The 72,089-nt window shown below is 36.1% G+C and overlaps 4 protein-coding genes across 4 annotated transcripts; 2 read left to right on the forward strand and 2 right to left on the reverse strand.

Annotated features, from left to right (window-relative positions):
* Positions 1–11,275: 11,275 nt before the first annotated feature.
* On the forward strand, positions 11,276–12,038 carry LOC131148078 (uncharacterized). The gene is made up of 2 exons (XM_058097814.1): positions 11,276–11,768; positions 11,941–12,038. Exons 1-2 carry the CDS (start codon positions 11,276–11,278, stop codon positions 12,036–12,038), a joined length of 591 nt encoding a protein of 196 aa, XP_057953797.1.
* Positions 12,039–31,280: 19,242 nt separating this feature from the next.
* On the forward strand, positions 31,281–33,321 carry LOC131148079 (uncharacterized). The gene is made up of 3 exons (XM_058097815.1): positions 31,281–32,186; positions 32,455–32,997; positions 33,220–33,321. The coding sequence occupies exons 1-3, from the start codon at positions 31,281–31,283 to the stop codon at positions 33,319–33,321; spliced, it is 1,551 nt and encodes a 516-aa protein (XP_057953798.1).
* Positions 33,322–33,457: 136 nt separating this feature from the next.
* On the reverse strand, positions 33,458–35,142 carry LOC131148971 (uncharacterized). Its single transcript, XM_058098963.1, has 2 exons — positions 34,695–35,142; positions 33,458–33,972 (listed from the first exon to the last, which is right to left on the reverse strand). The coding sequence occupies exons 1-2, from the start codon at positions 34,942–34,944 to the stop codon at positions 33,788–33,790; spliced, it is 435 nt and encodes a 144-aa protein (XP_057954946.1). The 5' UTR covers positions 34,945–35,142; the 3' UTR covers positions 33,458–33,787.
* A 2,652-nt stretch (positions 35,143–37,794) lies between these two features.
* Positions 37,795–43,125, reverse strand: LOC131148970 (probable serine/threonine-protein kinase PBL5). Its single transcript, XM_058098962.1, has 5 exons — positions 42,876–43,125; positions 41,863–42,125; positions 41,479–41,668; positions 40,949–41,340; positions 37,795–38,292 (listed from the first exon to the last, which is right to left on the reverse strand). Exons 1-5 carry the CDS (start codon positions 42,979–42,981, stop codon positions 38,002–38,004), a joined length of 1,242 nt encoding a protein of 413 aa, XP_057954945.1. The 5' UTR covers positions 42,982–43,125; the 3' UTR covers positions 37,795–38,001.
* Between the last annotated feature and the right edge of the window lie 28,964 nt (positions 43,126–72,089).

Consider the following 72,089-nt stretch of genomic DNA (forward strand, 5'->3'; position numbering starts at 1 on the left):
ATTCTAGGAAAAATTATATAAAATCTATCTCAGGAAAATATCTACTCAGGCCACACAGATATCAAAACTCATATTCTAGAAAACTCATTAATAAACTAATATATATAAACATGCACAAGATTTCAGATAACTTTGCTAAAATTCCTTAGCATAGCATATTTCACTTATGTGACTGTTGGAAAGCCCCTAGTATGACTGGTCCTACACCTGCAGGGTTCCCCGTTAAACACCCTGAAAACAACATCTCTCAGAACGGAACTTCAGTATTTTTCTAACTTCTACATTTTATATAACTATGAGGTAGGCAAATACTAAATAAAAACCTTACCTTGAATTTGGGATGGAGTTCAAGTCAGTCCTATCAACGATCCACTCTAGCAGATTTGGAGAGAACTTCCCCAGGAGCATCGTGGTGGCCTCAGATTGTCAAACTGGCAAGAATTGGAGCTGAAATCAAAAAGAGAAGGGGAGTGGGTCGTTTAGAGAGAGAAAGAGGGAATTTCTGCAAATTTTTCGCAAGAAATCCAGTTTTAAGTGTACTTATATACCCGGATTCGTTGATGAGACACGTTATCTCGTCGACGATCACATGAAGGAAGTTCATCGAAGAACCCGAATCCCTCGTTCGACGAATTTCATACTACCAAAAAACCCCTTCTCAGTATCTTCTCGTTGACGAGACACGTGTCTACGTTGACGAACTCCAGTAGAGTACTCGTCGACGAAGTATGCTTTTGTCGATGAGACCCCCGTTGAGTCCCTTTAAAGATTTTCCTTTCCCTCTTACTTAATTCCAATATTTTTCTCAGTTATTACATTCTCTTCTCCTTATAAAATTTCGTCCTCGAAATTTACTATCTGTGTTGAACACCATCCATTAAGGAAAATAGTCTACTTTTATTACTTACCCTCACTTGTGGTAGAGGAATACTATGGTTACATCAAGGGTTTTGGAAGATTACAATCATGAAAGAAAATTCTCCCAACACCAAAACACTATCTATCCTATAATCTAAAATCCTACTATACATTTATTATTCTATACTAAACAATATTAAACTATTCTTGAACTTACAAACCATTACTAAATCCCACCAAACAGATGTGGGTATTTTTGTTTAATTTCCTTTTTGAGCTCCCAAGAAGCTTCCTCCATAGCATGATTTCTTCACAAAACTTTCACCAACTGAATTTATTTGGTGCGTAGGGCTTGTGTCTTTCGATCTAAGATCTGTACTAGTACTTCCTTATAAGCTAATGAATCTTTAAGCTTTATCTCTGCATAAGTAATTATGTGAGATGGGTCTGGGACGTATTTCCTCAACATGGAAACATGGAATACATCATGTATCCTGGACAAAACTGGTGGCAGAGCTAGCCTGTAGGCATATGACCCCACTCTTTCTAGTATCTCGAAAGGGCCAACAAACCTAGGGCTCAGCTTACTCTTATTTCCAAATCTCATAATGTAATGACCCGAGGAATAAAGGTATTTAAATAATAAAGAGAAAGAAAAATGGAAATAGTAAAGAGGATGGCAGCAGACTTTGTTGACGACGTGGCAATTTGGGCTCGTCAATGAGGGTGCGTCTCATCGACGAGGAAATATCGGGAGACTGCTTTTTAAGGTTTTGAATTTTGTCAACAAGGAGAAGGCATTCATCGGTGAACCTCCTTCTCGACCTCGTTGACGAGGTGACGTGGCGCGTCGATGAAGCCCAGGGTATAAATAGTGTTAAACTCAGATTTTTTGCACAAAAAATTTAGCAAAACTCCTTCTCTCTCTCCTCTACGATTTCTCTCCCTTCTCTCTTCGATTCTGGCTCCGTTAGTTGCCGAATCAACGATCTGAGGCCTCCATGAAGCTATTAGGAAAGTTCTCTCCAAGTCTGCCGGAGCGAATCGTTGGTGGGACGAAATTAAATTTCATCCCAAATTCATTGTAAGATATTTTATGCAATATTTGACTTTCTAGTAGTTGTAGGAAATGTAGTAGTTGAATAAATGGTGATATTTTGTTATGGTTAATGTTGTTTTCATGGTATTGAGTGGGGAACCCTGTGAGTGTAGGACCCATCGCAGTAGGGGATTTTAGTAGGAATCAGGTAAGGGAAATATGTTATGCTAGGCAATTCTATTATGATTTAGTACAAATCATATGTTTTTAGCAAATTATTATTCAAACCATATATACAGTTTTCAGAGCCTGATAATATTATTATTTAGTTGTGTGGCATGAGTTTAATATTAGATCAACACAGGGTTTATATGATTTTTAGAATACCATGATGTACGGTATACGTACAGAAACTTGTATATTACAGTATTTTCAGAATACTATGATATACAAACCTCAGAACCATAACATTTAGTTATTACAGTTAATTAGATATTTTAGTTATTCAGTCATGCAGATATCTCAGATATTCAGTTATTATAGTATATTTATATCAGTTTATATAATGTTATGGTTATTTCAGTTGTTACAAAATCATGGTAAAAGCAGTGTTTTAGAAATGTCAGTTATTTATATATAGTATTAGACCCTGATGGACCATATTCAGCCAGCAGAGCACGGTACCATAGTTATATTCAGTTCAGAGTACAACCACTACTCAGATAGTATGTGGTATTCATAATTCGATCGTGCTTATGTTGTGGATAGGCCCCCCATCAGATATAGGCTGAGGGGGCTGATCTAACTATCAGAGTTCAGTTGACTTACCCTGTGATTACACGTCAAAACTGCGTAATTGGACGCTTAACCCGGGTTTTACCGTTTATATTTTTAATTAAATGTCCAAAATTATCCAATATTTTAATAAAGTGCCAAAATCATCATTCTTGAACTTTATTGCACTATTTATGAAGTTTTGGTAATTTTTTATCGCAGGAAAATTCCCGGGAATCAAAACAGATACCTGTTCGTATTTCGTGCATAACTTTTCTGTCCAAGTTCCGATTGAGACGATTCAAATTTTTGGAGAAAGAGAAAAGGATCATATACAACTTTCATGTTTTGAGTTTTGTGAGATACGGGCTCCAGAAGAGCAGAATTTGCAACAAACAGAGAATTTAAAAAATGAAAAAATCAAGTTGCCGGGTCAACCCGTTGCAAACGGGTCGGGTTGGGTAATCCGGGTCATAGGGTTTTTCCCCATCCCCTTTAAATCTTCTCTTTCTCCTTCTTCTTTGACAGGCAGCCCGAGGGCTCCCCCACTCTCTCCCTTGCTCCTTTGTCCTTCCCTTCCTTTAACCCTCTGCCCTCTCTCTCTTTCATTCTCTCTGTTTACTCAGCTCTTCTCTCTCTCTCTCTCGTTCTCCTTCCCTCTGTTTTTTTTTATCTTTATCTTATTCCTTCCCCTCCCTTCTTGTCTCTGATCTCTCCCTCAACTCCCTCTGTTTCCAGCACAGCAGAACCATCACCTTCGGCCAGCCCCTCCATCCTTTGCAGTAGAAAACCACCAATCCGTGCCACACCACCACAACAGCCATCTGCTGCCTGCAACCTGCAAGACCTCGTTAGCCCCTGTTCCAGCACAGCAAGCAACTCCACAGCAGACTCCCGAGGCCAAAACACAGCACAGCAGCTGCCACGCACCATACACAGCAGACCCGAGAGCACCAACACAACACAGCAGCTGCAACACAACCGCAACCACCCTCTGTTTTACTCTCTCTCTCTCTCTCCTTCTCTATTCTTTTCTTTTACTTTATTTTATTTGGATATTATGTTTTTTTTCTTCTTTTTGAAGCTTAAGTAATCTAGATTTAATTGTTTATTTAGTATTATTCAAGTGACTATTGTTTTTTTTTTATTGAAGTATATGGAAAGATGTAATTTTAAATTGCTGCAACTTGGTCATTTATTTAGTGATAGATTTAATTAATGTTTTAGTTTATTTAATTAATTTAGTGAACTTTGGTTCAGTTCTAGTATAAAAAAAATTAAAAAATAACATACAAAGTTCGTGTTTTTTTTTATTGTGTCCCATCATTGTTTAGGTTGATTGATTGTTTAATTTTAGTTCGCATTCTTGATTCGTGTTAAAGATTCGATTTTTATTACGCACGTATGTGTTGATTGAGTTTCCATAGTGTGTGTTTTAATCCCATGTTCTAGGTTACCATCTTTAATTAGTGCGTGTGTCGATGTTTCCTTAGGTAGATTAGAGTTTCCATTCTTGCATGTTTTAGTTCCATGTTTTAGGTTTCCAATTTTTATTAACGCGTGTCCCAATGTTTCCTTAAGTAGACGTAGGGTTTCTATTCTTGTTTTCTTTTATTTAGTGCATGTTAGTTTAGGGTTTTAAATTGCGTGTTATTTAATTTATCAAAAGTGAAATTGAACCATCTTGAAAAACCCGAATTTGAACCAAGTTCAGTGCATTTTTGTTTTTGATTGGACGAACGTAAACTTTGAGATTAAAACGCATTCCCTGAGGAGACGATCTAACCCTTGGGCTTAATATTACACGACATAACTCCTATACTTGGGATAGCTTTCGAGCTGCTCATTTTTCGAGTGAGTCACCCTGGTTAGCCAACTAGGTTAGGTCCCGCCTTCGGGCCGCATAACCCTGTTATGAGGGGTTAATTCATGACTTTTAGTTATCCATCCAGTGAATCTTTTCATTTATTTTATATATATATATATATATATATATATGTATAATCAGATTTACAGAAAATAGTCATACCTATAGATATTAGTAGTATTATGAATAAATATTCAAGAAAATCAGTTTATGTTAAGCAACATAGATATGATTTATATTGCAATAGGCATATAGGTTTGACTCAGCTTTGTTATTTATGATATTTTCTAAGTCAAGTTTTACCAGCATGTAACTCATTTGCCACACACTAACAATAGCATATTTCATCTTTTTGAGCGTTGTCTCATCCTAGTGGTTTAATATTTTTCAGGTGATCCAGCTAGGCAAGTAGATCAGACTTGTAGGTAGAGGGGCTACAGTGCTACTATGTTAGTAGAGTGAGTATTTTGGGAGGTTATTTTTGTATAGCCCTAGTTTCAGTTGGGGGTATTTTGGGAATAGTTGTATATGTATATTTTGGGAGCATTCTAGCACTCTGGTATTGTATATATATATATGGTTATGGTTATATGATTTTGGCTTCTTGCTGCTTAGGTTGATGGTTTTATATTAATTAAAAGGTAACAGAGCAGTGGAATTTCATAGTATTTATTATATAAAAAAAAAATTTTAGTAGGTTGCTACACATAACCCCTCTTAGAGGAGCTACCTTCAAGAATACCTGATCTCCCACATCAAATTCTAACTCTTGACGGCGAGTGTCTGCGTAACTTTTCTGCCGGCTCTTAGCTATTCTGATCCTTTCTTTAATTAATTGGACCTTATCGCACGCCTTTTGTACTATCTCTATACCCAAAACTCGCCTCTTGCCTACCTCATCCCAGAAAAAAAGGAGAGCGACACCTTCTACTATACAGTGCTTTGTAAGGTACCATGCCGATGCTAGCCTGATAGTTATTATTGTAAGCAAATCAACTAGTGGCATAAACTGGGTCCAGCTACCCCCAAAATCTAACACGCATGCCCGAAACATATCTTCTAATGTATGGATTATTCTCTCAGTCTAACCATCTGTCTGAGGGTGAAAAGCAGTGCTGAATGCTAATTGTGTACCCATAGCCTCTTGAAAGCTTTTCCAAAATCGTGAAGTAAACCGAGGATCTTGGTCTGAGACTATAGATACTAGTGCACCATGGACACGAACTATTTCTTGAATGTATATTTCTGCCAATCTGTCCATGGAATAACTGACTTTAATCGAGATGAAATGAGCGAATTTCATCAGACGATCAATGATCACCCAAATAGCATTCAATTCTTGTCGTACTGGTGGTGTCCCAGTAATAAAGTCCATAGAGACGTGATCCCATTTCCACTCTGGTATAAAGAGTGGTTGCAGCTCCCCTGCTAGTCTCTAGTGCTCAGCCTTAACCTGCTGGCACATCAAACACTGCTGTACAAATTCAGAAATTTCCCTTTTCATTCCACTCCACCAAAAATATTCTCGTAGATCCCTATACATTTTAGTATTGCCGGAATGAACTGTGTATAATGATCTGTAAGCCTCTTCTAAAATCATTTTTCTAATATCATCATCTCCAGACACACACAATCTGGTGTAAAACCTCAGAACTCCGTCATCAGAGATACTGAAATCCTCTCCCCGACCATCCCATATTTTGGCTATTACCTCTGCTAATTCTGTGTCATTACCCTGGTTGGCCTTAATCTTTTCATATAACGTAGGCTGCGCAACTAGACTAACAATAAAAGCCTGAGGATTATCCTTTACCACTTCTAGAGCAAGTCTCTCCAGATCCATTAGGATCGAATGTTGTACCTCCATAGCTGCCAGTGCTAGTCCCACTGATTTCCTGCTCAGAGCATCTGCTACCACATTCACTTTCCTTAAGTGGTAACTAATAGTGCAATTATAGTCTTTAATGAGTTCTAACCATCTTCTTTGCATCATATTCAACTCTTTCTAAGTAAAGAAATATCTTAAGCTTCTGTGATCCGTGAAGATTTCGCACTTTCCACCATATAGATAATGCCTCCAGATTTTGAGAGAGTATACCACTGCAGCTAATTCCAAATCATACACAGGATAGTTTTTCTCATATTCTTTAAGCTTTCTAGAAGCATATGCGATAACCGTGTCGTGCTGCATCAACACACATCCAAGACCCTTCAATGATGCATCATTATATATCACAAACTTGTCCTCCCCTGATGGAATAGCCAACACTGGGGCATTAACCAACCTCTACTTTAATGCCTAAAAACTTTTTTCATAGTTATCAGTCCATTCAAATTTTACATTTTTCCTCGTAAGTCACGTCAGTGGACCTGATAAACTAAAGAAACCATCTACGAAGTGTCAGTAATAGCCTGCCAATCCTAGAAAACTCTTGACCTCTTGGACATTTCCTGGCACTTCCCAATTCACTACTGCCTCTATCTTACTTGGATCAACTGATACACCTACCTCAGAGATCACTTAGCTAAGAAAAGAAACTTGCCTTAGCTAGAATTCACACTTCTTGAACTTTGCGTATAGCTTTCTCTCTCTCAATGTTTGCAATACCAGCCTCAAATAAAACTCGTACTTCTCAAAACTCCTCGAGTAGACCAGTATATCATCAATGAATACCACCACAAATTGGTCCAAAAACTGATGGAACACTCGATTCTTTAAATCCATAAATACTGCTGGTACATTAGTAAATCCAAATGGCATCATTAGGAACTCGTAATTCCAATATCTCGTTTGAAATGCCGTCCTTGAAACGTCTTCTGCCCTAACTTTCACCTGATGATAACCCAACCAAAGGTTAATTTTAGAATAGACCTAGGACCCCTGGAGCTGATAAAACAAATCGTCAATCCTTGGAAGAGGATATTTATTCTTAACTGCTAGTTTATTTATCTCTCTGTAATTTATACACATCCTCATGGTCCCATCTTTCTTCTTCACAAATAGAACTGGTGCTCCCCAAGACGATACACTGGGCCTAATAAATCCTTTATCCAGTAACTCTTGTAATTGATCTTTTAGTTCTTTTAACTCGGCTGGAGCTATTTGATAAGGTGCTTTAGATACTGGTGCTGACCTCGGTAGAAGATCCAAAATAAATTCAACTTCACGATCTGGTGGCAAACCAGGTAATTCTTCTAAAAAAACATCTGAAAATTCTCTGACCACAGGAATATTAGCTTGTTTCAGTTCTTCTTTTGGAAGTTTTTTTATGTAAGCAACAAATCCCTAGCAGCCATCTTGAATTAGTTTCTTCAACTAAATAGTTGACACCAGCTGTGGTGAAGAACATACACGTGAACCAAGAAATATGTATTCTTGCTCACCTGGTGGTTTGAAAATCACTTCTTTCGAATGGCAATCGATACTAGCATGATTAACTGTCAACCAATCCATACCCAGAATTATATCAAATCCTTGCAAGTCTAATATCACAAGATCAGCGGATAGTACTTTTCCTTGAATGGTCACTGGAAAGTCTCTGAGTATTCTCCTACATCTCACCAAAAATCTAGTTGGCGAAGCTACAACCAACCCAACATCCAACGATCGTGCCTCGTACTAAGTCAACTTAGCATACACCGATGAAATAAAAGAATGGGTAGCACCTGTATCAAAGAAAACAACAACTTTATATGAAAAAGTGATAAGGGTACCTGTGACAACATCTCCAACCGTCTCGGTGTCTCCCGACATTAATGCATACACCCTCACCGGCGTCGTGTTCCTCTGCTGACCTTTACAAGGCGCCTGATGACCACCTCGATTCGGTTTGGGAGTTGATGCATAATTCGATGGCATCTGGCATGTTCGAGCCATATGGCCAGGCCTCCCACACCGATAGCAAACATTCTCTCCCAATCGGTACTCACCTGGATGTCTCCATCCACATCTAGAGCAAGTAGTATAAGGTTGTCCACTCTAAAACCCACTGTACTCTACCATACATCTCTGACCCGCACCAAATCTACCTCCTCTCCACAGGGTTCGGTTGGACCCCATGTCATGACCCGAAAAATATTGGTATTTAAATAATAAAGAGGGAGGGGAAATGGAAACAGGAACAGAAGGGGGACGTAGGCTTTGTTGACAACATTACACTTTGGATGGAATAACCCAGGATTCTTACACAGGGCCTCGTCGACGAACACAGGGAATTCGTCGACTAGCACATAAGGGGACCTCGTCGACGAAGCCACGCCTCGTCGACGAGAAGATACCGAGAAGGGTTTTTGGTATAGTCTGTAATTCGTCGATGAAAGAGGAAGTTCGTCGACAAAATTATTGAAGGACTCGTTGACGAGGTGACGTGTCTCGTCGACGAAGCCAGTCCTATAAATAGCTGAAACTCGGATTTTAATCTAATTTCAACGCATCAAACCCTTTTTCTCTCTCTCCTACGACTCCCTCCCCTTCTCTCTTTGATCTTGGCCCCATTTCTCCCCAGATTGAAGATCTGAGACCACCATGACGCTCCTGGCGAAGTTCTCTACAAGCTTGCCGAAGCAGATCATGGGAAAAGTTGATTTGAAATTCATCCCAAATCCAGGGAAGGTATTTTATTTAGATTATGTCTTCCTTATAGTTATGAGAAATGTTGTAGGTAAGGAAATACTGATATTTTGTTATGGAGGATATTGTTTTCAAGATGTTGAGCTAGGAACCCTACGGGTATAGGGCCAAAAGTTAGTAGGCGCTTTTCAGAGTTAAGGTAAGGGAAATATGCTATACTAGCAATTTTTATTATGTATACAAAAGATTATGAATGAGTGTTTCAAGCATGCATATCAGATTATTTTCTAGAGAATTATGAATATTATTTTTATAGCAGAAATTACAGAAATTGAGCATAAGACTACGTTTGTTCAAATGTGTGGCATGAGTTATTATAGTACCCTACATATATATATATATATATATATATATATATTACAGTGTTTCAGATATACAGATATTCAGATATTTCAAAATATTAGAAATGAATGAGACTTACAGTATTTTAAGAGAAAAATATGATTTCTAGACCATAACACTCAAACAGATTATACAGTGATAGCATCAAGATGCTACAGCAGATATACAGAGTATATAGATTATATATAGAGCATATAGAGATTATATATACAGAGCATACAAATATTATATATAGAGCACATAGATATCATATACAGAATATTCATATATTATATACAAATATTTTATACAGATATTACAGATAGTTCAAACAGAAAGCACAGATGATACGGATAGAAAATATATATATATATATTTAATTCAGATATCTCAGATAATATAGCTCAGAAATATAGTGTTATGGTTGTTTTTGAAATCATGTTAAAAGCAGCAAGATGAGTATATATTATATATATGTATACAGTATTACACGATATCAGATCCCAGTGAAAATTACAGATAGATATAATTACAGTAGAGCACGATAATAGAGATTGTCTATATAGATCATCACAGATTGGCGGATGATAGAGATTGACTTATCTAGAGGGCCGACTAGAGTAAGTCCAGCCTACAGGCTGCACAACCTTATCATGAAGGGATATATCATGATATACAGATCCCAAGGTATAGCATAAATTGCTATGTACAGATATATCACACAGCAGCAATTTATATTATTATACTAGCAGTACCTTCAGATAGTAAACTCAAATACACAATCATATTTTAAAGATTACATGATAAATAGATTTATTCTGTACAGTTTATCAGTTTTCTTAGATTACAGTATTATTTCAATATTTTAATTATTTAACTCAGCCGCCACACACTAGTAATGGCATATTTCCACTTATTAAGCGTTGTCTCATTCCAGTGACTTACCATTTTTCAGGAGATCCAACTAGGCGAGCAAATCAGGCTCACGAGTAGAGATTGACTTAAGCTACCTTTGTGGGAAGGGTAGGTATTTTGAGATAAACGTGTTATGAGATAGTTATTAGATTTTAGTGACGTCATTGGGTATTTTGTATTGTAAATATATTGCAGAGCAGAATAGTTTTCTGGTATATTGTATTGTATTTAGTAGTTCCCAGTTTTATGTACCGCTGCTTAGTTATGTATGATGGACAGAGTTTTGCTCAGTACTCCTTGACCCTAGGATGTTATTTTCAGTATTTCAGACAGATGACATGTATTATATTAAAAAAAATGTTGAATAAATAGCATGTCGTCATAGTTTGGTATCAAAGCCTAGGTTGCTAGGTTTTGTAGACTCTAAAATGCAATGGATATAATATTAGAAAATAGGAAAAGAATTTGAGATTGTGTTATGTGGTCTGAATACAGGATTATTGTGGTGGTTTCTGTGTTTTTCCTGGGGTGACGATTTCAGGAAAATCATAGTAAACTATCGACGAGTCGTATGTTTGGGTCGCAGGATTGGATTTTTGGGGTAGGAATAAGGGAAATAGTTGACAGTGAATTTGAGGTTTTAGTTGGATGGAGTAAAATAGATCTGTATAGGATTTTAAAATAGTGTTTTGTGTATTTTCAGGGATGGATTCAAGTAGCAGTGGTACAAATGTTGGAGGTGACAGACTAGGACCCTCCAGTATGGAGGTGGAGATACAGATGCCGTACTGTGCAGCGTCACTCAACAAGTGATGGCTGAGATGGCCAGGAGTGGAGGAGAGCGTGGCTGCACCATCGACAGTTTATGCGAATGAGACCTCCTTCCTTTGTTGGAAGACCTAACCTGATTGTGGCCGAGAATTGGGTACAGGAAGTCGGGGAGATTTTAGCAGTACTGGCATGTACTGACAAGCAAAAAATGGCGTTTGCAACGTTTAAACTGACAAGAGTGGTAAAGCACAAGTGGAGATCAGTGCGTATGATTGACGAGCAGAGGCCGGATCTAATGTCAATGTCATGGAGTCTATTCAAGGATTTGTTTTTTGAGCGATATTTTCTTGCTATTGTTTGGAACACAAAGGCAGCAGAGTTTCTACATCTGACTCAGGGGTTGATGACGATGACACAGTATGCTGCACGATTTCTTGAGTTATACCGTTTCGCCCCACATTTAGCAGCAGACGAAGAGAAAAAGGCTAGAAAGTTTGAAGAAGGATTGAAGCAGAGTTTATTTAAGCAAGTTATTGGCTTTCGAGTTCAGACGTTTGCCAAGGTGGTGGACAGAGCTACTGTTATTGAAAGTGGTATGCAGAGGAGCGCTGCACCTTAGGGTCAGAGGAAGAGGTCTATGTCTCCGGATTTGCAGGCGAGCTCTAGCCAAGGACCATGGAGAGGAGATCGCTATGGAGGTGTTCGGAGATAGATGATGGGCCGTGGTGGTTTTCATGGTGGTCGGGCTATTCCTGTCTGTCCTAGATGTGGCTGTAGACATCCAGGTGAATGCAGGATGGGCGAGGACGTCTGCTATCGATGTGGGAGACCCAGGCACAGATCTTGGTCGTATCAAGGATTGACAGCTCAGGTACCAGCTCCCAAACCATACCGGGATGGTTATCAGGCACCCCGTGGAGGACAATAGAGGAATACGGCACCGACGAGAGTGTACGCGTTGACGCCGGGTGACACCGATGCAGCTGGAGACGTAGTTACAGGTGCCTTTACTGCTTTCTCATTTATAGCTATTGTTTGATTTGATACAAGTGCCACTCACTCTTTTGTTTCTACGGTATATGCTAAGTTAACGGGGTATGAGGCACAGTTGCTAGATATTGGGTTGGCTGTTGCCACGCCGACTGGGTTAGCGGTGAAATGTAGAAGGGTACTCAGGAGATTTCTAGTAACTATTCAAGGAAAGATATTGCCAACTGATTTGGTGATATTAGATATGTAGGGGTTCGATATCATTTTGGGTATGGATTGGTTGGTAGATAATCATGCTAGTATTGACTGTCATTTGAAAGAAGTGATTTTCAGACCTCCGAGTGAGCCAGAATATAGATTTCTTGGTTTGCGGGTACGTTCTTCGCCACAGCTTGCATTACCTATTCAGGTGAGAAAATTGATCCAAGAAGGTTGTCAGGGATTTTTTTCTTACATTAAGGAGTCACCAAAGGAGAACTGAAACAACCTGATGTCCTTGTAGTTAGAGATTTCTCAAATGTATTCCCAAAGGAATTACCTGGTTTGCCACCAATTCGTGAAGTTGAGTTTACTGTGGATATTCTACCGAGGTCAGCGCCAGTATCTAAAGCTCTTTATCGGATGGCCCCAGCTGAATTAAAAGAACTGAAGGATCAATTGCAAGAATTACTAGATAAAGGATTGATCAAGCCCAGTGTGTTGCCCTGGGGAGCACCAGTCTTATTTGTGAAAAAGAAAGATAGGACCATGAGGATGTGTATAGATTACAGAGAAATAAATAAATTAACAGTTAAGAATAAATATCCTCTTCCCAGGATTGACGATTTGTTTGATCAGCTCCAAGGGACCCAAGATTATTCTAAAATCGACTTGCGGATGGGTATCTCAAAAATGGCGTTTCGTACGAGATATGGGCATTACAAATTTTTGGTGATGCCATTTGGATTGACTAATGCACCAACGGTATTTATGGATTTAATGAACCGAGTGTTCCATCAGTACTTAGACCAGTTTGTAGTTGTATTTATTGATGATATACTGGTCTACTCAAGAAGTTTTGAGGAGCACGAGCATCATTTAAGGCTGGTATTGCAGACATTGAGAGAGAGAAAGTTGTATGCAAAGTTCAAAAAATGTGAATTCTGGCTGAAACATGTTTCCTTTCTTGGCCATGTGATCTTTGAGGCGGGTTTATCTATTGATTCGAGTAAGATAGAGGTTGTGGTTAATTGGGTGAGGCCTGGAAATGTTCAAGAGGTTCAGAGTTTTTTGGGATTGGTAGGCTATTACTGACGCTTTGTAGAGGAATTTTCCAATTTTTCAGGTCCGTTGACGCGACTTACGAGAAAAAATGTAAGGTTTGAATGGAGTGATGATTGTGAGCGGAGCTTCCAGGGGTTGAAGCAAAGGTTGGTTACAGCACCAGTGTTGGCTATTCCATCAGGAGAGGATGAGTTTGTAATATATAGTGATGCTTCCCTGAAAGGGCTTGGGTGCGTATTGATGTAGCACAAGAGAGTTATTGCATATGCTTCTAGATAGCTTAAAGAATATGAGAAAGATTACCCTGTGCATGATTTGGAGTTAGCCGCAGTGGTGTACGCTCTTAAAATATGAAGGCATTATCTGTATGATGGGAAATGCGAAATTTTTACAGATCACAAGAGTCTGAAATATTTCTTCACTCAGAGAGAATTGAATATGAGACAAATAAGGTGGTTCGAGCTTATTAAAGATTATGACTGTACTATTAATTACCACCTAGGAAAAGTAAATATAGTAGCAGATGCATTGAGCAGAAAATCAGTGGGACCAGCACTAGTAACCATGGAAATTCAGCACTCGATCCTAATGGATTTGGAGAGACTCTGTGATGACCCAAAAATATATATATGATTAAAGTACAATAATAATAAAATAATAAAAATGATCATTGAGTTAATATCAATACAGAAGTGTTTTTCTATAAGATCCTTGATTCCATGTTTGATGCCTAAGAAAGACCTTGTCTAAGCGAGTGCTCAGAGACCATTGCGGCTCAGTTGCTCCTTCGAGATCGACCTAATCAAAATGGAATTTCATAGTATAAACAGGATAGACACTGTTTGTACACGTAAATAAGTATATATACATAAAATAGTATTTTGACAGACATAATTTGTAGAAATACATAATAAGATGATAATAATATAGGTATCATATGTGGGGCCCACAAGACTATGTGGAGTCCACATGAGTCCCGGAGCCACAAGACACTGTTTATATACGTAAATAAATACATAAAATAACATTTTGACTGATATAATTTGTAGAAATATATGATAAAATAATAATAATATAGGTATCCTATACGAGGCCCACAAGTTTGTGTGAGGCCCACATGAGTCCTGAAGCCGTATGGAGGTTTACACGAGTCTCAAAATTATGTAGGATGCATAAAATCGTATAAGAGTTATTCGAGTTACGTAGGATCCATTCGGGTCTCGAAGTTATGTGGGGCCCACAAGATCATGTGGGGCCCACATGAGTTTTCAAAATTTAAATTTAATTCTTATTCAAAAATAAATAATAAAATAAATAAATACTAAAAATAGTTTAAAAGTAATAACAATGATAATAATGATTAAGAAAAATAATAAAATAATAAAATAATAAAATAATAAATTAACTAATTGATTAATTAATTAGGTAAGTAGTTAATTAAAAATTTATTTAATGGGAATGGTGGCAAGCACTCCCACATGGCCTCCATCCCCATCTCATACTCAACCCATACCTTACCCATTCTTTAATTTTAAAAAAATTATAATTTCACCAATCTCCCCACACTTTTATAAATTTCATTTATTCCCCAAAATTTTCCTATAAATAGGGAGCTCTCAACTTTCATTTTTCACAACAATTTTCCAAGGAAGAGAAGAATTAGTGAGTAAAAGAATTTGTGGTAGAGAGAGAATTTTGAGTAAGTTCTCACTCACCCACTTTTTTCGATCTCATTTCTTAAAGATAGTTTTTGTGTTGCATACGGTAAAAGAAGAAGGTAAATAAATTTTGATTATGTTAGTTTTTTTTTTTATTTAAAATTTATACCTGAGTTTATTTTATAAGTAAATTTCAATTATGTTAATTAGTTCCACAAAATTACCATGAGTTTATTTTTACACATATTTAATTATACTAGTTCTATTTTTAATATACTTGCATCGATTTTTGGGTAAAGAAATGTTCTAATCCCCTCGGGTAAATTTTCAGCATTTCTTTCTATTCAAAAATAAAATTATATATATTTTTAACACAAAAATTGTGTAGCATGAGTTTATTTCTACATTGCATTTTTTATGAAAATATTAGTAAAGATGAGATTTTCACGATATTATTTTAAATTGGATAAATTATAATAAGATGATTTTAAAACCGCTTATGGCAACGAAAGTTCAAAGTTACAGATGCTTGGTACCGCAACTTAAAGTTTAAACGGATTAGAATGCACCCACACTATTTACAGAGTGGTTATTTATGTTAGTGAATTTCTCCTGAGTGCACACCTGGTTCCGGACCAGGACTTAATAAGGAAAATTTCACTTAAAGTTTATGTACGTTGATTTAATTTGGTCGGCCAGTCAGCTAAGTCCAGTTTTCGGACCGCACAACCCAGTCATGTGGGTAAAGATGACTTACGGCAAATAGGCCTAAGGGTGATTTTTATAATATATGTTTATACATAGTTAATTACGTGTACAGAATTACTAATGATTTGAAGGAAAATTATAAGTTTACATAAAAAGGATCATTCAAGTGCTTAAATGACGATCTAAAGAAAACGTATAAGGAAAAGTATATGTATATTTATCATTAAATATTTATACAATTTTAAAGTTAAAATTTTAATTTAAAAGTTATAGTATATGATAAAAAAAAAAAATTTTACTGTTATAGTTGATGGTAAAAGTTTTATGCAGAAATTTTTAAATTTATATTTATTCTAGAGACAGTTTTGAAGTTATAATATTAAATATTATTTTACGAAATTTTTTTTTAAAAAAAAAAAACTCATTTTGACCACACACTAATAATAATATTATTTACTTACTGAGCGTCATCTCACTCCAATCATATTTTTATTTCAGATAACTCTGAAAAGCATGTTGGAAATCAGGCTTAGCAAGCATGCGGGTGGGGATAGAAAAATAAAGATTTGTTTAGAAATATTAGTATGATGTCAGATATTTATGCTTGTGTAATTTTTCTTCTTTGAAATAAATGATTGTAATATGGATAATTAGTACTCTGGTTTAATAAAAATTGAGTTTATTTTGCTTCCGTTGTAAATCAATAGTAAAAAGTTAATATCCCAGGTCCCTCAGGGTTGGGGTGTTACATTTGGTATCAGAGCAATTGGTTATAGGTTCTGTAGACTTTAAGAAATAATTTTACCAGAGCATAGGATATAACTTCTACATACTCTAATATATAGATTTTACCAGAACTTAGGCGTAAAACATGATTTGGGTAAGATTGGGTAGTTTAGAATAATTATTTTAGTTTGTTATATTGTTATACGTTAATAATAGATTTATGATTTTAAAATAACACTTGATCATTGTTTAAGAATGGATCCTAAAGATAGTAGCATTAGAGGAAATGAGATTTACGTGAAGGCTCCCAAGGACAGGTAATAATTATAAATTCTCAAAGAAAAATAGTAGTATTATTGAAGACACATTAATTAATTTAAATATGTTATTTATGTTTGTAGAAACACGTTCCCATATTGATGATTCATAATTAATTGTCAAATGCATTAATAATTTAAAATTTATATATATATAAATATAATAATAATATCTGAGATTTAATTATCTTCACTATTGTTATTTTCACTAAATATATAAAAAATAACCTATTAGATCCTACTGAATTTAGAAGTGCTACACATACAAATAGATATGAACAAACGGTCTATTATGAAATCTAAATTTATCCAAAATTTCTTTGCATGTATAAGTTGGATATGAATATGTATTTTTACATTACATATTCAATTATCAACAAAACATTCAAGCTTAATTTAGGAATATATATTTTGACAAAATCTTTAATTTTTATTTTGTATTAGTATATAAGGAATTAAAAATTATTTAAATATTACTTATTATATTTAAATTCAAAAAAAAAAAAAAATCCCTTAGCATGTGCAAGTTAAATATGTATATCTATTTTTTTTCTCCATTACATATCCAATTTTCATCAAGTATTCAAGTTTGATTTAGGAGTACAAATTTCGACAAAATCTTTAATTTTGTATACAACTTAAATTTTTCTATTTATATAAAAGAAAAATTCATTAATTAAAGTAATATAAAAATTAACTAATTTTCTTCAAATAACTAATCAATGTCAAATCATCAATCGGCTAAACATGCCCAACATATATTTGATCTAATAATAATAATAATAATGATATATATATATATATATATATATATATATATATATATATATATATATATATATAAGGGGTACTCTTGCAGTTAAAAAAAAAAAAAAAAAGGCCTCATGGGTGGAAATCATCGGCTATAGCTCACTTACCGCCAAAGTAAGGTCAGGGCATAAGACCACTTGGGCGTAGTGGGGACTCGAACCCGCAATCACATGGATGCACGGACGGTTCCTTACCACTAGGCCACCCACCCAAGTAGTGACATAAGGATGAAATTAATTATAGTTAAAGCATTAATAAAGATCTAAAAATATAAAAAAGAACCTTGAGTCCGCAAATTTTGCAATACGTGTCGCTCGCTCGATTTTCGCGACACATATCGCTCTCCCTCGATTTTTGAAAAAATGCATTACTCGAGGCACGCGTCGCTCTCTCTCGCTCGATTTTTGCAACACACGTCGCTCTCCCTCGATTCTCACAGCACACGTCGCTCTCTCTTGATTTCCACAACACGCGGCCACTCCCCTATAAAAAGGGTCTATCCTTCTCAAGCTCTAAGCATCACAGCTTTCTATCATCTTGAACAATCACATTTCGATTTGCAGTGATTAGCTCTTCCCAACTTGTCTCTTAGTTGTCTCATTACTCGAAAAAGTTACCAAATCACCCAACTCCCCAAGTTGCTGAGAGCAGTACTAGATTGTCGATTCAAAAATGGAAACCTAGTAAGGCACAACTGGAGATTCTAAAGGAGGCCTTCCACAGCAATCAAGGGGAACTCCCTTCCGTGGAGCGAACTATCTTACTTGTAGCACAACTTCGAAGGTGTGGTCCAATCGAGCCGAGGAATGTGCGCTTTTGGTTTGAGAACCGTAGGCGTAGGCGGGAATCAGTTGGAGAAGCCACTATCTCAACTACTGCCTCATCAATTCTCCATATTACCTCCTCCACCACTACCGACTCGAGCAGTGCCCCTGCCATTCTTCCAACCCTCTTCCCTATCGAGAATATTCCGACTATGAAACTTACAACTAATATCACACCAATGAGCCATATTCCTTACAATGGCAATATCGCAGTCACCACACTAAGGGTTTCGAATAATGCTGGCCTACTTCACCATTGCAAGGAAATTCGATTCGCATTGAGACTCATACACAGGCCACCAATAACTCGGGAAGAGGGCAGCTCTTCCTCCTTCGCCGAACAAACGAGCGTTCTCTCCCTTTTTCCGACCCAAGCCGGCGACATTATAAGAGGTCAACTCTGCCAAGAAAGAACCCAGGCAGTTAGCAATGACACCGCTAGTACTGCGATAGATGTTGACCTTGATCTAAGGCTCTAAAGGCTAGATCTCGTATATTTTTAATTTATAGGACATGTATAATATATATACATATATATAATTATCCTTTTCTACATCTTCTGAATTTCTTTTCCATTTCAACTTCTATTAGACCGACAATTCACACTTCAATTCCCAAAATAAAATATTTCGCCAAATTGACCCTCAATCTATTCTAAAACTTAGTCAAATCATTAATCAATGTACTCTTTTAAATAGCGCAACCAATTATACAGTACTCATTTTGAATTAGCAAATTATGAGGACGAAATTTTTATAAGGAGGGGAGATTGTGATGACCCAAAAATATATATATGATTAAAGTACAATAATAATAAAATAATAAAAATGGTCATTGAGTTAATATCAATACAGAAGTGTTTTTCTATAGGATCCTTGATTCCATGTTTGATGCCTAAGAAAGACCTTATCTAAGTGAGTGCTCAGAGACCATTGCGGCTTAGTCGCTTCCTCGAGGTCAGCCTAGTCAAAATGGAATAACATAGGATAAACAAGATAGACACTGTTTGTACACGTAAATAAGTATATATACATAAAATAGTGTTTTGACAGACATAATTTGTAGAAATACATAATAAGATGATAATAATATAGGTATCATATGTGGGGCCCACAAAACTATGTTGGGTCCACATGAGTCCCGGAGCCACAAGACACTGTTTATATACGTAAATAAGTACATAAAATAATGTTTTGACTGATATAATTTGTAGAAATATATGATAAAATAATAATATAGGTATCCTATGCAGGGCCCACAAGACTGTGTGGGGCCCACATGAGTCCCGAAGCCGTATGGAGGTTTACACGAGTCTCAAAGTAATGTAGGATGCATAAAATCGTATAAGAGTTATTCGAGTTACGTAGAATCCATTCGGGTCTCGAAGTTGTGTGGGGCCCACAAGACCGTGTGGGCTCCACATGAGTTTTCAAAATTTAAATTTAATTCTTGTTCAAAAATAAATAATAAAATAAATAAATACTAAAAATAGTTTAAAAGTAATAAAAATGATAATAATGATTAAGAAAAATAATAAAATAATAAAATAATAAATTAACTAATTGATTAATTAATTAGGTAAGTAGTTAATTAAAAATTTATTTAATGAGAATGGTGGCAAGCATTCTCACATGGCCTCCATCCCCATCCCATACTCAACCCATACCTTGCCCATTCTTTAATTTTAAAAAAATTATAATTTCACAAATCTCCCCACACTTTTATAAATTTCATTTCTTTTCCAAAATTTTCCAATAAATAGGGAGCTCTCAACCTTCATTTTTCACAACAATTTTCCAAGGAAGAGAAGGATTAGTGAGTGAAAGAATTTGTGGTGGAGAGAGAATTTTGAGTAAGTTCTCACTCACCCACTCTTTCAGATCTCATTTCTTAAAGATAGTTTTTGTGTTCGTAGCAAAAGGTAAAAGAAGAAGGTAAGTAAATTTTGATTATGTTAGTTTTTTTTTTTATTTAAAATTTATACTCGAGTTTATTTTATAAGTAAATTTCAATTATGTTAATTAGTTCCACAAAATTACCATGAGTTTATTTTTACGCATATTTAATTATACCAGTTCTATCTTTAATATACTTGCATCTATTTTTGGGTAAAGAAATGTTCTAATCCCCTCGGGTAAATTTTCAGCATTCCTTTCTATTCAAAAATAAAATTATATATATTTTTAACACAAAAATTGTGTGACATGAGTTTATTTCTATATTGCATTTTTTATGAAAATATTAGTAAAGATGAGATTTTCACGATATTATTTTAAATTGCATAAATTATAATAAGATGATTTTAAAACCTCTTATGGCAACGAAAGTTCAAAGTTACAGATGCTCGATACCGCAACTTAAAGTTTAAATGGATCAGAATGCACCCACACTGTTTACAGAGTGGTTATTTATGTTAGTGGATTTCTCCTGAGTGCACACCTGGTTCCGAACCAGGACTTAATAAGGAAAATCTCACTTAAAGTTTACGTACGTTGATTTAATTTGGTCGGCCAGCCAGCTAAGTCCAGTCTTCGGACCGCACAACCTAGTCATGGGGGTAAAGATGACTTACGGCAAACAGGCCTAAGGGTGGTTTTTATAATATATGTTTATACATAGTTAATTACGTGTACAAAGTTACTGATGATTTGAAGGAAAAGTGTAAGTTTACATAAAAAGGATCATTCTAGTGCTTAAATGACGATCTAAAGAAAACGTATAAGGAAAAGTATATGTATATTTATCATTAAATATTTATACAATTTTAAAGTTAAAAGTTTAATTTAACAGTTATAGTATATGATAAAAAAAAAAATTTACTGTTATAGTTGATGATAAAAGTTTTATGCAGAAATTTTAAATTTATATTTATTCTAGAGACAGTTTTGAAGTTATAATATTAAATATTATTTTATAAAATTTTTTTAAAAAAAAAACTCATTTTGGCCACACACTAATAATAATCTTATTTACTTACTGAGCGTCGTCTCACTCCAATCATATTTTTATCTCAGATAACTATGAAGAGCATGTTGGAAATCAGGCTTAGCAAGCATGCGGGTGGGGATAGAAAAATAAAGATTTGTTTAGAAATATTAGTATGATGTCAGATATTTATGCTTGTGTAATTTTTCTTCTTTGAAATAAATGATTGTAATATGGATAATTAGTGCTCTGATTTAATAAAAATTGAGTTTATTTTGCTTTCGCTGTAAATCAATAGTAAAAAGTTAATATCCCAGGCCCCTCGGGGTTGGGGTGTTACAGACTCAGCATAGATTTGGTAGAGGATAGTCCTCAGGGTTTTGTTGCCAGCCTAGTTATACAACCTACCCTGTATGAGAAGATTAAAGCAGCTCAGAGAGAGGATGCAGAGTTAGCAGAGGTGATGGCTAGAGTGAGGGATGGTCAGGGAGAGGAGTTCAGCATAGCAGATGATGGAGCAGCCCTGTGTTTCCGTACTAGGCTATGTGTTCCCGTTGATACCAAAATCAAGAGGACTGTATTGGAGGAGGTTCACATGTTACTCTACACAGTCCATCCTGGCAGTACTAAGATGTACAGGGATCTGCGAGAGTACTTTTAGTGGAGTGGAATGAAGAAAGAGATAGTCGAGTTTGTCCAACAGTGCTTGACATGCCAGCAGGTTAAGGCTGAGCACCAGAGACCAGCAGGACAGTTGCAACCATTGTTTATTCCAGAGTGGAAGTGGGACCACGTTTCTATAGATTTTTTTACGGGGTTACCACCAGTGCGGCAAGGATTGAATGCAATTTGGGTAGTTGTTGATCATTTAATGAAGACTGCCCATTTTATCCCTATTAAATTCGGCTATTACATGGATAGACTACCAGTGATATATGTTCAAGAGATAGTTCGCGTCCATGGTGTACCAGTATCCATAGTTTAAGACCGGGATCCTCAGTTTACTTCATGATTTTAGAAAAGCTTTCAGGAGGCTATGGGTACACAGTTAGCATTTAGTACAACTTTCCATCCCCAGATAGATGGCCAGACTAAGAGGATAATTTGGACCTTAGAAGATATGCTTCGTGAGTGCGTGCTAGATTTTGAGGGTAGTTGGACTCAGTGTCTACCACTAGTTGAATTTGCCTATAATAACAGCTACCAGTCTAGTATCGGTATGGCTCCATACGAGGCACTGTATGGCAGGAGATGTCATTCTCCCCTCTTATGGGATGAGATAGGAGAGAGGCGAGTTTTGGGTCCAAAGATCGTTCAGCAAGCTTATGACAAGGTCCGACTAATTAAAGAAAGAATCAGTACCGCCCAGAGTCGACAGAAAAGTTATGCAGACACTTGCTGCCGAGAGTTAGAATTTAAAGTGGGAGATCGGGTATTTTTGAAAGTAGCTCCTATGAAAGGGATTATGAGATTTGGGAAGAAGGGCAAGTTGAGCTCTAGGTATATTGGCCCTTTTGAGATAATAAAGAGAATAGGGTCAGTTGCCTATAGGCTAACTTTGCCGCCAGTTCTATCCAGAATACACGATGTGTTTCATGTTACTATATTAAGGAAATACGTCCCAAACCCGTCCCACATCAAAGCTATGCAGAGATAGAACTTAAGGATTCATTAGCTTATGAAGAAGCACCAGTACAGATATTAGACAGAAAGACACAAGAATTACGTACAAAAGAAATTCAGTTAGTAAAAGTTTTGTGGAAGAATCACGCTATATAGGAAGCTTCTTGGGAACTCGAGGAGCAGATCAAACAGAGATACCCGCAGTTGTTCCAAGAGGTATAGAGGGAATCGGGTAAAGTATAGTATCTAGATAGTATTTCTTTTGTAGGTACATGTATTAAATAGATAAAAGTAGTAGTTAGTTTTATATATGTAATCTCCCAGAATATAGTATGTAACCACGGTATTCCTTCGCCATAAGTGAGGGCAAGTAATAAAATAAGTAGACCCTTTTTCCTTTATGGGATGATAAATGGAGATACAGATAGTAAATTTCGAGGACAAAATTTTATAAAGAGGGGAGAATATAACGACCCAAAAAATATTGGTATTTAAATGATAAAGAGGGAGGGAAAATGGAAACATGAATAGAAGGGGGCAGTAGGCTTCATCGACAAACGCTTCGCGTTCGTCGACAACATTGTACTTTAGATGGAATAACCCGGGATTCTTACATAGGGCCTCGTTGACAAACATAGGAAATTCATCGACGAGCACACAAGGGGACCTCATTGACGAAGCCACGCCTCGTCAACGAGAAGATGCCGAGAATGTTTTTTGGGACAGTATGAAATTCGTCAACGAGGGAGGAAGTTCGTCGACGAAATTATTGAAGGACTCGTCGATGAGGTGATGTGTCTCGTCGACAAATCTAGTCCTATAAATAGCTGAAACTCATATTTTAATCAAATTTCAGCGCACCAAACCCTTTTTCTCTCTCTCCTACGACTCCCTCCCCTTCTCTCTTCGATATTGGCCCCATTTCTCCCCAGATAGAAGATTCGAGGCCACCACGATGCTCCTGACGAAGTTCTCTGCAAGCCTGTCGGAGGAGATCATGGGGAAAGTTGATTTGAAATTCTTCTCAAATCTAGGGTAAGGTATTTTAATTAGATTATGCATTCCTTATAGTTATGAGAAATGTTGTAGGTAAGGAAATACTGATATTTTGTTCTGGGGGATATTGTTTTCATGATGTTGAGTTAGGAACCCAGCGGGTATAGGGCCACAAGTTAGTAGGGACTTTTCAGAGTTAAGGTAAGGGAAATATGCTATGCTGGCAATTTTTATTATGTATACAGAAGATTATGAATGAGTGTTTCAAGCATGTATATCAGATTATTTTCTAGAAAATTATGAATACTATTTTTATAGTAGAAATTACAGAAATTGAGCATGAGACTACATTTGTTCAAATGTGTGGCATGAGTTATTATAGTACCCTACATATATAGATTTTAGAGTATTTCAGATATACAGATATTCAAATATTTCAGAATATTAGAAATGAATGAGACTTACAGTATTTTCAGAGAAAAACATGATTTCTAGACCATAACACTCAGACCGATTATACAGTGATAGCATCAAGATGCTACAGTAGATATACAGAGTATACAAATTATATACAGAGCATATAGAGATTTTATATAAAGAGCATACAAATATTATATACAGAGCACACAGATATCATATACAGAATATTCAGATATTATATACAAATATTTTATATAGATATTACAGATAGTTCAAACAGAAAGAACAGATGATACATATAGAAAATATATATATATATATATATTTCAGTCAGATATCTCAGATAATATAGCTCAGAAATATAGTGTTATGGTTATTTTTGAAATCATGTTAAAAGCAGCAAGATGAGTATATATTATATATATATATGTATATTGTATTACACGATATCAAATCCGTGTGGAAATTACAGACAAATATAATTACAACAAAGCACGGTACCATTGTTAGTTTCAGACACGTGCAACCACATGACTCAGATAGCATGTGGATTCCGTCTAACCGTGTTAGGAGAGATTTGCAGTCTCCCCAATATGTTGGGTTGAGGTAGTTGGTTAGACGATGACATAGGTTTGAGATAGCCCATAGTGATTGCAGTGGGCCAGGATTTACATAGATCATCACATATTGGCGGATGATAGAGATTGACTTACCTAAAGGGCCGACCAGAGTAAGTCCAGCCTACAGGCTGCACAACCCTATTATGAGGGGATATATCATGATATACAAATCCTAGGGTATAGCAGAAGTTCTTATGGACAGATATATCACATAGCAGTAATTTATATTATTATACTAATAATACCTTTTGATAGTAAACTTAGATACACAGTTATATTTTAAAGATTACATGATAGATAGATTTATTATGTACAGTTTATCAGTTTTCTTAGATTATAGTATTATTTCAGTATTTAATTATTTAACTTAGCTGCCACACACTAGTAATAACATATTTCCACTTACTGAACGTTGTATCATCCCAATGACTTACCATTTTTCAGAAGATCCAGTTAGGCGAGCAGATGAGGCTTACGAGTAGAGATTGACTTGAGCTCCCCATATAGGAAGGGTAGGTATTTTGAGATAACTGTGTTATGGGATAGTTATCAGATTTTAGTGACGTCACTGGGTATTTTGTATTGTAAATATATTGCAGAACAGTATAGTTTTCTGGTATATTGTATTGTATTTAGCAGTTCCCAGTTTTAAGTATCGCTGCTTAGTTATGTATGACAGACAAAGTTTTCCTCAATGCTCATTGAGCCTGAGATGTTATTTTCAATATTTCAGACAGATGACATGTATTATATTCAAAAAAAAAATATTGAATAAATAGCAGGTCGTCACACCCCACTTGAAAACTTGAGGGTGCAGTCCTCTTCTTCTGGTTTTGTACCTCAGTCTCCTTTGGCAAACTCTCCTCCACTATTATGACCCTGTCAACCAACTCTGAGAAGTCTTGTATCCTCGGTATTGCCACCTACCTATAAATATCTCGCTTCAAGTTCCTCTCGAACATCCTAACCTTCTTAACTTCATCTGGAACAATATAAGGGCAGAAATGCAATAATTTGATAAATTTCACCGTGTACTGCTGGACTGTCATCGAACCCTAAGACAGGCTCAGAAACTCCTGTACCCTAGCCTCTCTTATTGAGGCAGGATAGTATCTATCATAGAACATGTCCCTGAATCTAGCCCAGGTCATCGACACAAGGATCGCTCTCAGCTCCTCCAATAGTCTAGTGGCCTTCCACCATCTCTCAGCCTCCCCCGTCAGCTTGTTCGTGGCATAAAGGACCCTCTGCTCATCAGTGCAGTGAAGTATCGTCAAAATCTTCCCTATCTCCTGCACCCAATTCTCTACAACTGCAGGATCAGCCGCTCTTGAAAACGCTATCGGATTCATCTTCATAAATTTCTCTATTGTACACCCCTGTGCTGGAGATGGACCTCCTTGCTCCCTAGAGCTCTGGGCAATCTCAGCCATAACTTGTTGAGCCACACTGCGTAGCACAGCATCTAAATCCCCGCCGCCTACTCCAATAGGCCCAGCTTTGTCATCACCACTAGCGTGAGCGCTACTACCTCCTGGGTCCATCCTACAATATTACCATATTATTTTGAGTATATGAATCCTACAATACTATACTAACTAAAATACCCCTAACCTCTCATTACTAATTTAAGGTCGAGTTCTACCATATGAAAATAGAAATCTTTGATAGTTTATTATGGTTTTCCTGGAATCGTCACCCTAGGAAAGTCACAGAAACTACCCCGAAATTCTACCCCCAAACCATAGAACAAAACCCTAAATTCTCATCCTAATTTCTCAACATTAATTCCACTGATACCCTATTCTACTATTCTTAAGATTTCATTTCTAAATTCTGGTATTGTTTTCCACTGTACGCTAGAGTCTACAGAACCTAGCAACTTAGGCTCTGATACCAAACTGTAACGACCCAAAAATTACACCATTTTTTTAAATAAATAAATAAATTACTATGATACCCCTACTATAGCATCTCAGGCAACAGAAGAGCATTGAGGTATTCCTGTACATAATAAACATACATATGCGGTGGAAAACATAAAGTCATACATCCATATATATATATATATATATATAAATACAATATCTGAATCCAGTGTTTCTAAACCATAAGTACATTCTTACTTTTCCCACCGACACCACCTACTCAAAACAACACCTCAAAATATGCTTACCTTATCAACAGGGCAAATAAAAGGTCACTCTATCTGCGAGTCTGATCTGCTCGCCTAGTTGGATCACCTAAAAAATGTTAGAGTAAAGGGGTGAGACGACGCTCAGTAAGTGAAAATATGTTATTACTAGTGTGTGGCGACCGAGTTGCATAAATACTATCATAATATCCAAAACTGTATCAACTGGTGAATTAATATAAAGAATAACTCTACATTCGTCGTAATTTAAAACATAACAGTATCATCTGAGTTTTCTATCATTCATATAGCTAATATCATATTATAATGTTGTAAATTTGTATACATAGACATAGCTGTGACTTTTCCCTAAAAAACTGTGTGTCATGATTGACCCCTCATGACAGGGTTGTGCGGCCCGTAGGTTAGACTTAACTCTGGTTGGCCTACTAGGTAAGTCACTATACTCTACCCTTCCTCAATTCGACCAAAATGCATCCACTCCTAAGCACGAAACTGGAAAAACTACCTTGTCAAATCGAGCCCCCTCAACCCAGAGTCCTGGGGAGATTGCAAGCTCTCCGAGTGCGGTTGACGTAATTCACATACTATCTGAGATATGTGGTTGCACTCTGATTTGTAAATAGCAACGGTACCGTGCTTTGCTAACTGAATCTGTCTGTAATATTTCATCAGGGATCTGATACTGTATATATATAAATACTACTATAATCTTCTCATTGTTTTCATCATGTTTCCAAATTAACCATAACACTGTAAATTTGAACTATATATACTGTAGCATCTGTATAACATATCTGTAGTAACTAGCTATTATAATTGTATATCTGACTGTATAATTTGTGAATCTGAGTGTTATGATTTTAGGAAACATGACATTCTATAATTACTGTAACATGTTAGTTTGGAAAAATATCTTTAATACTTGTTTGATAAATATTTGTCTATATCCATAAATACTGTAAATTATGATATTTGGGGAAAAGTTATATAAAATCTATCTCAGGAAAATATCTACTCAGGCCATACAAATATCAAAATTCATATTTTGGAAAACTCGATAATAAACTTATATATATAAACATGCACAACATTTAAGATAACTTTGCTAAAATTCCCCAACATAGCATATTTCCCTTACCTGACTGTTGGAAAGCCCCTAGTAATACTGGTCCTATACCCGCAGGGTTCCCTGTTAAACACCCTGAAAAAACATCTTTCAGAACAGAACTTCAATATTTTTCTAACTTACACATTTTCTATAACTATGGGATAGGCAAATACTAAATAAAAACCTTATCTTGAATTTGGGATGGAGTTCAAGTCAGTCCTACCAACGATCCACTCCGGTAGATTTGGATAAAACTTTCCCAAGAGCATTATGGTGGCCTCAAATCGTTGAACCGGTAAGAATCGGAGCCGAAATCGAAGAGAGAAGGGGAGAGGGTCGTTTAGAGAGAGAGAGAAAGAGGGAATTTCTGCAAATTTTCCTCGAGAAATTCAGTTTCAAGTGTACTTATAAACCCGAATTCGTCGATGAGACACATCATCTCGTTGACGAGCCCATGAAGGATGTTCGTCAACGAACCTGAACCCCTCGTCGACAAATTTTAGACTGCCAAAAAACCCCCTCTCGGTATCTTCTCGTAGACAAGACATGTGTCTATGTTGACGAACTCCAGGAGAGTACTCATTGGCGAAGTCTGCTTTCGTCGACGAGACCCCGTTTGAGTCCCTTTAAAGATTTTCCTTTCCCTCTTATTTAATTCCAATATTTTTCTGGGTTATTACAGTAATTAGCTGTTTTATTTTCATGGTCTATTTTATATTAATGTTTTGAAAGATTTATTGTTGGTTCTTTTGTTTCTTCATTTTTAATGCTCATTTTAATTTTGTGTTTCAAATATTTTTTTGTTCGATTGATTGCTCCATAATTTTAGTGTCATGCATTTTATTGTTTTGAATGGTTAAACATTAGATTAATTCGTTCTTTGTCTCTTATTTTGTTGTCTTGAATAGCTTATCCTTAGATTAATTTGCATCTTTATTTCTAATTGTCCAATTATTTACCCGTTAGTAAGACTACTTAACATAGTCAATTGGGTTTTTTTTGGGGGGGGAGGGGGGGAGAGGTTTATACCATGCAATGAGTCAAGGTCGTCCCTTTCAACCAGGCAGGGCCAGCTCTTCATAATATGGGGCCCTAGGCAAATGGTTTAATTAGGGACACTTAATAATTTCTTTTTCTTTCTTCGTTTTTCATATTCGGATTTATATTTTCTCGTTGACATAATTAAATTTCAAAATTAACACTAACTATAAATTGATAAATTATGTAAACAAATAAAAATAAATTTAATAAATCTATAGAAATAATAGATTGAAAAAATATAACCTGATTATTATTATTATTGCAAATTGATCGGCGAGCAAGGCTTTAGAGATATCGGATTCTTACCGGATATAGCACTTTAGCCTCAAAGCTTCCAAAATCTAAGAAAAAATAGAAAAAAAAAATATTCAGAGTAAAAATAATAGAAAAATAATGTACAAACATTGAAATTAAAATTAGGTTTAATGAAAATTACAGAGAATCAAAGGCTCGAAGATGATGAACGTAAGAGTTGGAGTAAAAATCACAGAGAGACCAAGAAATGAGAGTGAGAGAGTGTGAGAGATGGAAAGATTTTTTTAGAGAGGTTAAGAGAAAAAGATGAGAGTAATAGATAGTTAGAGACATAATAAAGTTGTTAGTTGGGAAGTCAATGAGACTTGAAAAAAAATTTTAATTGCATTTATTTTACATTTTAAAATACAATTTCATTTATTTATTAGTTGGGAAGTTGATGTATGGGAAGAGAACATAATAAATAATGTTAACATTATTTAATTAAAAAAAATTGGGGCCCAAAAAATATAGTATTATATTAAAAAAAAATTTGAGGGCCTCCAAATTTTTGGGGCCCTAGGCGAACACCTCAGCCGCCTCATGATTAGGCTGGCCCTGCGACCAGGATTATCCCCCCCCCCCCCCACACACACACACACACACACATAATAATAACAACAACAAAATTAAGTCTTAGTCCCACTAGGTGGGGTCGGTTATATGAATTTTTTTTCACCAATTTATGAAAACACACACACACACATCCTAGAGTGTTTAGCATAGTACTTATACAAACCACCATAACTAACACAACCTAAAATTTGAAGGGAGAGTAGGCAAGAAACACCAACCAAAAAAGAAAAAGAAAATGAAAAAAGAAGATCAAGTAACCATTTCTTTTTGGTTTGATTTCAGTTCACATTTTTCATTTTTTGGTTATCCGTTTCATTTCAATTTGAAACATTTAGTCACCATGGTTAACAAAAAAAACCAAACAAACATATAATAAATATATTTTTTTAAAAATTATATATATATATATATATATATATATAATGTTGGTGATTGGATGTACATAAAAAAAAAAAAATTAATTTCATGTCAGTAAATTGTAATTTTTAGAATTTATTTATTTATTTGATATAAAAAGTATAATTCTCAAAATAATAAATTTAATTTAATTAACCGTTAAATATTAGTCCACAACATGGGTTAACCGCTTAAACTGATTCACCTTTTGTGCAAGACAAAAGAGTCCCCCAGGGGACTTCATCCATAATATGTCATGAGCCCCGGCCCTGTGACTGCTATAGCCCAAATAGATAACCCAGAAGGCCTAAAGCAGTCCAAAAACGAGGCAGGCTCAAGATCAAGATCAGGCTGATCCATTAATTTAATTTAATTTTGAAGTTTAAACGTACGTGACTTCCACAACACAACAGCAGTGGTCAGTGAGGAATACCCGCCTTCAACCTCGTTCCTTCCACAACCATCTTCTTCTCTTTCTCTCTCCATGGATCCGAACTATTCTCAGTCCAATCTCCCTTTCCCATCACCCACTCTCTTCTTCTTCTTCTTCTTCTTCTCTCTCTCTCTGAAAAAAAAATGTTTGATCAGCTGAAACCATGAGAATTACGAACACCCTCACCGACACCATCACCAACGCCATCGCCAAATCATCATGAATTCTGCCCAACAGCGCCCATGGCAGATTGGCCTCGGCAGCCTCAGAAACTATGTCACCTGGTTCTTCATCCTTCTCTCCATGCTCTACATCCTCTACTCCTCCAACCTCCTCCTCTCCGCCGACCGCCCGGACTGCCCCGTCATATCCGACATCTCTGCTGAAGAAAAGCTCGAAAGCCTCATCCCCCTATCCAACTTCTCTTCCTCCTCCTCCACTAGCACTGCTAATACTAATCCCGTCATCCCAAACCGTGACAACCAGCTGCTTCCCCGTGGTGATCATCATCAAATATCCCAAGTCTTCGACACACAGGTCAAACACATTGTGTTCGGGATCGCCGCGTCTTCCAACTTGTGGGAGAAAAGAAAGCAATACATAAAACTATGGTGGAGGCCTAAGGAGACTAGAGGAATAGTTTGGCTGGACAAGCAGGTGAGGACTAGAAGAAACGAGGGGCTGCCGGATGTTCGGATCTCCGGGGACACCTCCAAGTTCAGGTACACCCATAGCCATGGAAAGAGATCGGCCCTGAGGATTTCGAGAGTGGTTTCGGAGACGCTGAGGCTGGGGATGAAGGACGTGAGGTGGTTCGTAATGGGCGATGATGACACCGTGTTTCTGGTGGACAATGTGGTTAGAGTACTTTCCAAATATGACCACACACAGTTTTATTATGTGGGGAGCTCATCCGAAAGTCATGTTCAGAATATATACTTCTCCTACGCCATGGCCTTCGGTGGCGGTGGGTTCGCTATAAGCTATCCGCTGGCAAAGGAGTTGGAGAAGATGCAGGACCGATGCATGCAACGGTATCCGGGGCTGTATGGAAGTGATGACAGGATTCAGGCTTGCATGGCCGAGCTGGGGGTACCTCTTACCAAAGAAAAAGGATTTCATCAGGTAAATTAATTATTTATATAATCGTGTAAAATTATAAATAGTACTAGCTATTGCATATACACGATCACATGTTTGGTTCAATTCAGAATTTTCCTTCCAAGTGAGAAAATTCTCTGACTTGGACAAATTAATCCAGGAAACATAGAGTCCAGATTTCTCTGGCAGTTGACATACATTCATCTAAATTAATGAAAATGATATGTTTCTTCTTCTGTGATGAGAAAAAAATTTAGATTGTGACAGATGAACTTACATAATCCTTGTCCAGTATGATGTGTATGGGGACCTATTAGGCCTTCTGGGAGCTCACCCTGTAGCTCCACTGGTCTCGCTTCACCACCTCGATGTTGTGAGTCCAATTTTCCCACGCATGACCCGCATCAAGGCACTGCAGCACCTATTTCAATCCATTGAGCTCGACTCGGCGAGCGTAATGCAGCAATCGATCTGCTACGACAAGAAGCGGAACTGGTCCATCTCTGTCTCGTGGGGCTTTGTAGTTCAGATCTTGAGGGGTGTGGTCTCTCCCAGGGAGCTTGAGATGCCCACAAGAACATTTCTCAATTGGTATCGAAGAGCAGATTACACTGCATATGCATTCAACACTAGGCCTGTGACCAAGCACCCATGCCAGAAGCCCTTCATTTTTTACTTGACCACTACCAAATACGATCGAGCTAAGAGGGAAACCATTGGCTTTTACTCACGTCATAGAGAAAGACACCCCTTTTGCCGATGGAAAATGGAGTCACCCGATGGAATTGATTCCATTGTAATCTTTAAAAGGCCTGATAGTCTTCGTTGGCAGAAGGTAATGTTTTTGGAAACACATCTGTCTTATTCTTCGATGTTTTATTTGAGTTACTGTTGTTTTGAGAATCCAAACATTTTCTGCACCAAGTATAAACAAGAAAAAAAAAAAAAGCCAAAACAAAACAAAATTTTTGTTCTTCTCAACAGTCAAAGATCGAAATGCGAGGTTTTATTTTGTCACTAGTGGTATTACTAACTAGGTCCTAATGTTCTTTTGCAGTCACCAAGGAGGGACTGTTGTAGAATTTTGCCGTCACAAAAGAGCTCAACTATGTACTTGTGGGTGGGCAATTGCAGAGGAGGTGAGATTAGTGAATTGTAATTACAGCAACAGAGAACTAACATTTATTTTCACTCTATTTTTTCTCCTTCAATGCCTAAGTCATCAGAAAATCAATGCTGAGGATGAGAAGGGAAAAAATTGTTAGCCATAACAACATCAGAAAGCCCACAGAAAAGCGAAACCAGCATCCCCAAAACTTTGCACCTTCCTTTGTTTTTTTCATTCATGTAATCTATACATGCACATCAATTGTAGAAGTTATTTATACAAATTCTACTTGTTTTCCTTGCTTTGCTCTCATCGGTCTCAATGAAACAAACAGATATCAATCTAATCTAGATCTGACAGGAAAAAGTGTATACAAAGCGATGTACTCGAACAGAACAAGTGATTCTTCAATCAGTTGTGCTATTCCTTAGAAGAAAACCCCTATAGAGAATTTCCATATGTCATTTGTGAGAATATACAATGATGGTTTTCTTGAGATGAGCAGAGTTTTCCTTTTTCAATAAGCTCTACTCACTGGATGTGATTCAGTCCGATTGAAACTGATCAGATTCTGAGAAACTGAGGCACTTGGCTGAGTGGCCGATGCCAGGATTGTGAGGTCGAAGTGGTTATTGTTAACAGGAAGTGGTATCTCGATTCGATGTATTGCTGTAATTCTCCCATCCTTGATCACCAAATTTACTGCTTTCAAACAAATTAATCATACGGAAGATTTAATTAATTAGGAAACATAAAGCAATAATGAAATGAGATTTCTTTATTAGTCCACCTTTGCTGAAAATATGCAGCAAAGTTGAAGAAACCAAAATTTTGTATCTTAAAGTTCTGATTTTTTGGAACTGATAAACACAAAAACCACTCAACCAAGCCTACAACAATTATCCCCTCTAGTTGAATTAAGCTGTTAGAACAACAGGGGTGAAAAAAAGAAAGAATAGCAACGGGAAAATTAAAACCTTAGATTTGAATTTGTACGAACTTGAATAAAATGTAATATAAAATATTAAAATTATATTAAATTTTATCTAAAATCCATCAAAATCCAAATCCAAAATTCATGTTCTCAAACGCAGCTTTGAGAAAATTGGTCGATAAATACACTAGCTGATCCAGATAGTTGGGATAAAATCCTTTTGTTGTTGCTGCTCAGACATTAAAATAGATCTTATGAACCAGAATGTCACAAATTTATATTGCAATATACCAATTTGAGGGGGAGAAAAAGACGATTGAACCACTTATCAAATTGGGTAATGTCAAGGTACCATTTTAGAATCAAGCTAGGGTTTCCAAAGGATACCCAAAAAAATCCACAGAAGAAAAGAATGAACAGGCGAAAAAGACGATCCATGCATGAGAAAATGTGGTGGATTCTGAAATTGATAGGGAGTTGGGTAAATTACCTGGGTAGGAGAACCACCAGAGTATGAAGAGGGAGAGGAAGACAAGAACGGGAACGGCGTGAATCCACTTCTCCGACAGTCGGAAGCGGGAAATCTCCCTCCTGCCGGCGCCGGAATCTTGAGCAGAGACAGATCCGCCATTGATATTCTCAACCCTCTTTCGCGGAGACTGTTTCTCGTGCACTAGCTGCTTTATGTTTATGATGAACTGCTCGTCCGGTGCTCGATACGAGCTCGCCAGTCTCTGCATCTCTCTTTGAGAGAGAGAGAGAGAGAGAAGGTGTGAATAGGTGTGACCGTGAGGAGTTAGTTACGACTTGCGAGGCTTGTACTTCATTATTTGATTTCGGTTAGTTGGAATTGCTAACGACTTTAGGCGCCAAATTGCTGCGCTGGCTTAGGCACGTAACTAATGGCGGCGCTATACATAAATGCATACACAGTTTTTCTGAGATTTAAAAAAAAAAAAAAATTAACGCTCTAGTGGAAAGAATATTAATTTTATATTTAAATTTAAATTTAAATAAATTTAAACAAATTTTAATACAATTTTATACCACTATATTATCTAAATATAATATAAATTCAAATTCAAAATCTCTCCAAAAATCTTTTCACTGTACTAAAATTTGAAAAATAGAAGCAAATATATTCTCAATTTTTTTAAAATTTTAAAAATCTCTTTTGAGTTAGCTTGAAAAATATATAGATTATTTCTTTAAAAAAAAACTAGATGTCTCAAAAGTTTACCAAATTTTTATACCTTCGTATAAGTCAGAAGTTTGCGTTTTTACCAAACATCAAAGAAGTCCACAAAATATTTTGAAGCCCCAAAAATACTTCATATCTTTTTGTCACACTTCAAGTCGGCATGCTTTTAATTTTACCACAAGTAAAATATGAAAAGGGGTAAAATAATATAATTGTGTTGGCCATTTAATAGTAAATTGAGAAAATTAAATCTATTTTGTGATTGGCCATCGAGGTTCTAAATTTTCTTAGATATTTAAAAAAAAAAAAAAACTTTAATATTTAACTAAAAAAATGCAGAGGAATGAGTCCATGATCTCTTTACATTGAAGAAACTCATCTGCATAACACCATATCATATGGTTCAGGATTCTGTGCTAAGCATTGGTGCATGTTCAATGATGCGAGACCATTTTAAATTTAAGATGAAAAATCTGAGGAATTCAAAGTACTGATGCTAATGTAATAGAGGATCCAAGCTACTAGTCTCAGAGTATATCCTACTTATTAGAATCATTGAAAAATAGAATTAGTGAAAAATCATTAACCATGGTTAATCAAATTGAACTAAACTAATATATTATACAAATATAAAAATATATATATTATATGATTATATGCCCATTTAATAATTCAATTAAAAATTATTTTTAACAATTCAAAACTTGAACTAGTTACTTCTATGTTATTTTTCGAGAATTAAAACTTGAATTAAAGATTGTATTCATGTCCAATTTGGTGGATGCTATGTTTGGATGTAAATTTAAAATTCATAAATTTATATGAATTTTTATTGATACTCAAATTTTCATATTTGAATTTTCAAATTTATGCATTAATTGTAATAAAAAAATATTAATTAATTGTAAGTTTTCAAAATTCAAAATGAATTCAATAATTCAATTTAGTTAACTGTCAATTATTAACCAATAAACTTCGATTATTGACCTAAAAGTTTCAATTTATATTTTTCAATGAATGAATATTTAAGCTAAATAATGCTCATTCTATATATATATATATATATATATATATATATATATATATATTGATAATTCAAGGACTCTAGTCACTATTGCACTATTTTGGACACTACGATTTAGCACCAAATCTATGATATAAAAGCCACATGCCCATTGACGTCCTTATGATAATTCACCAGCGTAATATAAGGGAGGGATGACTCAGATAGTATGGACACTTGCAACGTAGGTCTTATAATGCACCTGTGAGGAAGAGTGACTTAATTACTGTAGAGAGCAGTATAAGGGATAGGGATAAACCTAAAATAATAACTTGGGAAAAGGTAGTGAGTAAGAATTTAATATGCTTAAATTTATCAAAAGAAACTGTCCATAATCGCATAAATTGGTGAAAAAAATTCATATAATCGACCCCACTTAATCAGATTAAAACTTAATTTTGTTATTATTATTGTTGTTGTTATTAATATTTCGGAAAATACTATGATGTGACACCAGCAATAATGTTCATCCTATTACATCTAGATACTCCCTACATCAACCTCCCAAAAGCATAATAAGTAGACATGATAAGATATCATGGTTGGTCCTAACTTTTATTAATTTTTTTCTATGGCTGAGTACAGCAAACGAAAAAAGGGTTACTCTGCAATCGGAAGAAGTGGGTTCCAGTAAATGCACTTCCTCCAAAGTCCAAACAGGGCGCGCACTTCGAAAAGAAAAAATAGCCAATAAATATGCACAGCTTCAGACAGGCCTACATTTTTCAATGGCTTTTGAAATAAAGAAATACGCGTCTCCCAGAGATCATAAGACCAATTCCAATTCCAGAAGCTCCCTTAAATTCATGGCACAGCCCTGTCGCAGATGCACTGTCCAGTGGCCCCCCATCAAGATCTCCATATTCACTCATTTCACACGCGGCATGCATTAAAATGTGTTGTCTTGGAAGACCACCAGACAGACCCTTTAGTGGATTTTACCCAAGTGAAGAAAAGAGTCATGTCATAGTGAATCTCACTTTTTTAAAATTTTTTATTTGAGTGAGACTTGACTTGTATGAGGTGAGCATCTCCGCAAAAGTATGCTTCTTTATACCCCATTGTTACTTTAGTGGGCAAGTCTGACAGTCCACCAGCATCGGCTGTAGAGGCTGGAGCTCCTGACAATCTGCCCAGAAGAGTTTTTCCTTTTCTCTTCTGCTGCCTGGATCACTGCAGATTTGCCTCTACAGCAAATTGACAAGGAGAAGGTGGGGGGGTGGTCAAGGGAATACTGTTTTAGGTCAGAAGAGCGAGATAAGTTATTAAGACAGAGAAGAGAGGAAGCGCAGCAAAGATTGAGAGGGATGGTCCTCCATAAAGAAATGAAACAAAATCCTACAGAAAGATATCTTGCATAACCCCAGCTCAAATGTACATCAAATGACAAAGAAAGATTAAAAGGGATGTAAATTTCCTGTGGTGTAAAGATTTAAGAATGGAAGTGGCACCTGTTATCTTGTGACACAAAAACTGATAACCCAGTGCATCATCTATTAACAAGGCCAGAAGTAGTTAAAACAGAAGGTTCACTCAGTTTGATCCTCCGGTTTCGGTCTCTATCTCCAGCTCATTATTGGCAAAGGGTTTCTTATCATCCTCCCTTTTAGATCGAGGATGGGAGCTGGGGTTGTATGGCTGGGAAGCAAGGAAGTTCAGAGCCGTAACCACATCTGCTATCAAGGGTCGCATATTTGGTTGCTCTTGAACACACATTGCTGCTATGGCAAGAGCTTGGTACAGGCCTCTGACTGGATATTGACCTTGGAGCGTAGGGTCAGCCATCTGCGAGAATTTCCTCCGGTCTTTAAACAGGGGTCGTGCCTGCAAACAATGAAAAGAAGGTTACATATATTTTTATGCCCGCGCAGACAAGTTGACAACAGAAGTCTGATCAAATATGATGCTTATGCCAATGTCATTTTCCTCTGTTTCACTAAACTATTAACTGGAAACTCCTGAAGTAAAATGCCCTTCAAAATTAATGATGCATATTCCTCTTAGTGACTTTATAATGCAAGGCTGTGGTTGTCCCTATACTAGGCAGTAATAAAATAACAGCCAGATCACAGGAGTAGGAAATCATGAGCACTTCATAAAAATGTTTTAACACAATCATATCTGCAACAGATGGAAGTAAATGTGAGGGATGAATGCCGATCATATCTGGTGGAGTTAGGAAAGCAGTTTAAGAGTGTAGAAGCAATTGGAGTACTTCATACAATATTTTCTTACACCTAAGAACAATGATCGTCAATCTACATATTCAAAAAAAAATCCACACAAAAATCAAAATGCCCAATTCCCCAATGCTACATTTGGAACTCGGAAAATATTAGGAAAAAGAAAGGAAAATATCAGGGAATCCACATTTTCATGTTTGATTATCGAGAAAAGTAAGAAAAAAAAATGAAAAATATACCAAATTCATGAACAAAATTTTGATTTTACACATAATTAATATTAAGTTTTTCTTAATTTCTAATCATATAAAAACAAACTTTCATTTTTAATAGAATCTAATGTAGAATAAAAATATAATGGAAAATGAGTTCCTCTCTAGTTTCCTTTCCTTTTCCTAAGTAAAATCCTTGATCCAAACGGACCACAAAAGTCAAAGGATGGTTTCAAGAAATAAGATAAACTACTAGCTAACTAGCCATTGTGCTTAGGATCTTTGTGAATACCTTGATGGCATAATCAAGAAGATAATATGCATCCCATCTCATACTCTTAAGGCCAAACTAACAAATTCCAAGTGTCATTCTTGAAAATTTTTGCTCCAGATTTGACATGGACATGAAAGTTTTGGCTTCTAGAACCTCCTTGGTTTGAATGTGGGAAAATAGGCATTTAAGGAAATCAGGCTCATCAAATGCAGTTCTACAACCCTTAAAGTTCATCCTCATCTCTGAATCACACGCACATTTCCAGCCATTAAGTATGCAAGTGCAACTATGGCTAATTAATGTTTCATTTTGGCATTGAGACAGTAAGCAATGCAGGAAACGGCCTTGAACCTCTGCTTGGGAGTGGTGAGTACCATATCATGGCATATACGCCAAAGATGACGACAGCATGTAATCAACTGAGAATTTGAATTACAAGATATCATTTATCAAAGGAAGCCCAGGTCAATATTTGAGAGCTTGAGGCATTAAGCATTGTCATCAATGTCAACCAAAGTGGGTCTGCTTTTAGTCACCAACTCTGATTATACTTGTTATATACATTGAAAATATTTGAGGTTCATATGGCGCAGCGAAAGAGAGAGTGATGCCAGCAACGAGCAGGCACTGGTTTATTGCCATAGTGAGAGGAGAGCGATGGTGGGGGCATTTTCCGAAAAGAGAACAATTCTTAATGAGAAAAATACATATCTTCCACATGAACAGCTATAGACATTATGCATGTTCAACGTAAACACAACCTCCCCCCTCCAAAAAAATAAAAAGTTCAGTGTCATTGCAAAACTTTTAATTAATGTTGTATTTTTCCAGTAAGGTGAAGGAAATTTTCATACATTAAAGGAAAACAAAAGCCAAAGCATATCCACCTAGACACTTATCTTTTTGTGGAGGAAGAGGCGTAAGCATGACACTTCCTTAGGTGGGCATTAGGTAAGACAAATCTTTTTTCAGTTAATATCTCTGCTGCACCTAGACACTTTCGAGTTATGAGTGTAAAAATTTCATATTTTTTTACATATGGGGTTCTCAGGCAAATTTAGGAAGTGATGCTAAAAATATTTCAAGACCAGTGTCTGATTTAATTATTTCAAGTCACTGAATTTCTACAAATTCCAAAATAAAGTTAAGCTTTCAGATGGAAAAGAATAGCAGTCAAAATAGCTGGTTATTTTTTAACTTCATTTCCTTCCTGCACTCATTTAATCTGTGATAAATTAGGAGCTCTTATCAATTCAAAATAGCATTTACAACTTCAAATGGTAGTAGAAATTCAAATTTTCAAATAAAACACAGGAACTCAGCTGAGCAACATCATTCTACATTGTAAGAGCACCAGCAAAGCATATTATTATGTTAGCACCAAAGAGCAAAAATGGAGCTCAAGGGTTAATTCATTGGTAATGCTCAATAAGTAGAGCAATTTTGAACAGGCTAAATGGAAGGAACCTAGTGGACTAATCATTTGTATCAGAAATTTGGAATGGTCACAGCTAACAACTCGAGATCCTTAAAGCATGCACCTTTAACAGACCGCTAAATGAATATGAACGTACATGCCTAGGCTGTTGTACAGCTAAAACCCAGTTAATATGGTAACGGAAGTGGTTCAAATTAAATGATGCCAACTAATGCAGCATTTGAATTTGATAAAATGATGACAGAAATGACAATGTACACACATTTCAGAGCACACCATGTATCAACAAGGATATTACAACTGTAGAATAAATTCAAAAACCAACCAGCAAAGGCAATAGAAAATTAAAAGCAGGGAAACATAGCTGTCTTACCCAACCAACCAGATATTGGTCCCTATTAGCTTTGGTATTATCGATTGCTTTCCTGCCCGTTATAAGTTCCAAAAGAACAACCCCAAAGCTGTAGATATCTGATTTAAATGTGAGTTGACCTGTCATTGCATAGTCCGGTGCGCAGTATCCATACGTGCCCATCACCCGTGTGGAAACATGTGTTTGATCTCCACTAGGACCCACTTTGGCCAGGCCAAAATCAGATAGCTTGGCATGATAGTCCTCACCGAGCAAAATATTTGAGCACTTCAAATCACGGTATATTACCGGAGGATTCATTTTGTCATGCAAATACTCCAAGCCTCTAGCTGCACCAGCTGCTATTTTCATTCTTGTATTCCAATCAAGCCCTTTCCGATTTGGCAGAAGGTCTGCATAACAAAATAAACAATCTCAAAAAGAAAAATTTACTACCAAAAATCAAAAACTAATATCACAATTGGTAAGGATATGGCATAGAATAGTCAAAATGATGAAAATTGGGATTAGTCTGATCAGAAATGTTGTACCATGCAAGTGGTTTTCCAAAGAACCCAATGGCATGTACTCATAAACTAACAGCCTCTGCTCTCCGTCAGCACAATACCCAATTAATTTGACGAGATTACAGTGATCTGCTAGACTCAATGTCATTACTTCAACAACAAATTCCCTAATCCCTTGCGATCCATTCCGATCAAGCTGCTTGATAGCTACAACCTACACCAAATCAATACAGTGTTCAAGTCTGACCACCACCAGCTTCAAATAAAGCCTTGTCCACAACGGGCACATTAAGACAATATTATGACGACACAAATACAGTTCAGAAGAAAAGAAAGAAAACAAATTCTGACCTACTACAGTATTGTATAATCTTCTGTAAATTTTGAAAAAAGATAAGCTTAACTAACCTCGCCGTCTGCCAATTGGCCTTTATAAACTTTGCCAAAACCTCCCTCACCCAGAAAACAGTCAGACCTAAAATTATCTGTTGCAGCCACCATTTCAGCAAATGTAAACGTCCGCGCCTGACTGTTGTTTGATTTCCCATCGTTGGAGAACTCCTTCAAATCCAGATCCCTTACGTCCTTAGATAAATTGGCATCTTTAGTAGCCTCCTCTTTCGCATCGGACTCCCTCTTTACATCCACATATGGACTGACTCTCAACGAATCTAAAACAGACACAATATAGATATGACAGAGAGAGAGAGAGAGAGAGAGAGAAGCACACAGTGACCAACAGCCAAAAAATGATCCAGGTTTTCACTGAAAGAGAAAAGGGAAGGAAACAAACAATCATAACAAGCAAGTATAGTCATCACCCGACAAGGGATCATCAGGATAGAATCTTTCCACCCATGCAAGCAAACAAAATAACAATCAGCACAAAGAAAACAGCCACAGAACCATTTTTTTCAAAAAAAAAAAGGTTACCGAACTTGATGAGATGACTAGGAAATTTAAAGAAACGTTCACCCAACCTGGTTCTGATGCAAAAGATAAATAAGCATAACTGAAATCATTTGACCTAACCCCAACCTCTTTTTCTTGTCAATCAAAACCAAAACTAAAAGACTTGTTTGTAGAAATATTTCGGGCTAGAAACACAGTGAGAAGCTGAAACAAACAGGGGAAACGGGAGGGAGGCGCCCAAATCAAGAAGAAAAAAAAACAAACAGCGTTCCGACTTTCAATTCGCATTCAAAATCCAGGTGGGTCATAGAAAATCACCTAAAAGTAATCGATTATTGATCCATTCCCAACAACCCCCACATTCAAAACACCGCCAAAAGAACACAAAAAATTAACAAAAAAAAAAAAGGAAAGGGTTTGATTTTAACAACAGATAAACGCGAAGCAAACAGCTTAAATGTCGTCCATTTGTTTGTTCCACGAATTTGACGGCATCATTTGCTAGATACCTGAGGAGGTGGATTGTGTTCGATCATCGCGTTTATTGCTATCATTCTTCTTCCTCCCCGATCCCCTGCTCGATTTCTTTCCGGAGGAGCATGGAAAACAACCCATAGTCTCCCCACTCCCTCTCCCTCTCGCCCCAGCCCCCTGCTGCTCCCCGCAAAAACAGAGCCCAACACAAAAAAGAAGAATGGAAGATATGAGCTACAGGTACAGCACTGAGACCGAGAGAGAGAAAGAAAGAATTAAAGAGAATTATATATGGGTGTGATATATATATATATATACCTATGGGGGTATGTTGTGGTGCAAGCCAAACATAGGAGAAGTAAAATTTGACCAATGAGAATAGGACACGTTGACAGCTGGCGAGGATTGCAGAGTCAAATGGGCAATCATAGTGGGAAGGAAGCTTGTCATTTTGTGTTGTCTTATTTGGCTATTATTTTATGTGGCCCTCCCCTCCCTTCCTCCCACTTTCGCCCGCCTTTCTTTTATGGCCAGCAAAAGCCTTCCTAATAATTATAAACCTTTTATTTTATTTTTTTTCAATAAAAAAAATACATCTTCCAAACATTTGATTTTTAAAATAATTATATATCAAAAATATGTTCAGATTTAATCAATTACAAAATTATTAAATACAACGTTAATTTAACTAGCACACAACCTTAACATAATAATTTTTTATTTAATTATAAATTAATATTAGAGAAATTAAAAAATAAGCTAATCATATATAATATTAAATGTATAAAATATGTATTATATGAACTATATTGTTTAAAATAATAAAATTTTGAAAGTTTAATTAGTTCGGATTAAGTTTACAAAGATTATCAAAATTTAAATTAGACTTATTAATATATATTTATTTTTTTAGTTTGAACTCGATTCTATATAAATTTGACTCCCTTTTTTTCTCTCGTTCTTATTTACGAGTCTTTTAAGTTTTAGAATATCTAATAAAAATTGTTTACGAGCCTTTTAAATTTTAGAATATCCAATAAAAATTGTAAACATTTTATCTCCTTTTTTATTTTCTCTGCTGCCGAGTACGGTTACGCGGGCCGTATCACAGACGCCTAATCATCGTCGGATCCCGCCGGAAGTCCCTGATCGGCTGAAGGATTTGGCGCTCTCTTCTAGGTGTGCAAGGGACGAAGTGGGGGCCACTGGCCAAGCCATCCAGCCGCGCCTACGGTTACTATTGAACCCACGTGCGAACGGTGATGGTGGTGTTCACACGAGCTGATATTAAACCACTCGACTCGTTTTAGTGTCACACGGTAACAAGAGAAAAAAAAATTTTGAGATGTTGTATACTCGCACGCGGATTCGGGAGCATCTGATTATTACTCACGTTTGTTTCATGCTTTTACAGTTTTACCCCCTGCGATGTTTGACGCGACCAGTTCTCCCTCTCCTGTTCAAGGTTTCTCAAATTTAGGACGCAAATGGTTTACATTTTTTAAAAAAAAAAAAATTATTTTTGAATGTTTTTTTTTTAAATAACACTCTATCCTCTGGAAAAAAAAATTTGTGAGATTTAAATTTAGTGATAAGATAAATCATCTACTAATTGATACAATTACGTATATAAGAAAAAAAATTAATGAAATGATAATTTTTATTATTTTTTATTCACCTGTGATTAGATAGTTTTAAAATGATATTAGCTTTATTGACTTTTTGAATCCAATCTCATTTTGATAATAATAAAACACAAATATCTCATCTGTGCGTTTAGTACTTGAACAGGTTTATACTTTAAACACGCACACATGACAAGAAAAATAAAACTCGTAAGGAACATAAAGCTCACGTATCTTGGCTCATTCCATAAAAAATTCAAAAACAAATGAGTGAAAACGTAGTCTTATTTCAGTTGTATTGTTTTAGATTATATTTATATATGCATACTCACATGATATAGTTGGAAACTCAAAATGACCAATAGACGAACCCCATGATGCATGATTTTCATGACATATTCATATGCATTTATTGTAAGTTGGATCTGCATTTTAGAGGATTAATGGGGTTGAAAAACAGGAGGCTTGTCAATGAATCTATTGGCCTCATTGACAAATCCATGAAGGTCACTCGTCAACTAATGTACGTTTTCATCAATAAGAAAATATCGAGACCCTATTTTTCTTAGACAAACCAATCGTGGACGAGTATGTCGCGAAGACTGACACTCCAGTGCTGAATGGGAAAATATTTTTAATTAAAATGCCTCTTTAATGATCCAATAGTTGGGGAGTGTCCAGATGCCGAGGATGCCTATATATATCAACCCTAAAACCTGATTTTATAACTTTTGCCAACACTCCATTGCATTCAGACTAGACTTCCTTGGGCAATTGTCTCAATTTTCAAAGGGTTTTCATGCATACATCTTGCAAACATTTTTTGGATTGAGGTTTGATAAAAGTAAGTATTTGATTTGTATTTTCAAAGTGTTTCTTCTCTCGTATTCTTTTATTTAATATTTTATTGAGAGAGCAAGAACTCTAATTTTCCATATATTTGTTTGAAAAATCTTTTGGGAAAAGTTCATTCTTGGACTTTAAATCTTTGAAACATTTTTTATATTATTTTTATTCAAAGATTTTATATTTTTTTTTATTTGTGCCAAAAGTTATTTGAAAAAACTTTAAATCCCAACACATATTATTTGAAAAATCAATTTTTGAAGATATATTACATTAGGTGTAGATCTTTGAGAAAACTCATCATATACATTTTTGTATAAAAAGATCATATATTTTTTAGTACAAAAATCATATTGAGATCATTACATATTCTCTTTTGAGCTTCAAGTTATTTCTTTTGAGAGTGCTTAGGAATTTATTGTACTCATTAGCTTGTTGAGAAGTAATCTGAGTGTATCCAAATTTATTTGTTATCACTTGTATTTACAGTTTGGGTTGTGAACTGGGGAGAAGGAAGTTGTGCCTCTTATAAGCAGTAGAGTAGGAGGAAGTTGTGCCTCTTGTAAGTAGTGAATTGTAACGGGAAATTCCGCCTAAATTTAAGGAGTGGATTAGTAGAATCCTTGGGTAGTTTGATCAAGGCGAGGACGTAGGCCGGGTTTGGCCAAACCTCGTTAAAAATTCTGTGTTTATGCTATCTCTCTATCTCTGTTTACAATTTCGCACTTATATTTATTTGATCTATTGTGCATGTTTTAATATTGACATATCTAAATATCTAAAATACTGAAGTAGTTGAGATACCCACACATTAAATTGATAAGTTGTGTAATATTGAACAGTTTGTCCTCTAACTTGTGCTTGTGTGGTTGTGTGTTTTTAAAATTAAAACTTCAGGACCAAAAATTTTTAAAAAATATCCAATTCACCCTCCTATTGAGATTACACCTAAATTCACAAACTTAACAAATAAAGTCCAAAAATTTATTTAGTTAAGTATAATATATTTAGAAAATTGAACTCATAAATAAGTTGAATACCCAGTTCTCAAGTTTACCACTCGATTGGCTCGAGTTAATCAATTGATATAAGTATGACAACATAATTAAATTATTTTTTAAATAATTAAAAAATATATGTAAAATAAATAATTTAATAATTCAAAAAAAATACTTAAACAATTATATTGTTCCAAAAATTATTATATGCAATTTACATGCAAATTAAATGGCTAAATATATATTTAAAATTAAATATAGTTTAAAAATCGACTTGTATCAGTCAATTGGTTGAATAGTTACTTTTTTTTTTTTTTTTTGGAGTTTGGTTGAATTCATGTTTAATAAGATAGCAACTTGGTCAAAATTTTAAAAAATTGGTGAATTGGTTAGATCAAAGGTTAACCAATTAATAAAAATTTAGATATTCTTTATCTATTTAGCACTCAAATTTACACAAAAAACAACTAACATTCAATTTTATAATTTTAATTTATGAAGTTTGAATTTTGAAATTTTAGTTTATAATTTTTTTAGCATTTTGGTTGATAGGTTACTTGAATTTAAAAATATTAAATTATGTTTGATTTGATTTATGATGTGTCATTAAATTTTTATGAAATTACATCTAACAAGCATTTTGTAATACTATAATTACTAGACATTTTATGATTAATTAATAATTTATTTTTTTATAAATTTTTAAAAAATTTAAAATACAAAAATTTTAGTATGCTTATGTCAATTGATTGGTCCAAAGCGATCGGTTGATAAACTGTTCAATTTGAGAATCAATTAGGTTTCCAATTTGTTTATTCAATTTTCAAGACATTACACTGATACTTTTAAATTTAATTTATTTAATTCGATATCAATTTATTTTTATTATATATATTTAAAAAATTATAAAATAATAAAATTATTTTGTTATACTTATGTCAAGTAATTGATCTAGAGCAATTATACTGGTAAATCATTCAATTGGAGAATAGGTTAAGTTTCCAATTCATTTATTTAGTTTTCAAGGCATTACATTTGGCCAATTTTTTCAATTTTATTTATCTGAGTCAATATCATTTTAAAATATTATTTTATTAAGAGTAAAAATTTATTTATTTTTTACATATATATATATATATATATATATATATATATAATAGTCAACTAGCGGAAGGTTCATATTGTTAATAAATTTAAATCTCAAAGGGCTTTTTGGTAGTTTTAAAAAATACGGAGGGTGGAGTGTCATATTTGAAAAATTGAAGATGTATTGTTAAATTTTTACCCTTTATTTTTAGTGTTGTTGAACTTTTACCCTTTATTTTTATTTTTATTTTTTTGGACAGCACTATTTTACAAGTTCATTACACCTTAAACAATTTTTTATAAGTATGATATCGTAACAACTTGTCACATGATCCGTGATGGTGTTAGATGCATAGTTATAATTATTTTTAATTTTACTTATTTTTAAAAATCCTATTGATATTATTGTAAATAAAGTTAAATTAAAGTCACTGTCTATTAACAAATATCTTAAATTAAAATTTGATGTTAAATGTTTAAGCTCAAATTTTGAGTGTGAAAAGGGGAAGAGATGGAGAAGGACTATTGCCTACCGTGTAATTTGAATGACGCCTAACCCATCAAGTTACTTACCTAAATTAGGGTAAACCCTATAATCTCTCTCTCTCTCTCTCTCTCTCTAGTATTGTGGAGGTTGAAGTTTCTAAATATTATAGACAAAATGGTTTCAAAATGAATTTTCTTTTATGCAAAAATGTATTGATACTCTAAACAATGTTACTCACACTATAAATATTTGTATACACTAAAATGACGAATTTATTCTCATTTTAATTTCTTCTTGCAAAATAAAAAATAAATGACAAAATAATTGTTTAAAATATTAAAAATAAAAATAAAATGCTACTAATGCTCTTAGAATATCAATAAACAATTTTTTTTTTTAACTTAGAGTAATAGTGTGCAAAGTAGAAGGTGAAAAATCACTAATAATTGAGTTAAGAAACACTATTGATATATTACCAAAAAAGAAAGAGACATTTGTTTTGCTCATTTTATTTTATTATTTTTATGCTAATTGACCATTTTTTGTCCTGAAAGTTTCAAAAATGCTATAGGACTTAAAATAGACTCACTTGTTAACGGTTAAAATTAGTAGAAGTTAAAAGTTTTCAAATCTTGAGAATAGTGAAAGGGCGTAAAAGGTGGATTCCAATGGAGAGAGAGAGAGAGAGAGAGAGAGAGAGAGAGAGAGAGAGAGAGAGAGGGAAATTACCCAAGAACTGTCACCTTAATTAAAAGAAGCACATTGCAAAAGTTATTAATTGGAGTTGTCACGTAGGTTTTATTCCAATTTAGGTTAGTAGCTCTCTCTCTCTCTCTCTGACTTTTTTTAGCGTTATGGAACTGCTGATCAGAGCATTAAACATTTAAACTTAAACTAGACAAGTGCAAGCAACACAACTTGCATAAGCGTAGCAAATGATTTAATGATGACATTTTGAAATTTTACATAATAACTCCATGCATCTAGCTGTGCAATTTATGTTACAAATTTTTTTTCCCAATTATATTAGCAAGTAAAAAAATTTAAAATGGAAAATTAAAAATTCCCATTGTAGCTAGGATTGAGTCAATATAAAAGAGATTGGTACTCCAAATACACATAATGCGGAAGTTATAGCTGGACTGGGCTAATGTAATATCCCCATGGTTTAATTTCTTCACAAAATTATTTTTTTAATTTTTTAAATTTGCTTTATTTTTATAATGTAAATAAATTTTCTTGTGTTTGGAAATGACACTTCTCAATAATTTGTAGTAAACCTAGTTTTCCTTTTTTTTTTTTTTTTTTATAACTTTTATGATGTGGGAACTCCAACCACCAATGAGTTCTTTAGACCCTTCGATACGACACCAAACTCACGGGAGTAAAAATGTTGTCGCCCGCTCATTGACGCACCCCTGATAATTCACAATGCAAACCACAAGTGGGGAATTGAATACATGACCTTGAGGTCACCAAAATCACAAGTCCGCCCTTATTACTTGAGCAAGCCCGATTAGGTTGTAATAACCCTAGTTATGTAGGTTCTACAAGAAACAATATCTATAATCATACACACCTAATTAGAAACAATAAAATAAAAACTATGATATTTTTTTTCAAAAAAATAAAAATACATAATCTCTAATACTATAAAACAGATTCCCCTTTTTTAAAATTGTCAAATTTATCCTTATAACTACCAATGATTATTCCAAATATTCCTTTAACTACTCATAACTATTCCAAAATGGGCCCTTAGAATTATGTCAACTCTATCCTTATAGTGAGTGCCTATGGCTAATCAATATAAAAACATTCTTACGTGCTCTTTCAAGTTTGGACTCATTTTTATTCTACAAAATATGGCTTCCATGTTTTCTTTTTTCATTTCAACCTTTGTTTTTCATATCTTCCTTATTAGGTGATGTTGTTTCTCATACTTAGTCATTTCCAATCATCTTCTTTACCAATGTTCTTGCCTTTTATAGAAAAATATTTTTACCTATGGAAAGTTTAAGTTTTTGACCATGAAATTTGTAGGAACCCGAACCCGAAAAATAAAACAAAATAAATAAGAAAGAGAGAAATAAAGGAAAAAGAAAGAAATTGGTTTGGCAGGGCCCAAACCGTCGACGGTTTCACTGAGTTGGGAAAAAACCATCGACGGTTTTAGTCAACTAAGGAGGTCAACTGCCAAATCGTCAATGGTTTTTTTAAGGCAGGGAAAATTGTCGACAGTTTTCCTATGAGCCTACTTACTTAAGGCCTAAGCAAGGCATATTTTTTATTAACTCAAATATTTTTTTTCTCTCTCTCTCTTAGGGTTTTTGGACTCTCTCTCTCTACTCTCACTCTCTCGTGGCTCTCTCTCTCTCTCTTTCGTAGGCTCACCCGAATCCCGTGATCACTCTCCAATCACTTTCCTCTCCTTTCTCAGCTTGCCAATTTATTTTTTGCGGCGGATTGAAAAGCTAGTGTTTTGGATTTTCAGAACATTAGTGGTCTATTTTTTAGGAATAGGTAAGGAGATTAAGTCAAGTTAGGTTTTTATCGAATTTGAATCGATCAAAAGATGTTATATGTATGTATACTTATAGTTTCAAAGTTATTTCGAAAACCGACCGTTCAAAATGGACTTTACAAATATAGGACATATGATACGGTATTTTGAATAAAATGAATGGTGAAAAGCTTGCTTGTAAACTAAATATATTATTAGGTGCTTGTTGGTGTTTATGGATTATGTTTAAACACCGAAATCGTGTGGCAGATGAATAATCGGTATGGTTATTATGTAACCGAATTTGGGTATGGTTGTGAAAATATGTTGTAGAATGGTGATTTATAATGGATGTGAAAATACTAAAATGGTTGTGAAATTACTGGAATTGTTTGTGAAACATACTCGAACTGTTGATGTAAAATACTTGGTTTTATTTGACGGTCGGGGGCTGGATTGTATTTGACGGTCGGGGGCCCGGTTTTATAAAATGGGAAGTTTTATACGAAATGAGTTTATACTACAGTTTTTATTACTTAAATTGCATAATATGGTTTAAGAACCTTGCTGTAAGAACCTGAACCTGGAAAAATAAAATAAAATGAATATAAAAGAGAGAAATAAAGGAAAATAAAATAAAAAGAAGGAATTTGGAAAGTGGGGACCCAAACCAGCGACGGTTTTGTTAGCTGGAAGAAAATCAGCCACGGTTTTGGGTTAGTCGGGCCAGTCAACCACAAAACCAACGATGATTTTGTAGATACAGGGAAAATCGGCGCCAATTTTTCTCTGGGCCTACTCACCTATAAATAGGTTTGAGCTCATTTTTTTAGAAAATCTCAATTCTCTCTCTTCTCTCTCCTAGAGTTTCGAAACTTTTTCACCAAATAGCATTTTTGAGCCCTTCTTTGCTTCTCAATTGCCTCTCTCACCCTTAGTCGAGCAAGTACGCGTGTTTTCACCAGTTAGAAGTTCTAGGATTTTGCCGTTTTGAGCCATTCGAGTTCATTTTTCCATAAAAAGGTAAGGGGATTTGTTTACATCAGTTGTTTTTGAAATATAAACCAGTAGAACTGTAGTTTATGTTTATATGTACGATAGGACTACTTATTTGGAAATTTTCACTAGGTAGAATTGCTTGTTTTTCAATTTTATGGTTTTGGTAAAAACTAGGGTTTTGGGGTATTGTAGAGACTCAAAAAATAAAATGATAAAAGAAATAAAAAAAAAAAGGATTTTTGGGCTAAGGTAGGAGAAAACTGGTGACGGTTTTCCGAAGGAATCAGAAAACTGGCAATGATTTTGGGTTTTAACCGCGGTCGGATAAAGGTAAAACGGTAATTTTGGAGTCGGTTAATAGAAAACAAGCGATGGTTTTTTGAGAAGCATAGAAACCCGGCGGCGGTTTTCTGGCCAGTGCTGAAAGTTATAAAAGAACCAAGAGCTTCAATTTTTTTAAAATCAAATACTCGCTCCTTCTCTCTCTCTTACAACCCAAGAAACCCTTCCCCTTCTCTCTACAATATCCGCTCCGTTAAGCCTCGTTTCAATGATCAAAAACCACCACAAGGTTTCTAGGAAGATTCTCTATAACGTAGGTGGAGCAGAATTTCAGTTTGGGGTTTTGGGGCACCATCCCAAAATTGAGGTAAGGATGTTAATTAGGTGTTTATGGTTAGCTTATTAATTTATTAAAGATGTAAGTGTAGATGCGAATGTATTTATGAGGTTAAATTGATAAATTGAGATTTTGTAAAATTCAGGGTTGGTGTATATACCGCAGGCAGACTAAAGAATTTAGTAATTGTCTTTAGGAACCCAAGTAAATGATAAATAGTTTATAAATTCAGGAAATGTGAGTGTGGAAATTATTCTGAAAATTCAGTTGATTAATTGGGAAATGTGTATGTGTATAATTTCAAGATTTTGAAATTATGAATGTTGTGGGGATAAGTTAAAAATCAATAACGAGCCTAGTTTGTCAGGTAAGGGAAATATGCTATGCTAGAAATTTTAGAAATTTTATCAGTAATGTATATGTACTAGGGTAAATTCTACAGAGTATAAATTATCTACATTATCAAAAAATACAGATTTTAGTACATGGGTTTTTATTTATTTAGCTGTGTGGCATGAGTTAATATTATAATAGTTCAGAATTTATACAGTTTTTCATAATATCCTAATATACAATATTGTTGCACAGAAATATACTTTACCACATTTTACAGAATTATGAATTACAATGTACATACAGACAGATATTTTGTAGATAGATATTGTACAGTATTTACAGAATACCATGATTTCTAGAATTTCAAATCTATAACAATAAGATATTATAGATTATTCAGTTCATATATTACAGTTTATTCAGTTCAGATATTACAGATCAGATATTATAGTTATTTCAATTAAGATATTACAATATTTTTTCAGATTAGTTTTACAATGTTATGGTTATTTTGGAATCATGATGAAACAGTAAGATAATTATATATATATATATATATATATTAGTATTATATAGTATCAGACCCTCATGAATTATTTCAGTTAGATTCAGTCAGCAGAGCACGGTACCGTTGCTATTTCATATCAGAGTGTAACCACATATCTCAGATAGTGTGTGGATTTCAGTCAACTGTGCCTTAAAGGGATTACAGGCTCCCTAAATATTCTGGGTTAAGGTGGCCAGTTTGATAGTGAGGAGATCAGTTATCATGCCTAGAGGGATTGCAGGCTCCCCAGTATTCTGGGTTGAGGAGGCTAGTCTGATGATTGATAGAGTTTCAATTGATTTATCTTGGTGGGCCAACCAAAGTTAAGTCCCGCCTACGAGCCGCATAACCCTATCATGAGGGGTTAAATCATGACATATAGTTTTTCAGGGTAGTTTTCATAAATATATATATATATATATATATATATATAGATTTACAAGATAACAACATATATATTATAATACTAGAAGTATGATTAAATAGAGAGTTAAGATATTATAGATATATTTTAGGCCACATAGGTGTGAGTTATACTGTGTATTATCTTACAAGCTATCTCAGTTTCAATTATTTATTAGTAAATTATTTATGTAAACTCAGTTGCCACACACTGATAATAGCATATTATTTCTTATTAAGAGTTGTCTCATCCTAGTAAATTAACATTTTTCAGGTGATCTAATTAGACGAGCAAATCAGACTCGAAGTAAAAGAGGTTTTTGCACTGCCTTATCTGTAGGGTAAGTGTTATCAGAAAAATGCATTTTTTGTAGGTTTCAGGAGTTTTAGTAGATGATGCTAGGGAGATGTGTATTTATGTGTGTCTATATATATATATATATATATATATATATATATTGGGGAAATACTAAACTCTGGTATTGCAATAATGGTTGTACAGTTTTAATATATATATATATATATATATATATATATATATATATATATTGGGGAAATACTAAACTCTGGTATTGCAATAATGGTTGTACAGTTTTATGTTTTCCGCTGCATAGGTGTTTTTCAGTAGTCATTATAGGGGTCTCAGAGTAAGATAAGTATCAGTCTATATATAATGGTATGAAATTTTGGGTCATTACATTTTTATATCAGAGCCTAGGTTACTAGTTCTGTAGACTCTAGACTACAGCGGAAAACAATACCAGAATATAAGAATGGAATTTTGAGAAGGATAGAATACAATATTAGTGAGATAATGTTGGGAAATTAAGATGAGCATTTAGGGTTCTGTTCTACAGTCTGAAAGTAGGAACTTCAGGGTGGTTTCTGTATTTATTCTAGGATAACGATTTCAGGAAAATCATAGTAAACTATCGTCAGTTTCTTTTCCATATAGTAGGACTAGACCTTAAATTAGTAATAGGTAGTATGAGGGCATTTTAGATAGATTAAAGTTAGAATAGTATTATGAGGTTTAGATTCTCAGAATAATTTGTTATTATTATAGGATGGACCCAGGAGGTAGTAGTGCTCACGCTAACGACAATGATGGAGCGGGGCCTTCTAACATGGGCAACGAGGACTCAGATGCTATTTTATGTAGCGTAATTCAGGGGGTTATAGCTGAGATTGCATGGAGCTCCAAGGAGTAGGGAGGTCCATCTGCAGCCCAAGGTTGTACAATAGAGAAGTTTACTAAGATGAACCCTTCAGCGTTTTCAGGAGCAGCTGATCCTACAGTTGCTGAGAACTGGATGCAGGAGATAGAGAAAGTACTAAAGGTGCTTCACTGCACAGACAAGCAGAGGGACCTCTATGCCATGTATAAGTTGACAGGAGAGTCCGAGAGATGGTGGACAACTGCTATATTACTGAAGGAGCAGAGAGCTATACCAGTATCGATGACCTGGAGTCGATTCAAAGAGATATTCTGTGGAGACCCGAAGATTTTATAGTAATTAAATAATAAGAAAAGGAAAGAAGGAAAGGAAAATTTTCACAAAAGGAACAGAGCCTCGTCAACAAACGCGGAGCGTTCATTGACAAATTGTCTTCTTGAGAATGTCGACATGGACATGTGTCTCGTCAACGAGAATTTGCCGAGAGGCTGTTTTCATGCTCTAAATTTTGTCAACGAGGGTATGGTGTTTTTTGACTAACTTACTTCTTGGCCTCATCGATGCAGTGACGTGTCTCGTCGACGAAAGCCAGGGGTATAAATAGCCAGGAATTCTTTTCTGCGAGGTATTTTTCATGCAGGCTATCTCTCTCTCTCTCTCTAAAATCATCCCTCCCTCCTTCTCTCTTCGATTCTAGCTCCGTTCTTCATCAATTCGATGATCCGAAGCCGCCACGTCACTTTTGGGAAGATTCTCTTCAAATTTGCTAAAGTGATTTGTTTGTTAGGCCAACTTGAGAACCATCCTAAAATTTAGGTAAGTAAATTTTTAGGTGTTTTCAGTATTACCAGTATTATTTGAGGCCAGATTTTGTATACCATGAGAATATACTGGTGTGTTGTATAAAAAATTTGGGGTGTCATATTTTCAGGAATAGGGTGTTTTGGAACCCTATAGTCATGGATTGAGGACCCCAACAGGTATCTATTTTGGAACCTAGGTAAATTATAGTTTAAGAAATTTATGAATAGGTAATTTTAGGAATTATGAGTGTATTGATTTACTAAAGAATATGTATATGTAAATGTAGGTTTTTGAGGTTGGTACACCGAGGGTGCGAGAGTGGAGTGGAGTGGAGGCCAGCCTTCCAGTCAGATAGGTAAGGAAAATATGCTATACTAGGAATTTTAGAAAGTTCACCATAAAATTATGCATATACCAGTATTATTATTCAACTTTCCAGTATATTATTATTATATCAGGAGATGCAAATTTTAGAGCATGAGATTTAATTACTCAATTGTGTGGCATAAGTTTATTACAGTTTAGTATAGTATTTATATAGGTTTACAAATATCATGATTTACAGTTTATTAGCAGAAAATATTGATATGCAGTTTTCAGAAAATATAATTTATAGTATTATTCAGAATGCCATGACTTCAGAACCATAACACTCAGTTATTCAGTTATTCAGTCAAAAATTCAGATTATGCAAATCAATTTAAAGATGTTATGGTTATTTTAAAATCATGGTAGTAAGTAAATTATATGTATCAGTACTAAATAGTATCAGACCCTGAGGAAATATTTAGTCAGATTCAGACAGCAGAGCACAGTACTGTTGCTATTTCATATCAGAGTGCAACCACATATCTCAGATAGTGTGTGGATTCCATCTACCGTGCGAGGAGAGATTGCAGTCTCCTTAGAAAGCTGGGTTGAGGTGGCCGGTTTAACAAGGTAGAGTAGTATCGTGCCCGAAGAGACTACAGTGGGCCAGATTGTTGATTGGTAGAGTTTCAGATTGACTTACCTGATAGGCCAACCAGAGTTAAGTCCTGCCTACGGGCCGCACAACCTTGTCATGAGGGGTTAAATCATGACATTCAGATTCCAAGGTATTATCACAATTGTTTATATATATACAAATTTATAGTACAATAGTAGATTTACTATGATACTAAAATTATGTGTAACTAAAAAATTCAAATATACAATTATATTTTAAATTATAATAAATGTAATATATACGATATACTAGACTATCAGTTTTACAGTTTCAGTATTATATCAGTATATCACATGTGTAATTCAGTTGTCACACACTAGTAATAGCATATTTATTCTTATTGAGCATTGTCTCATCCCAGTGGCTTAACATTTTTCAAGTGATCCAGTTAGGCAAGCAGAAAAGGCCAACGGGTAGAGAAGCTCCTGCACTACCCTTTTTTGGAAGGGTGAGTGTGTCTTGGGTGTTGGTTGTTTGAGATAGATCCCAAGGTTTTTGATTGAATTCAATGGGTATTTTATGATGTATATTTTGGGACTTTCTATATTTCTGGTATTGTAAGTATAGTATACAATTTTATGTTTACCGCTGCTTAGGAATGTATTATGTATAGAGTTTTCTCAGTGCTCCCTTGGGCTTGAGATGTGTTTAGCAGATAATACAGGGAGATTTTCTATATATGTTTAAGTGGAAAGAAAATGGCATGAAAAATCGGGCCATTATGTATTCTTTGACAGATGTTTTCCTGTTACTATCAGAGAGGCTAAAGTGCAAGAGTTTCTAAGTATGACTCAGGGGCCGTTGACAGTTCAGCAGTACATGACAAAATTCATTGAGCTGTATGATTTGCTCCATACATAGTACCAGATGAAGCTAAGAAGCCCAGGATGTTTGAGAGGGTCTTAAGGCGAGATATATACAAGCAGGTGGCGGTTCAAAAAATGTACAACTTCTCGGAATTAGTTGACAGAGCCATAGTAGTAGAGGGGAGCGAACATACAGATGTGGGAGTACCAAGCCAGAGGAAGAGGTCGGCGCCTCCATGATTTCAGGTGGGTTCCAACTGGGGCCCATGTAGAGGAGACCGATTTAGAGGAGGCCAAAGACAGATGACAGGACACTGAGGGTTTTAGAGTGAGTAGGCTTACCCCATTTGTCCCAGATGTGGCTGTAGGCATCCAGGGGAATCTGGGATGGGAGAGAACATCTACTATCAGTGTGGGAGACCCATTCATAGGGCTTGGTCATGTCAAGGACCTTCGACCCAGGCACCAATTCATAGACCGTTTTGGGTTGGTTACCAGGCACCTTATGGAGGCCAACAGAGGAATACAGCACCGGTGAGGGTCTATACATTGACATTGGGAGATGTTGAGGTTTCTAGAGAAGTCATGATAGGTATTCTTACTGATTTACCATATAAAGTTGTTGTTTTTTTTAACACATGAGCCACCCATTATTTCATGTCGTTGGGATATGCTAAGTTATCTAGGACTGAGGCACAACTGTTAGATGTTGAATTGTTAGTAACCATGCCAATTGGATTAGTAATGAGGTGTAGGAGGGTGCTTAAAATTTTTTTAGTGAGCATTTAGGAGAAAGTTCTACTAGTCGATCTTGTGGTATTAAATATGCAGGGGTTCGATGTGATATTGGGCGTGGATTGGTTGGCTGTTAACCACACTAGCATAGATTGTCATCGAAAAGAAGTGATTTTCAGACCCCTAGGTGAGTAAGAATTCAAATTTATAGGTTCACGTGTGCACGCCTTGCCACAGTTAATGTCGGCAATTCAGGCAAGGAAGCTGCTTCAGTGTGGTTATTAGGGTTATATTGCATATATAAAGGAGATGCCAAAAGAAGAATTGAAACAGATTGACATTTCTGTAGTCAGAGAATTCTCTGATGTTAATCTAGAAGAATTACCTAGCTTACCATCAGACAGAGAGATTGAATTTACTGTAGATCTTCTACTAGGGCCAGCACCATCTAAAGCACCTTACAGGATGGCTCCAACTGAACTAAAAGAATTGAAAGATCAATTGCAAGAGTTGATGGATAAAGGGTTTATTAGGCCTAGTGTTTTGCCTTAGGGAGCACAGGTTTTGTTTGTGAAAAAGAAAGATGAGACTATGAGGATGTGTATAGATTATAGAGAAATAAATAAACTGATAGTCAAAAATTAATATCCTCTTCCTAGAATTGACGATTTATTTTATCAGCTCCATGGGACCCAGGTCTACTCTAAGATTGACTTTCGGTCGGGTTACCACCAGGTGAAAGTTAGAGCAAAGGATATTTCGAACACAGTATTTTGAACTAGATATAGGCACTATGAGTTTCTGGTAATGTCGTTTAGATTGACTAATGCATCGGTAGTGTTTATGGACCTAAAGAACCAAGTGTTCCATCAGTACTTGGACCATATTATTGTACTATTTATTGATGATATACTGGTTTACTAGAACAATTTTAAGGAGCACGAGGATCATCTGAGGCTAGTATTGCAGGTGTTAAGTGAGAAAAAGTTATACGCTAAATTCAAGGAATATGAGTTGCGGTTAAGGCAAGTCACTTTCCTCGGGCATGTGATCTCTGAGGATGGTATATCAGTTGATCCGAGTAAAATAGAAGCAGTGGTGAGTTGGGTGAGACCGGGGAATATTCAACAGGTTAGAAGCTTCCTAGGTTTGGCAGGGTACTACGACGTTTTGTGGATGACTTCTCCAGATTATCGGGTCCACTAACATGACTCATGAAGAAAAATGTGGGGTTTGAATGGACTAAGGATTGTGAGTAGAGTTTCCAAGAATTGAAGCAACGACTGGTCACTGCACCGGTATTAGCTATACCATCAGGAAAGGATGGGTTTTATATATACAGTGATGCGTCCTAAAAGGGACTCAAGTGTGTGTGTTAATGCAGCATGGAAGAGTTATTGCCTGCTCTTCTCGATAGCTTAAAGAGTATGAAAAGAACTACCCAGTACATGATTTAGAGCTAGTTGTAGTGGTGTATGCTTTAAAGATCTGGAGGCATTATATTTATGGTGGGAAATGGTAGATCTTCACTGATCATAAAAGTTTGAAGTATTTTTTTCACCCAAAAAGAATTGAATAAGAGGCAAAGAAGATGGTTAGAGCTCATTAAAGATTATGATTGTACGATCAGCTACCATCCACGGAAAGCAAACGTGGTAGCTGATGCGCTGAGCCGAAAGTCAGTGAGTACATCATTGTTAGCAGTGAAGATTCAACATCTTATTTAGAAAGATCTAGAGAGGCTCAGTGTGGAGCTGATAAAGGGTGATCACCAGACATTCATTGCCAACTTGGTGATACAACCTACCTTGCAAGAGAAAATTAAAGTTGCTCAGAGAAATGACCCAGAATTGGTAGAGCTGATAGATAAAGTGTAGAACGAACAGGGAGAGGAGTTTACTATATCAGATGATGGAGCCCTGAGGGTTTGTACCAGACTGTGCGTTCCTATAGATGCTTAGATTTGGAGGGCTATCTTTGAGGAGGCGCACCGATCCCTATACACAGTTCATCCTGGCAATACTAAAATGTATCGGGATCTTTAGGAATCATTTTGGTGAAGCAACATGAAGAGGGAAATAGCGAAATTCATGGAGTAGTGTTTGACGTGCCAGTGGGTAAAGGTTGAGCACTAGAGGCCAGCAGGACAGTTGCTGCCACTCCACATTCCCGAGTGGAAATGAGACCATATATTTATGGACTTCGTTACAGGGTTACCTTCGGCGCTACAAGGACAAAACGCCATTTGGGTAATTGTAGACCGACTGAGGAAGACTGCCCACTTCCTACCTATTAAAGCCAGCTACCCTATGAATAAACTAGAAGAGATATACATTCAGGAGATAGTTCGACCTCATGGAGTGCCAATACATATAGTTTTAGACCGAGACCAGTGTTTCACATCACGATTTTGGAGGAACTTACAGGAGGCTTTAGGGTCTCAGTTATTATTCAGCATAACTTTTCATCCTCAAAATGATGGGCAGAGAGAAAGGACGATCCAGATACTTGAGGATATGCTACGAGTGTGTGTGCTGCATTTTTGGGGTAGTTGGACCTAGTATATGTCACTGGTTGAGTTCACATATAATAAAAGCTATAAGGCCAACATCGGGATGGCACCTTACGAGGCATTGTATGGTAGGAGGTGACGTTCTCTATTATACTGGTATAAAATGGGTGAGAGGCAAGTTTTGAGACTAAAATTAGTACAACAAGCATACAATAAAGTCCAACTAATTAAAGACAGGATCAGTGCAGCTTAGAGTCAGCACAAGAGTTACGTAAATACTCACCTTCAGAAGTTAGAGTTTGATGTGAGAGATCAGGTGTTTTTGAAAGTAGCACCGTTGAGAGGAGTTATGAGGTTTGGGAGGAAGGATAAGTTGAGCCCTAGGTTTATTGGCCCATTTAAGATACTAGAGAGAGTAGGTCTAATTGCCTGCAAGCTAGCTTTACCACCAGCTCTATCTAGAATACATAACGTATTTCATGTTTCCATGTTGAGGAAATACGTCTCAGATCCCTCTTATGTGATTAGTTATGAGGAATTAAAGCTCAGAGATACACTAGCATATAAGGAGATGCCAGTGCAGATCTTAGATAGAAAAGAACAAGAGTTGCGTACTAATAGAATTCCACTAGTAAAAGTCCTATGGAGAAATCATGCTGTGGAGGAGGCCTCGTGGGAGCTAGAAAAGGAAATATGACAAAAGTACCCACATTTGTTCAGTAGGAATCAGTATTAGTTAGAGAAGAAATAGCAACAGTTCAGATAGAGTAAGTTTTATTTTGATATTGTATAAAGTAATTGATGTATAAATTGTATAGTAGAATATAGGATAGGTAGTGTTTTTGGTTTTGAGAGAATTTTCTTTTATGTAGATACTTGTAGTCTCCCAAAACCGTATATGTAACCACGGTATTCCTCCACTATAAATGAGGGTAATTAATAAAATAAGTAGTAAATTTTTCCTCAGAGGATGGTGCATAGCACAGATAGTAAATTTTGAGGACAAAATTTTATGAGAGGAGAATGTAGAGACTCGAAAAATAAAATGATAAAAGAAATTGGAAAAAGGGATTTTTGGGCTAAGGCAGGAGAAAACCAACGAAAATTTTCTAAAGGAATCAGAAAATTGACGATGATTTTGGGTTTTAACCGCGGCGGGGTAAAGGTAAAACGGTAATTTTGGAACCGGTTAATAGAAAATCAGCCAAGGTTTTTTGAGAAGCATAGAAAATCGGCGATGATTTTTTGGCCAGTGCTGAAAGTTATAAAAGAACCGAGAGCTTCATTTTTTTTTTTTAAACAAAATCAAATACTCTCTCATTCCCTTTCTTAAAACCCACGAAACACCTCCCCTTCTCTTTACAAATTTTGCTCCGTTAAGCCTCACTTCAACGATAAGGAACCATCACAAGGTTTCTGTGAAGATTCTCTACAATGTAGGCGAAGCAGAATTTCAGTTTGGGGTTTTGGGGCACCATTCCAAAACTGAGGTAAGGGTGTTAATTAGGTGTTTATGGTTAGCTTATTAATTTATTAAAAATTTTAGTGTAGATGTGAATGTATTTCTGAGGTTAAATTAAGAAATTGGGATTTTATAAAATTCAGGGTTGGTGTATATACCATAGGCAGACTAAGGAATTTAGTGGGATTCTTCAGGAACCCAGGTAAATGATAAATAATTTATAAATTCAAAAAATGTGAGTATGGAAATTATTCTGAAAATTCAGTTGATTAATAGGGAAATATGTATGTGTATAATTTCAAGATTTTGAAATTACAAACGCCTTGGGCATAAGTTAGAAATCAGTAAAGAACCTAGTTTGTTAGGTGAGGGAAATATGCTATACTAGGAATTTTAGAAAATTTATCAATAATGTATATGTGCTAGGGTAAATTCTACTGAGTATAAATTATCTTTATTATCAGAAAATACAGATTTTAGTATAGGGATTTTTATTTATTTAGTTGTGTGGCATGAGTTAATATCAGAATAGTTCAGAATTTATACAGTTTTTCAAAATATCCTGATATACAATATTTTTGCACAGAAATATGCTTTACCAGATTCTACAGAATTATGAATTACAGTGTATATACGGATATTTTATAGACAAATATTTTACAGTATTTATAGAATACCATGATTTCCAAAATTTCAAAACCATAACACTCAGATATTACAGTTTATTCAGTTCAGATATTATAAATCAGATATTACAGATCAGATATTACAATTATTTTAGTTAAGATATTACAGTATTTTCATATCAGTTTTATAGTATTATGGTTATTTTGGAATCATGATGAAACAGTAAGATAATTATATATATATATATATATATATATATATATATATATTAGTATTATATAGTATTAGACTCTGTAGAATTATTTCAGTCAGATTCAGTTAGCAGAGCACGATATCATTGCTATTTTAGATCAGAGTGCAACCACATATCTCAGATAGTATGTGGATTTCAGTCAACCGTGCCTTAGAGGGATTGCAGGCTCCCTAGTATTCTTGGTTGAGATGACTGGTTTGACGGAGAGGAGATCAGTTACTGTGCCTGGAGGGATTACAGGCTTCCTAGTATTCTAGGTTGAGGAGGTCGGTCTGATGTTTGATAGAGTTTCAGTTAACTTATCTTGGTGGGCCAACCAGAGTTAAGTCCCGCCTACGGGCCGCACAACCCTATCATGAGGGACTAAATCATGACATACAGTTTTCCAAGATAGTATGTATGTATGTATATATATAAATATTTACAGGATAACAATAGATATATTATAATACTAGAAGTATGATTAAATAGAAAGTTCAGATATTACAGATATATTTTTAAGCCATATAGGTTTGAGTTATACTGTGTATTATCTTACATGCTATCTCAGTTTCAATTATTTATTAGTAAATTATTTATATAAACTCACTTGCTACACACTGGTAATAGCATATTCCTTCTTACTAAGAGTTGTCACATCCCAGTAAATTAACATTTTTCAAGTGATCTAATTAGATGAGCAGATCAGGCTCAGAGGTAGAAAGGTTTTTGCACTGCCCTGTCTGTAAGGTAAGTGTTATCAGAAAAATGCATTTTTGGTAGGTTTCAAGAGTTTTAGTAGATGATGCTAGGGAGATGTGTATTTATGTATATATATATATATTGGGGAAATACTAAATTCTAGTATTGTAATAATGGTTGTACAGTTTTATGTTTTTCGCTGCATAGGTGTTTTTCAGTAGTCATTACAGGAGTATCAGAGTAAGATAAGTATCAATCTATATATATAAATAGTATGAAATTTTGGGTCGTTACTTGTATGGTCTCCAATTTTCTTAAAAACTTCTTTATTTGTATTAAACTTAAAGTAGGAAATGTTTGAAACCCTTGTTTTCAATTTAAATGATATTTTACGAATCATTTACTATACTTTTGCATATTAAACCAAATGAGTGTGACATGAGATATTAAATGTGAGTATACAAAACTGAGAAATATGAGTATGGGATTTGGGAACTGGAGTTCCAAATTGCTATCAAGAAATGTATAAAAGAGATGCCAGTTAATTACCGAGAGATATTTGTATAGGGGTAAACCGAGAGCTGTGTGTGCTAGTTTATACCAAAGAATGAATGAAGGAAATTGTGAAAGATACTGGAATTTCTTAAATGCTTTATGGAATGGAAACAGGTTATGGTGCTTTCGTTATAAATTGTATGTATGATATATGAACCACCTTAGAAAGCTTGTTATTGAGAGAGCACGGTACTGTTGCTAGAAAAAGAGATGCATTGCAACCACACATTATTCTTGAGTGTGGGTATCTTTGTGTAGTCGATTGGTGCGATAGACCACTGGTTACGTACTAGGATTGTGAAGGCCAAGTTGGGTTGGAGAAAAAGTACGTGACTAGTGTGGTGGCCACCAAGGCTAGTCAGGGTTTACGAACCGCACAACCCTTACCATGAGGGAAGTAAATGGTCTTATTATGATGTTTCAAAGCTGGTATGAGTTCATTATGCATATACATGATTTAAAAGTAAAATGGGCAAAGTTACAATTTTGAGTACCGAGCCGAGGGATCGTATAGTGTATAGGTCTGTACCCTACCCCAACCTTGGGAACTCTCGTTCGTAGTAAGCCAAATTATCTTATGCAGGCATTTTGTATATATCTTCTATATTATAGGTTTTCGAATGATTTAAATGTGTTATTGGTTTCTACTAGAATAAACTCATGTTGTCACACACTGATGTAATATAATCTACCTTACTGAGAAGTGTCTCACCCCAATATACAAATCTTATTTTAGGTCCTTCAAGAAACCGATCCTAGACTTCTAGAGGGATTCTAGAGCATAGTGTTTTTGTTAGTTTATGTAAGTTCTTGTATATGAACTGGGCTTTGACCAAGATATCTTTTGGGGTTTGTAATAGCAGGTTATGTTTTTAGTATGTATGGATGTATGTGAGGAAACAACTAGACACTCTGGTAAGATATATTAGATGATATATGTTTATGTTTTCCACTGTATATGAATGTGAAGTTCAGTATGAGACACCCGATTTTCCTTATTTGGGCGGGTAGTATATGTACGGTATCAGAGATATGCATGTTATGTATGTATAGTAACACTGCGGGCCCACCTAGAGGGTTAGGGTGTTACACGTGCGGACCAGTTGTATTATGAGCACGATACCATTACTAAGGAATTACTATTTTGCCATGTGTGCCTGCACTGTAGTGGAAGTGTAGGGTGGTTTCAGCCAATTGGCTTGTGTAAGGGTGAAGTACCTTCCCTAGGGTCCGGACCAGGAAGTGGTAAGGCAATCGGACCTACAACGGGGTTGTGGATGCCTACAGACGCACTTGCAGATGGTTACTTTGACTTTGTCTTGGTTGATCCCCTAGGGCAAAGTCCAGCCTTCGGGTCATACAACCAATCATAGGGGTTAAGCATGTCATTTAGTCCTAGGGAATATGTTTTACACATATGTGTTGATTTATGTAAATGGTGTTATTTGTTTACTAAACTGGTTTATACTGTGGAAATGAAAAGAGTATTTTCAACAATGTAGGGTGAGTATAATGTATAAATGCTATTTTTGGTTAAATGGAGAATGGGATGTTTTTTGTATACACTAAAACTCATGCTGGCCACACACTGATATTAATTTAATCTACCTTACTGAGAAGTGTCTCACCCCAATATACAAATCATCTTTTTAATACCATCTCGAGATCGAGCTTAATGAGCTTCGGGGCAGGGTGATAGCTAGTTTTTGTGAGTGTCTGCAAGAACTCTAATGTCTTTCAATTATGTCTAATGTCCCCGGATGTGTATTATAGTTGTATGGACTGAGTTGTTTTTTTTTTTTTTTTGTATGATATTTGGAGACCTTTGTGTATAAAGGTAGTTTATAACTTCAATAATGTATTTTGGAGATTGTATCATTTTATTTTCGCTACATTTATATAATGAATATGGTATTAGGAACATATACGTCACTAAAGTAGCACCCCGGGCCTCATGTGGCAAGTCGGGGCGTTACGGGTGGTATCAGAGTCAGGTTTTCTAGGTTTTGAAGACTTTGATAGTGGATGATTAGCAGAGTATAGGTTGAGATAAGATAAGGATAAGAGTGGGTAGATTAGGTGAGTCTTGGTGTGGAAGCTAAGAGACGGTGATCCTTTGACGCTCTTCTGTGTTTTTCTTGGAATGACAATTTCAGGAAAACCACAATAAACCCATCGATGGTTTTGTTTCTAGGTTGAGAGACTAGAACTTGAAAATTTAAGTGGGAACGTTAGGTTATTTGAGTATGTGCATAGTGCCGGTGTTATGGTTAGAGGCCGATACCTTGATGGTTTTGTGGCACGATTGTAAGAATGATAAATTTTTTTTTTTAAACTAAGAACTCCTATATTGTATTAACTTCTTCATTCCATACTTACATCAACCATGATAAATGTGGAATTTCTAAGTCAATTTCTATCCTATCTTTAGGGTGGATTTTAGTGGAAAGGACATCGTAGTTGGAGGGGATAATCACGTAGGTACTTTCAGTGAGGATGATGTGGATGCCTCAATAGTGCTGCGATGTATAGCGCGAAAGGTTAGGAAGGAGAACTGGAGGGAATCTAGAGAGCAAGATTAGCCACTGGTTGAGCAGGGCTGCACTTTTCATCAGTTTACCCGAACGAGTCCGCAGACATTTGCAGGAGGAGCGAACCCAATCGTGACTGAAGATTGGGTTCAGGAGATTAAGGAACTGCTGGTTGTGCTAGAGTGCATGGAGGAGCAAAAGGTGTGGTATGCCACTTTTAAACTAGCGAGGGAACCGAAGAGGTGGTGGAGATCGGCAAAACAAGTGGAGGAACAGTGGCCAGGACCTACGACTATAACTTGGAGCCGTTTTAGGGAGGTTTTCTTCAAGAGGTACTTCCCTACTGCTACCCTGGAAGCTAAGGTAGAGGAGTTTTTGAATCTGACTCAGGGGCACTTGACCGTACAACTGTATGCGGTCTATCCCGCTTCGCTCCATACATGATCCCAGATGAGCTGAAGAAGGCCCAAAAGTTTGAGGAAGGGAATATGCGCAAAAGTGGTGGCGTTGTTGATTCACAATTTTTCTGAGTTAGTAGATAAGGTCATGGTAGTGGAGGCCAGTATTCAAGAGGGTGAGAGAGCAGTAAACTAAAAGAAGAGGCCCTCGCCTCAGGGATTTTAGACTAGCACCAGCCAAGGTTCATGGAGGAGGCCTGGTAATTTCATGGGCCAACGGTAGGAGATGGGATATTGAGCCCATCAGGGGAATTCATCACGTTCTACCTATCCCAGATGCCATCAGAGGCATTGGGGTAAGTGCAGGGGTGAACCAGCTAGCTGCTACCGGTGTGGTAGGGCAGGGCATATGGCGCGGGACTGCAGCGTGACGTTGACTCACACTCTTCCAAAGCATCAGTATTGGGGAGGTAACCAGGCACCCTAAGGTGGTCACCAGAGGGGCACCACCCAAGCGCAGGTGTACTCGCTTACGCTGGGAGATGTGGAGAATGCCAGCAATGTGGTTATAGGTACTATTTCCATTTTTTCAAATAGTGATGTAGTGTTATTTGATTCAAGTGCGACGCACTTTTTTGTATCTTGGGAATTGGTTAAATTGTGCGGGGTAGAGACTTAGTTGTTGGATGTCGAGTTAGGTGTGGTCACGCTGGCAGGGTCAGTTGTGGTGTGTAGTAAGGTGATTAGAAACTACTCAGTGGAGATTTAGGGGAGAATGTTGCCTACTAGCTTAATTGTTTTTTACATGCATGGGTTCAATGTCATTTTGGGGATGGACTGGCTAGCATCCAACTATGCGAGTATCGATTGCCACATGAAGAAGGTATTGTTCAAACCTTCTGGGGAGTAGGAGTTTAAATTCGTCGGGTCGTGTGTGCGCTCTGCGCCACAGATCCTTCTAGCAATTCAGGCAAAGAGGTTACTTCTGGAGGGTAGCTAGGGGTACCTTGCATTTGTAAAAGAAGCACTGAAGGAGGGACTTAAGTTGGAGGATATCCCAGTGATAAAGGAGTTCTCAGATGTTTTTGCTGAGGACTTACCGGGATTGCCTCCTAATCGTGAGGTGGAGTTTGCCATTGAATTAAATCCAGGGACAACACCCATTTCTAAGGTTCCATACAGAATGGCTCCGACTGAATTAAAGAGCTAAAGAAGCTGTTGTAAGAACTACTTGACAAGGGGTTCATTAAACCGAGCGTATCATCCTGGGGAGCACCGATGTTGTTTGTAAAGAAGAAAGATGGGTCAACGAGGATGTGCATTGGCTACAAGGAAATTAATAAAGTGATAATAAAGAATAAGTACGTGTTACCCCGTATTGACGATCTATTTGACCAGCTAAAGGGCACACAGGTTTTCTCTAAAATTCATCTGTGATTTGGGTATCATCAGGTGAAGGTTAAATCAGAGGATGTACCAAAGACTACTTTCCATACTAGGTATGGTCATTACAAGTTTTTGGTTATGCCGTTCAGTTTGACCAAAGCTATAAGAACCCGACCCAAGATATGTAGATTGAATAAATGAGAAAGAGTAAAAAGGTAAATTAGCAGGCTTCATCGACGAAGCCATTGTTCTCTTCGACGAAGGCCCTTATACTCTTTGTCACCAAAATTTAGAGCCTCGTGGACGAAGAGATATTGAACGAGTTGTAAAATATCAGAGTAGGGTTCATTGCCGAAGGAACCGGTTTATCAACGAAATGTGTAGATGATTCATCGACGAAGGCGTTGTCACATCGATGAATTGGACTAGGTCAAGGGTCTATAAATAGGATATTTTGTTGTTTCATTGCTAAGAAACCTCAATTCCTCTCTCTCTCTCTCTCTCTCTCTCTCTCTCTCTAGAACCAGCGAAATCTCTCCTTCTCTCTTTGATTCCTCGTTGTTCGTCGCTTGATTCAACAATCCGACGTTACTACGTGGATTAGGGGAGGAATCTCTACATTTTTAGCGGATCAAAAATTCGTTTCGAGGATTTTCGGGTTTTGACCCAAAATCGAGATTAGGGTTCGATTTCAGTTTCGTTTTGGTATATATGTAGTAGTAAGAATTACAGTGAAGTATAGTTCTTTGATGTTTAAGTTTTGGGAACTCAATTCGTAGTTTTGAAGCCATAGAGCTTGTATTTTAGTATTCAGGAAAAGGTAACGGGATTCTGTTTATATCATTTATTTTTGAAATTGGAATCGTAAACATGTAGTTTACGATCATATGTATGTTTTGACTACTTATTTGGGAAAATTTATCGGGTGAAAATGCAGGATTTTCGGGTTACAGTTTTAGGGAAAATTGGGGGTTTCAGGTATCATCTATATTTCTATTGGAAAATCATATGTTGTATAGAACTATAGTAATGAGATGACGGTACCTGTATTTGTATTAAACTGTATTTCTCGAATTTAAAATGATATGATTGTTTTATACTCAAATAAGTATGGAATGTACTGTTGTATGTAAAATGTTCTAGGTTTTGTAAAACAGCTAGGGGCGGCTAATTACCGTACGCTAATGGGTATATGAAGATGAGTTCCAAAATTGTTCCAGGTTTTGTGAAATTTTGCCACGCCTTGGCTAATTACCGTGGGCAAACGCCATGTCTCGACTAAATACCGAGGGCAAGAGTGTCCGGCTCTATATCCGAGGGTATGGAATATCGCCTATTTGTTCCAGCTGGTCACTAATGGGTATGAGTGGACACCGTACTGGCAACGATATCGCTGTGAGGCTTCAGTTATTGTAGGGTATTGGGTGCTTGAGTGTGACGACACTGACCGTATATTTGGTATCGTATGTACTGAAACTGGATTGTGAAAATACTGGAACTATATCATGTTGTGTTTTATATTGAAATAACACTTGTATGCCACACATTGATATAACTTGCTTTCTTCCTTACTGAGAGGCGTCTCACCCCAAATATACAAATATTTTTCAAGTCCTTTGGGTAGTCGAAACTAGCATCCTAGCGTTCGGGAGCGTGGGTGTCGATTAGCTATGTAAAGTACTTATATAAGTACGAATTTTTTAACCGAGTGATCATTATTGGGTTTTGTAGACACCCAAGATATGTATGGTATTTTGGAGCTTAGACTCTAGTCATGTATAGACTTTAGTATGGTACGATGTATGTATTAGAAAGAATATTTTTGTTGCGTATTTGATGTGTATGGATATGTATGTGAATGTGTATAGGATGTATGTGTACCCCACGGGGTCGGACCCTCATTCAGTGTAGTACCATGTATGTTTTAAATGATACAGAGACAAGTTAGGCTACTAAAATCACACCTGGGACCCATCCACGGGTTCGGGGCATGACAGCTTGGTATCGTAGTAAAACCAAGTTGTTAGGTCTCTTAGACTTGGTTAGGTGTAGCTATATGTACATACTAGAGTATAGGATATAGGAAATGGGAAAAGTAGGTCGAGGGTTGTTTTGTTATTAGACGAGGACTCATTGGCAGTGTTTTGTGTTTTTCCTGAAATGACGATTTCAGTAAAACGACTGTAAACCATCGATGGCTTCATGTCGGTACGGTAGGACAAACCTGGACTCGTGAGAGTTGTAATTGACATGATTAACTTTCAATGATTGTGTTAACTATGTATGATATATGAATTCTAACAGATTCTTATCCTATTTTCAGAATGGAGCCCAAGGATAACAACTTGGATAATGGTTCCAAGGCGACTGCGAGTGATGGGTCTCCTTCTGTGCCTGGGGGTTTAATGAGGTAGGTTATGCAAGAGATCGGGCGTAATGTTAGGAGACGTAAGCACTCTCCTACTGCCATGGGTTGTACCCTAGATAGGTTCACCCGCGTGTACCCTCCAACGTTTATGGGAGGACCCGATCCGATAGTGGCAGAGAACTGGGTGCAAAAAATCGAGAAGATATTGGAAGTTCTACACTGCACCGACCAGCAAAAGGTTCTCTATTCTACCTTTCAGCTGGCAAGAGAAGCAAAGAGATTGTGTACGACTGTGAGTTTGCTTGAGAAGCAGAGAGCTGGTCCATCTGATATAACTTGGAGCCACTTCAAAGAGGTATTTTTCGAGAGATACTTCTCGACTTCCACTCGTTATGCGAAGGCTAATGAGTTCTTAAGCCTGACTCGGGGAACCCTGACGGTGCAGAGATATGTTTCCAAATATATAGAGCTATCTCGTTTCATGCCATATTTGATCTCGAACGAGTATGAGAAGACTTGGAGATTCGAAAAGGGTCTGAGGAAGGACATCCGCAGGCTTGTGGGTATGCTGCAGATTCGAGAGTTTTTTGTTCTTGTGGATAAAGCCACCATAGTCGAGGCTGACCTCTAGAGGGATGAGGTGGTACAGGAACAGAAGAAGAGGCCAGCATCTTCTGGTTCTCAGACTTGTCCTCAACAGGGACAGTGGAAGAAGAAGAAGAACTATAGTTTGGGTTATCTCTAAAATACCGAATGACAGGGTTCGCAGGGGGATCCATCTTCCGCACCATGCACTAGATGCTGTAAATGGTATAGTGGTGAATTCTAGCTATGCTGGGGTAACTGCTACAACTGTGGCAAATCGGGCCACATATCTCGAAACTGTCAGGCATTGAGGAGCGATATGCTTACATAGAACCAGAATCGTGGGAGTAATCAGATGCCTCAGGGAAACTATCAGGCAAACACGACTTCAACGAGGTTGTACTCTCTTACTCCAGCAGATGCGGAGCATGCTAGGAACGTAGTGACAAGTACCATGTTATTTCCTTCGAATAGAGCTATTGTTTTATTTGATTCTGGAGCAACCCACTCTTTTATATTTACAAGTTTTGTGAAACTGTGTGGGGTTGAAACCCAAGTGATGGATGAATGGTTGTTTATGGCTATATCGATTGGGAGTGTAACGATCAGTAGTAAGATGTTAGGAAGCTACCTAGTGGTTATTAAGGGAAGGCTGCTACCGGGGAACCTAGTAGTGTATGACATATGTGGATTTGATGTCATACTGGGGATGGATTGGTTATTCTCTAGTTATACGGTGATTGATTTTCGTAGGAAGGTAGTAGTGTTCAGACCTCCTAGGGAGCAAGAGTATGAGTTCGTGGGATCGTGTGTGCGTTTGACAACACAAATTCTATCAGCTATATCGGCAAGAAGGTTACTCTTGGACGATTGTCAAGGGTACCTAGCTTGTGTGAAGGAACCACCTCGGGATGATCTAAAACTTGAGGATG

The sequence above is a fragment of the Malania oleifera genome, chromosome 2 (assembly GCF_029873635.1).
Source record: "Malania oleifera isolate guangnan ecotype guangnan chromosome 2, ASM2987363v1, whole genome shotgun sequence".
Lineage (NCBI taxonomy): Eukaryota > Viridiplantae > Streptophyta > Magnoliopsida > Santalales > Ximeniaceae > Malania > Malania oleifera.

Bases quoted from the DNA above. Each gene is read 5' to 3' on its own strand.
- LOC131148078 (XM_058097814.1), top strand. From the start codon at position 11,276: ATGAGACCTCCTTCCTTTGTTGGAAGACCTAACCTGATTGTGGCCGAG. The intron at 11,769-11,940 runs GTATGCAGAGGA...TGTCTGTCCTAG, and splicing joins AGCTACTGTTATTGAAAGTG to ATGTGGCTGTAGACATCCAG.
- LOC131148079 (XM_058097815.1), top strand. From the start codon at position 31,281: ATGAATTCTGCCCAACAGCGCCCATGGCAGATTGGCCTCGGCAGCCTC. The intron at 32,187-32,454 runs GTAAATTAATTA...ATCCTTGTCCAG, and splicing joins AAGAAAAAGGATTTCATCAG to TATGATGTGTATGGGGACCT. The intron at 32,998-33,219 runs GTAATGTTTTTG...GTTCTTTTGCAG, and splicing joins ATAGTCTTCGTTGGCAGAAG to TCACCAAGGAGGGACTGTTG.
- LOC131148971 (XM_058098963.1), bottom strand. From the start codon at position 34,944: ATGCAGAGACTGGCGAGCTCGTATCGAGCACCGGACGAGCAGTTCATC. The intron at 33,973-34,694 runs GTAATTTACCCA...GTTTGAAAGCAG, and splicing joins CTGGTGGTTCTCCTACCCAG to TAAATTTGGTGATCAAGGAT.
- LOC131148970 (XM_058098962.1), bottom strand. From the start codon at position 42,981: ATGGGTTGTTTTCCATGCTCCTCCGGAAAGAAATCGAGCAGGGGATCG. The intron at 41,341-41,478 runs GTACAACATTTC...TTTGTTATGCAG, and splicing joins TTTGGAAAACCACTTGCATG to ACCTTCTGCCAAATCGGAAA. The intron at 38,293-40,948 runs GTAAGACAGCTA...CATTGTTTGCAG, and splicing joins ACCAATATCTGGTTGGTTGG to GCACGACCCCTGTTTAAAGA.